Here is a 72089-nt window from a genome sequence, read left to right as displayed (position 1 = left end):
TACAAGATGGCAGCCTAGTTTTGGTGCTCCCCGACCGACACAGAAAACAGCCCTAAAAAAGTTGAAAATACCCTGAACAACGAGTTGAAGCAAATATGACGGACAATAGGGAGACCAGAAGCACCGCAGCGGTAGGAGATGAGGACGAATGGCCTCTGCTAACTCAGCCTAGCCGAAGTAGCTCCCCAACGCTACACAAGGAAAATGAAGCAGAAGACACAACCCTGCACTCCATCCTAAGCGAGATAAAGGACTTCAGAAGGGACAACAAACAACAACTCGCGGAGATTAAGCAGGAATTGCACAGCACCAACAACAGACTGGATGAGGCTGAGGGTAGGATCGAAGAAACTGAGACAGCAATGCAGGCCATGGCTACGCTAATGAAAAAGCTAATGAAATGCCAGGCTAGCATGGAGGCTAAGCTAACGGACCAGGAGGGGCGAGCCCGCCGGGATAATCTCCGGATACACGGCATACCTGAGAAGGAGGAGGGAGACAACATGTGCGCCTTTCTGGAGAAACTACTGAGTGATACACTGGATATCCGCGGACTCAGGATCGAACGAGCACACCGGAGCCAAGCACCTGCACCGGAGGAACCACAGGCGAGACCCCGGTCCATAATCGCAAAGTTCACGAGTTACAGAGTCAAGGAAGAAGTTATCCGTAGAGCTTGGCAGAAAAAGGCAGTGTATTACAAGAACACCCGCTTCTTCGTGGATCACGACTACCCGACCGCGGTGCTTAAGAAACGTTATGAGTACACTGAAGCGAAAAAGATCTTGAGGGAGAGAAAAATTTAATTTCAAACCCCCTATCGGGCCAAGCTACGGGTCCACTACGACGACGGCACAGAGACATATCAGAACGCAGGGGACGCCACAGCAGACATGGCGAAATGAGGACTCCCTGTCACCGTCATCACGGCCCCAATCGACACAGATCACCGGGAGCTGCAACTCCTTTCATCATGGCAGATGGCCGGAGACCCGAGGGGAACATCAGACGCGAACGCAGGAGCACAACGACAACCCTCCCACAGATCTTACAAAGAAAAGCTACAGCAGTTTAAACACACACACACTCAACAAAGTGAACCCCAACGATGACTTGTACTCATATGATCCCAGATAAGTAACTTATGTTTATTTAGTTTCATATAGCAGATTATTTTATTTTGGTCTCAGAAAGAGTTTACCAGGAATTAAGATATGTAAAACATAACTTAAGCTAAGAGGGGGAGAGATGGAGGGAGGAGAGAGAGAAAGGGGAAGAAAGAGACGGCAAGCGACCAGTCAGTTTTAAGTGAAGGGGGACACATTTAATTTACTTTGATTTGGAATTGAGTTTTGTTTTTGTTTGTTTTTACCCCCCATACCGCCCCCCCTTTATTTTTATTTTATTTATTTATTTTATTCCTTACTTTCCCTCTCCCTCTGTAATTTTGACTTGATCTTGAACTCCAAAGGACTTAACCTGGATCTGAGACATTTAAAAGAAAAAAGACTAATACATAACATGGGACTAAATGGGACCAGTCTCTTCTAAGTTTAGTTAATTATTTTGATTTTGAACTCTGAAGGATCAACCCATGATGTAAGACTCAGATACTACATAAACTGAGAAATGGGGTCACGAGTGAAGCCTCTTAGTCTTGAATTAAGGGATTTATCAGGAAAAAACAAAACAAAAAAACAAACACTTACGGTAACTAATCAAGGTCTCCTATAGCTATCTATACAACACTGTCGGGACACGGAAACGCAAAAGGCATGTCAAAGACATGAGCCCATCTTCCAGGGCCCCTCTCTCTGTGAGGAGAGGACTTTCCCTCAAGGAGTGCTTAAACACCAGAAGCACCCGAAAGGCTCGATCCGATCGAGCCTCATCGATGGAGGCAACAAACACCAAAGTAAATAAAGAAGACTCATTTAGATGTAAGTTATTTTTACATTTGTACAAAGTTTTGTTCACTAAGTTCATGAATGTTTTTGGGATGTTTAATGTCTTAAAAAACACAGCACAACACAGGGAGAAAGACGACACAAATAACCTGCAAAATAAATGACAGACAACCAAAATATTAAGATTATTTCATATAATATAAACGGAATCCTGAATCCAGTGAAAAGAAGTAAGATTCTGAGTAAACTGAAAAAAGAAAAAGCACACATTGCATTGTTACAGGAAACGCACCTGAGCTCAACTGAACATGAGAAACTGGGGAGGCTGGGTTTTTCAAAAGTGTTCCACTCATCATACAAATCTGGTCATAGAAGAGGTGTAGCCACCCTAATATCTCAAAGACTCCCCTTTGAGAAGACCCTGGAGATTAAAGATAAAGAAGGGAGATACTCACTGGTCTCAGGGAAAATAGAGGGCACTGAAGTTTCGATACTGAACGTTTATATCCCCCCCGGCAGTAATATAGCAATCTATAGGAAAATATTTGACTTAATGTCAGAAGCAACAGGCATTCTTATTTGTGGAGGGGATTGGAACATTCGAATTAACCCAAGGCTAGACTCTTCCAAAATGTTTACACAAACCTCAACCCATAAAAAAATTAAGATTCTCATGTCAGAACTTGGGGTGATTGACCTATGGCGAGATGTTCACCCATCAGAACGAGACTACACTCATTATTCTAACCCACACGATGTGTACTCGAGAATTGATTACTTTTTTATTTATAAGAGGGACCGCCATAGAGTACAGCAGTGTGAACATGGAAATATTGACTTATCAGATCATGCCCCTATCCTGTTAACAATTCAAATAAACAACAGCCCAAGAAATACATTATGGAAACTAAACTCCAGTATCCTTAATGATCAGCAATTCAAAACACAAATAAAAAGAGAAATAGAACAGTTTTTACAAGAAAACAACAATAATGAAGTTACCTCAGAAATAGTATGGGATACACTTAAAGCTGTCTTCAGGGGGAAAATAATCTCATATTGTGCAAAAAAAAAAGAAAGAAAGACAAGAAAGTCTAGCAAAATTAACTAGAGAACTGGAAGAGCAACTTGAAACAAAACACAAAAAGGACTTAAATCAGAATATTGAGTTACAACTAAAAGAAACCAGGAAGGCGATAAACACCTGGTACACCCAAGAAACGCAAAAAAAAATGTTCTTCACAAAACAAAAATACTATGAGACGGGCTCAAAGTTCGCTAAGCTGTTAGCAAGAAAACTACAAAAACAGAAAGCAGATAGCAGGGATCCAATTACAAAGGATCTGGTATATAAAAGAGAAGAAATACAATCAGCCTTTCAAAAATATTACAAAGAACTATACTCCCAATCACGATTAGAGGAAGAACAAAATACTAGAACATTTTTAAACTCTCTTAACCTACCTATCTTAAACGAAGAGCAAAATAACGAATTAACAGCAGAAATAACAGAACAAGAATTAGACAAAGCCATTTCAAGGCTAAAAACCAACAAGTCACCTGGACCAGACAGATTCTCATCCGAATGGTACAAAGCCTTCAGGACCGAACTAAAACCATATCTCCTTCACATATTCAATAAAGCTTTAAAAGAAGGAAAAATCCCACCAACATGGAAGGAGGCCACTATAACAGTCATACCCAAAGAGGGAAAAGATAGATTAGAATGCGGCTCGTTCAGACCAATCTCAATTCTCAATATCGATTACAAACTATACACATCGATTCTCGCAAGACGAGTTGAAAAAGTTCTACCCCAGCTCATCCATACAGATCAGACCGGATTTGTTCCACAGAGACAAACACACGACAATATAAGACGATCAATACATGTATTAAGCCATATTCAAGAACAAAAATTACAGGCTTTACTCGTCAGTTTGGACGCAGAGAAGGCCTTCGACTCAGTGAGCTGGGGGTTCTTATACCTGCTCCTTGAGAAATTCGGCTTTCACAAGAGTTTTGTTAATGCAATTAATTCATTATATAACAACCCTACTGCCAGAGTTAAAATAAATGGGCATCTATCAAAGACCATTAAATTAGAACGAGGTACAAGACAAGGTTGTGGGATGTCACCTCTTCTTTTTGCTCTCTTCATAGAGCCGCTAGCCCAATGGATCAGGCAGACAGACAACATCAAAGGAATTAACATAAGTAATGACAAACACAAGGTGGCGCTGTACGCAGACAACATCTTGGTGTACCTAACTGAACCATCTAAATCTCTCCCCGAATTATTTAAATTACTAGAACAGTATGGTAAAGATGCAGGATACAAGCTAAATATCCAAAAGACACATATTTTAAAACTTAATTACAACCCACCAATAGAGCTCCAAAAGAGATTCCATATGAAATGGGACCAAGAAGCAATAAAATATCTTGGAATATTATTGCCAAAAGATATAACCACAACTAAAAAAATAAACTATGACCCACTTATAAACAAATTAAAAGTAGATATTGCAAGATGGAACTCAAATCCATTTATGAGTTTAACACAAAGAATAGAATCAATTAAAATGAACATCCTTCCTAGGATTTTATATCTGTTTCAAGCTCTCCCCGTCGAAATTAAATCCCAACAATTTAATGAGTGGGACAAAATTCTCTCAAGATTCATCTGGCAAGGGAAAAAACCAAGAGTAAGATTTAAAACGTTGCAACTCCCCAAAAAAGAAGGTGGAATGGCAGTCCCACATCTAAGAAATTACTTTTACTCAACTCAGATCAAGCCATTATTAAATTTATGTAATCAGGAATATAACACAAGATGGAAGGATATAGAAAAGACCTTAATTAAGGATTCCCCAATTCAAGCAGTGTTAGGTAATAAGGAAATAAAACAAACAATAAGCAAACTAAAAAACCCATGGCTGAAGTTCCAACTTAAAATCTGGAACACAATCAAAACAGATTATAAATTACTGGATAAATTATGGTTCATCAGATGGATTGCATATGATCCTGACTTCAAACCAAACCAATTAGACCTCAGATTTAAAACCTGGACAAGCAAAGGGATCTCAACATTCTACTCACTCACAAATAAAGGAATACTAAAAGACTTCCAAACGCTAAGAAGAGAATTCTCCTTAGAACAGCAGGACTTTTACAGATTCTTGCAACTTCGTAATTATTTTGATAAATGCAACAAAACACTTCCCGTAGACCTGGAAGATGCAATATTAAAAGAATTCTTGAGGTCATACTCAAATGAATCAATTAAAGGCGCCATCTCAAGGTTGTACAAAAGCACACCACAGAATATATGAAAAATAAATGGGAAAAAGAACGACAACTTGACATAACCAAAGAAGAATGGCTTAACTACTGCGAAATTCTGTGGAGATGCACAAGTGCACACACATGGAGGGAATTTGCGTGGAAGTGTTTGATAAGATTTTTCACTACTCCAAAGATGAAAAATTCATTACACAGGGGAAGACCCTATATGCTGGAGAGGATGTGGAGGTCGAGATGCAAATCATTGGCATATATTTTGGAAATGCCCAGGGTTGCAGAATTTTTGGTCAGATGTTCACAAAACAATGGAGGAGATATTTCATATAAAGATACCCAACCAATTTGAAACCTTTATCTTAGGCAAATCAGATTTTATTACTGGAAACACTAATAGATATCTTTTTATAATTATGGTAACTGTAGCTAAGAAAAATATCACTAGACACTGGCTTCACCCCGAACCTCCTACAGTGAGTGAATGGATGGACACGATTGACGACATATATCGAATGGAAAAAATCACACACTCACTTAATCTACAGATGGACAGATTTAATAAAATATGGTCAAAGTGGATCTCCTTTGTTGAAAAAAGACGACCTAACTGAAGGGACACGACAGAATGATCCTTATTAAACAACAAAACATTGGGGTCTTTCCTTATCTGAACACACAAAAAGAATATAGGCCTACTACTGCTAGTTCAACCTCCCATATGTGTTGATATTCTCTAATCAACCTGTGTTTTTCTAATATACATCCCAGTTCTTATGTTTCTTCTGTTCTATTGAAGTTAACTTAAAAAAAAAAAATTATTATATCGGTATTTTTCCATTGCTGGTATTGTGCCGTATCTTAACTAAATATCTTATTGTTTAGGGGGTAAAAAAAAAAAAAAAAAAAGCACTACAGAGTTAATAATACAGTATTAGACATGTAGCTACAAAATGTCAACTACTTGGGTTTTGTTTTTGTCTTTTTGATTTAAAAAAAGAAAAAGAAAAAAAAACTCATATTTGTAAGATTATGGTTGTCTTTTATTTTCATTTATTTATTTTTAATTTTCTCATTGTTGGTATTATCTATACCAACAATATATCTTATCAATATAGCTATATCTTAGCTAAATATCGTTTTTTGTGGTTAGAAAGTGACTACCAAATGTCTACTGGATTTTTGTTTTTACCTTTTTGGTTTAAGAAAAAGGGGGGGGGGGGGGGATAATATGGAAATGTGTTGATAGATTGTGTTTGATTTGGAAATAATGAAGCAGATGTTGTTTCCTGTTGTGTGGCGGTAAAACTGGCCTCTGATTAAACAGTAGGCTACCCAGTCACTGTTCAACTGAATACAGTAAAAACAAGATTCTGTAAATGATTAAATAATTTTATAACTCTGGCAAATTGAGACTAAAAGACAGCCCTGGACTTTGACTTGGCCTGGCCCAGTGAGATTCTGTCACGGGGGAGGGGCGATGGTGGGATTGTAGCAAAAGCTGTAGTATTACTAGTAGTGGTACCATCTAGATTTCCATTGAGGCTTTATGTTTCTTTCGTGTGAAGGAGGGTGTAATGCCACATTTTAGTGTAATGCCACATTTAAAAGCAATAGATGCTTTTAAATGTGCTAAAAAGACTAAAAAGCACCTGTGTGTTGGGCCACATCTGGTTTTAATCAATACGGGGATAAACGTTGCACACAAGCTCAACCCTAGACCTCCGCAACAGAACTAAACTAAAAAAATTTCCTCTGGGAAATTTTGAGAGGGCCACGGGAGCTACGGTTATCTCTGTCAACGGGGGGGCGACCGAAGGACCGCCATTCCGACGGTCTGCCAGTCCGAAAATTCCTTCAGAGGGGCCGCTGTTCCGAATGTGTTTTATTTTGAAAATTGACCGGATTCTCTCGTGGTTTGACTTCCTGCCCGGCTTGACACGATCGCGCCGCGGGGACAGCCCCCCCCTCCAAAGTTTCACCCAGGTGCGAGTCTGATGCAGCAGCAGCGCCCCTGCTGAAAAATAAATGTCCTTGCTCTGTGCTTTGGTTGGGTTTAGGCAATGTAGAAAGGAGTTGGTTAAGTTTAGTAAAAAGATCAGGTAGAGGCCAAGAAAGTCTCAGCTAACATGCAGCTCCTCCGGGAGTCGAACCCTGATCTCCCGCATGGGAGGTGGAAGCTCTAACCACTGTGCTACCAAAGCATCCACTGCAGAATGTGTACTTTTTTCAGGTTTGGAATGGCACCCCTTTTTCCATAAATAATTAAGGGCCGGCATTCCGACAAATTATAGTAAACGTTCGGAAAGGCACCCTGGAACCTCTGTCAACATGGGAATCAAACCCACGATCTTAAGGTCAAGACAGAGCTGATCAGACACATGATCATCTTTCTATAAGCACTGTGTGCTTGTGTGTGTGTGTGTGTGTGTGTGTGTGTGTGTGTGTGTGTGTGTGTGTGTGTGTGTGTGTGTGTGTGTGTGTAAAAACATAAAGTAATAAAAAAAACTTTATAGGCTAACTATGGTCAGGTCAGAGGCTGTTGAAAAGAGTTGATGCTGTGAACGTGAAAAAACAAATTGATATATAAAAATTTTTATTACACATTTATGGTAAAAAATGTAACTTCATTTTTAATGTGCCTCACTCATTATCTACTCACCCTCGTGTTGACTAAGAGCGGTGAGAATTTTCAGAGTCCTCCGTTCCTTCTCTGAGTTACGGGGGGTCCGCGCAGCAGTATTTGTCCATATAATGGTTGTCAATGGATACCAACTTTCTTCGTCCAAAAAGACACACCAAAAAACAACCAAATACCTCCATATTGCTCGTCTGTAATGTCCCTCTGGTATTGAAGCCCTGACATGAGAAATTGTTCCGCCGGTCAGTGCAAAGACACAGGAAGAGCAGTGAACTGAGACACTGGGAGCTTCCGCTACAAACAAGCTTGAAATATAGACTTATTTAGTTTTTTTCAGAACCATTTCTCATGTCGGGGCTTCAATACAAGAGGGACATTACAGACGAGCAGTATGGAGGTATTTGGATGTTTTTTGGTGTGTCTTTTTGTTACGAAGAAAGTTGGTATCCATTGACAACCATTATATGGACAAATGCTGCTGCGTGGACCCACCCCCCACCCCAACTCAGAGAAGGAACGGAGGATTCTCACAGCTCTTAGTTGACATGAGGGTGAGTAGATGAGTGAAATTTGAATTTTGGGTGAACTATCCCTTTAAGACGCTGTGTATCCTACAGACACACCCTGAGAGTCATGTGATTTTCAGGAGGAGGAGCTCTACTGCTCTGCACAGACGGAGAACTGAAGCTGAAGTTTTTACTCAGGTGAGTTCTGTCTTAATGATTCCCAGCAAACATTTTTTGGTTGAAAAGACGTTTAAAAAACGTTTATGCCGACCGTTGAAAAGACGTTCAGAATTGGTTCAAAAGTGAACGTTTTTTCAACGGCTATTTGTGGACGTCTATTCAACGTTCACGTATAAACCATATTTCACCAGGAAATGCTATATTTAAATGTTTCTCCTTATTTAGTGTGCACACACAGTATATTGTTATGGTGGATCATAACTGGTAAATTTTGTCAAAATTTCTCATTTGAAAGCCCCTATTGCAAGACGTTTAAATATGGTCTAAATATGAACGTTCATTAAACGTCTACATATAGCCGGTAAAAAAACTTTCACTTTTCAACCAATTTTGAACGAGTTTTGAAGTTTTAAACGTAAAAATGCTCACTGTAATATATAGTTGCTGACTATAGGATACCAATTCAACCACCAGCCTATCTACTTTGTCAACAGTTTACAGTAAGGACAAAGGCTACAATGAACTTGAATTTATTCAAATATTGAAAGTCAACAGTGTTAAATACAGACACATTTATGAAATATGACAATACAGTACAACACTAACAATCAGACATGGGGGATTTTTCTAGAAAAAAGTAGCAATATTTGAGGGAAAAAAGAGTCACAAAATATACAGAAAAAGTCTTCTTGAGCAAATAACACATTAAAGTCACGCAGTAACAGTGTCAGGAAACACAAATTTAAATTGTTACACAATACAGTTACTCATTTTCTATTTAAAATTCTGTATTTTAAATATTTAACTATTCCATTACTCCCCAACCCTGCAAACAATAAAAAAAAAATCTTCTCTAAATAAAATTGTTTAGAACAAAGGTTGTGGAATGCAGGGCTGAATCCAAACCACCACCACTAGTCCTCCCTGGAGCCTGTTTCAGGTGGTCTGCCATGGCGCTGTTGACATTTGCCTGTGGGGCTGGGATTCAACCTCATGACAGCATCTAAAATATTAGGGAAAGAGTATAGAAATTATGAGATGCAAGGATTTCACTGTGCAACCACTCAGTAATATAGACAAACTTTATTATTAGCAAAAATTACCTTTAGAGTACACCAGTTTCCCTGAAGGCCCTTTTTTGTTGTTGTTTTTGTTTTTCCACTTTACTTTTACTTGCATACAGTAGCCCATTTCAGTAGGGTGTGCCCTTTTCCCACTGGTCATACTTTCTCTATATGTTGTTGTAGTAGGACAAACAACAAAGTTTTGGGCCATTTCATCATCGTCATTATCATCACAATCCCTCATTCAGTCCCTCCCTAGCTTGCAGCCCCCTCGCTTTCAGCTGTGTATTTTAGATGTAAAATGGCCTGAATATTAAATTTAGAAGACTACGTCGACAGTCCAATTGTGGAATTACATGCAATAGCGAACCAACATTATAAACACACGCCTTAAACCAACACTAAGGAACTTTTCAACCTTCATATAATATTTTCATAACTTTTGTGATGGTACATCGACTTACAACAGGTTGAATGACACCTCTGTCATGGCCTGAGGGGGTCTGTATCGCCTTCACTGGCACTAAGCAGCTTTGAGGAGCATGGTAGGAACCCGGCTCTCACTTAAAGCAGAAGTAAGTGATATATTTGTGTTAATATAAGTCTTAAATAGTTCTATCTTCCGACAGCAATCACTTACATAGAGTGTTTGGACCGAAACACGGGTCTGTCAGTCACTCTGCTCTGCGCCGAGGAGAAAACATTTATCGTATCCTACAGTTTTTATCCAATGAAGAGAGAGAAGAATGAGGGCTGTGTGTGCAGCCAAGGGACGCCGTGAATGTGGCGACGTAGGGACGAGGACTGTTATGATGCGTTCATGGAAACTCGTAACTCGTGTTTTTCCGACCTGTGAAGTTGTATCAGTTTGATCTGGTACGAGTTCACAGGTCGGAAGTTAGGAGTGGCCGTTATAGTGACTTTCACCGGTAAAACAGGTCGGAAAAACATGAGTGGGTTGCCTGGAACGCTACAAAGTCGTAAGTTGTGACTTGAAGCTGTAATTTACGATTTCAAAAGCCTGCCTGGAACGCAGCATTAGCGAAAACGACCGGATCGCTTACTTCTGCTTTAAGTTTCACTTTCACTTTGATGAGGAGGGAGCAGGCAATGCGGCACCTTTCCGTCGGATTGTGCATGTGTGTTTACTGTGAAATGATCCGCTGGTAACAGAAACTTAGTTTGGATGTCTTCTGTTAATTTCCATGCACCAGGGCCCAGTTGTTCAAAAGGTGTAATCTGGATAAAAATTATCCGGATTTTGAAATCCCCTTTTTTGCTATCCAGGATCACGTAATCTGTTTTACTTTTATCCCAGTTGTTCAAAGCAAAGTTGGATTGGATCAGTCTGATCCAAATCCAAATTTTCAAGATTACCAAATCCGGATAATGAGTGCTCTAGATGTGACTGTGCACTCCTGCTCACTCAGTGCAGCAGCCGGTTATGGTCAAGGTAGTCCTCAGTCCTCAGCCTAATGGTGCAGACACACCAACTCCGGCGGCGACGGATCCCGACGCAGCTAATCGCCGACCGCACCGGGGAGTGGGCGGGTCTGTGTGACGTGGTGCGGAGCATGAGTTTCGTTCTGCCGTTTCCAACATGGCGGCCGGGTCACAAACAATCTCATTTTACAGTTAAACAACACACTAAAGTATGTTTCTGAAAACATTTGAGGCGGGAAATGTGTAGTGCAGTAACAGAATCTTGATTCATATTTGATCAACACGGCCTAGTTTGATAGTTTGAACGGAGTTTCTGGAGCCGGCTGCATCCGTCAGACGGAACCCAATTTGCATAAAGTAGAAGTGGAGTCGTGATTATGGAAATTCACATACGGCGACTGGACCGTCAACTGGACGTGTCGGATCCATGACGCACCGCGCGGCCGGAGCTGCAGCTCTGCATAGACAATGAATGGGATCCGTTGACTTGACGTCCGTTGCCGGAGTTGGTGTGTCTGCACCATAAGTGTTTGCGCATCCGCGTTACAGCAGTACACGGCATCCTCTAATTTTACGTAAATTCATTAAAATATCACCATTGCGATGTACTGGAAGCTTTCTATTAACAGCGCAAAGCTCATATATGTCCATATTTATGATAATTTATGAAACATTAAATGCGTTGAAATTACGTTTTGTTTAGACGTAATTTCGCCTCCCTCATTTAGAGAAAAAACGTCAATCTAATCAATACAATCTCTTTTGAGAGCTACAACGGAAATGATTATCAACCAAAATTAAACAAATATGTGTTTTGCGCCACGTTGATGTTGTAACCGCTTTTTAGACGGTTGAAAAGAGGTTGAAAAACGTTCAAACCTTATATCAACCTGGTTTCAACCGGAAATCAACGTTGAAATTACAGTTTGTGTTTGAAGAAATGCGAGTGTCAGAAGAGCGACAGGCACAAACTGAGCACCTTTCATAAAAGACGCTCTATCTCCTTTTCTAGAAAAAAGCCATTTGAAGCAGAAAGTTTCACCTTTCAAATGAGCCACAGTATGTGTTGGTGGCAATAATATAGAATACACTGTGGCTCTACAAAAATCGTCAAAAATGGTCTAAATTGCCGGTACACTTGACTAAAACTTTGGAAAGGAGCGCGGCACTCAATGAGTTAATTGACATGAGGGTGAGTAGATAATGAGTGAAATTAGAATTTTGGGTGAACTATCCCTTTAACAACTACATTACCACCGAGAAAAATGACCATTTCCTAACATGGCTCGTCCGCACCGGCCGCCTATTGACAAAAGATCGTAAAATTTAAAAAGATGTTATGCATCAATGAGGTAAATAATCCATAAAATGGGCCTAAACTAAATGGTCTAGCGCTTTACTGCAACGATACCCAAAGTGCTTTAACTACATCGCATTCACACACACATTCACACACTGATGGCGGAAGCTGCCATGCAAAGCGCTAACCACGACCCATCAGGAGCAAGGTGGGTAAGGTGTCTTGCCCAAGGACACTACGGCAGCAACCGGGACAGAGCGGGATTCAAACCCTCTGATCGTTGACTCTACCACCTGAGCCACTGCCGCCCCAACTAAGATAATGCAATGGTTTTTGTAATATTATATCTCTATAACAAAGAAAATACTGCATTCTGGGTAGCCCTTGCTCCCAAGGGTGGTGTTGGAGAATCTCAATACTGAGGAATACAGCCCTTAAACTTGCCCCTCAACTTAATATTTCTGAGAATCGGGACTAGCACTAGCTGGAGCACACATTTTTTAGAATTGAGGGTTAAAATTGAGGGTTGAGAGAGGAACTGGAATTCAGCCTATATCATACATGCTGCCGTTTATGTTTGGTGCTTTGATCTGAAGTCCACCTGGTCTCACTATGAAGCATAAAGAGCTCCTCTAAATGTTCATCAGGGACAGAGTGGACAGACACGAAGAAAGTCATTTGGAAAAAGACATTCGATCCACATGTAAATGTTTCCTCATTGTTGGAAAATAGAAACTAGGGTTGAGCAATATTCAAAACTAGAATCTCCGCCTCCTCCACTCAAACTAGTTCTTAGGTCACGTCCTGATTGTCCACAGTCACTGAAAACATGAACCACTTGTGTCACATTTTGTCTTGTTGTGTAAAGTCATTAGTTATTACCTTTGACCTTTATTTACCAATATTTTATCAATTCATCCTAATTTTTTCTTATTTTTTAAAGTATATTTTGGGGGCTTTTATGCCTTTAATGGATAGGACAGTTCAGAGAGTGACAGGAAATGGGAGGCAGAGAGGGGGGGAATGACACGCAGGATAGGGCCGCTCGACACGGGATTTGAACCGGGGCTGCCTGCAGTGAGGACTGTAGCCTCAACACATGGGGCGGGTGCTCTACCAACTGAGCTAAACACCGCCCCACAATTCATCCTAATTTAATCTGAAAAATCTCTGAAACAAGGGGAACGTGTTCAAATTTGTCACAACTGTTCACCTGGACTCAAGAACTAAGTGATTAGACTTTTGTCACTAAAGATCAAAGTCAAAACAAAGTAAACACGAGAAGATGTCAGAGAAACTATGAATATTCTCTAAGACTCTGGATTAACAGGGATCAGATCACCTGGTCTAGTCTGAGAGGAGGAGGAAACGGCCTGGAGGAGGTGACTCTAGTTTAAACAGAAATGTGTCCATGTCTTCACAGAAAGAGGAAGAGGAGTGGTGTCTCTGTGGACCAGCAGCTGTCCTGCTGTGGTCTTGGACCAGCAGCTGTCCTGCTGTGGTCTCTGTCAGGACGTCCTGAAGGATCCAGTCTCCACCGGCTGTGGACACTGGTTCTGCAGACAGTGCTTGACCTCAGACTGGGACCAGTCTGGTTCTTCAGGACCCCTCTCCTGTCCCCAGTGTGGACAAAGACCCAGAAGACGAGGTGAGCTGCAGACAGCCAATCAGAGCAGCTCTGTGATGGATTGGACAGGTATGTGTTTGTAATTATTGTGTCTTACTCGTCCAAAAAACACAAACTTACCCAAACCTGGAAATGTAGGTATTTAATTAAACAAATGAAACCAACAGGTGTAAATATATATATATAAAAATATATTGATGAACAATCACAGCAGTAATGACAGGGAACTGTATTGCAATGGCCTCTAGTTGGAGAACACGATGTGGTCCAGATTTCTCCACACTCATGTAAACAACAAACTTCCTCTGTCATTTTGCTTTATACCGGGTGTGTCATGTTCAGGTGTCCTTTTAGTTTTATGACTACAAGGATGGACATTTAAAATGACGCCACTAGATTTTGGTAATGAGGAACAGTAATTTACAAGATTTTCAAGCTAATGGTAAAACATAAAAAGTGATTTTGTTATGGGTTACATGTTTTCTATGATTAGAAAAATTCATGATGTGATTATTATAGTAATAATAACTAGAAAATTTCCTCTGGGGAAATTTTGAATGGGCCACGGGGCTACTGCCGGTTTTGCCATCTCTGTCAACATGGGAATCAAACCCACGATCTTAAGGTCAAGACAGAGCTGATCAGACAGACACATGATCATCTTTCTATAAGCACTGATATGGAGGAGCTGTAACCACATTAGGTTAACTGTGTGTGTGTGTGTGTGTGTGTGTGTGTGTGTGTGTGTGTGTGTGTAGGTAGGTGTGCGTGTGTGTGTGTGTGTGTGTGTGTGTGAGAGATGCATAATTTTTGTTTGTAATGTTGTTGTTTTTTCTATAGACATCAATAATGACTGGCCAGACCTGTGTAGTGCTAAACAAACAGAAGACTTCAAATCCAAGAACCCCTGGCTGGGATCCAAAAACAAAAAAATTGGGTAAGTTTAGGTAGATTGCTAGTTTGGGTAGCAAACTTCTTTGTGTAGGTGTGTGAAAGGACCATGCACACGTACAGTTACATTGTTTGTTTATACTTCACAGGATGTCTGGTCTGTAGCCGTGTGAACTCCATTGGGATAAAAAAGGAGCAAGGTGTATCACTCTCACGAGAATGGATGAACTTTGAAATTCAAGTGTCTGGCCAGGGAAGTAGAACAACAAGTCTGTCAGTCTTGAGAAATAAGGTGAGGAAACATGCGTTGTCCAAGGCCCACACTCAGGCTGTGAAGGTGGCAGAGCAACGGAAAGAAGCTGCCATTGAGAATGCAATGGAGACTATGACTGAGTCCTACATGAAGGAAACTGAAGCTGTGTTTCGAACAGCCTACCATCTGGCCAAAAAGAACCGGCCCTTTTCTGACCATGAGAGCCTCATTGAGCTACAAGAACTGAATGGTGTAAAAATGGGCTCAATACTTCATTCACGTTACAGTGCAACACAAATAATACAACATGTTGCGAGTGAGATGCAGAGCAAAATCGTCAGTAGCATTATAGCATCATCCAGTAAGTTAGCTGTCCTAATTGACGAGGCATCTTCTTTAAGTCACAAAGCTGTCATGTCAGTTTCTATTAAAGCATCAATTCAAGAAGAAAGCCCTGAGTTCATATTCCTGGAACTTGTTGAACTGGAAAATCAGAGAGCAGATGGCATAGAACAGGCGTTACTCACCTGCTTAACTAATGCTGGCTTTACAGAAGAGTGGCTTCATGAAAACTGGGTAACATTTGTATCTGATGGAGCCAGTGTCATGCTAGGAAAGAAGTCAGGAGTAGCAACCAGGCTGACTCAGAGATTCCCAAAGCTTTTTGTATGGCACTGTATGAACCATAGACTTGAACTTGCCGTGTCAGATGCAGTTGATGAGGTAAACTCTGTCAATCACTTTAAAACTTTTATCCAGAAGTTATACTCTCTGTATAGTGCGTCAAACAAAAATGAACGTGAACTTGTAAATGCAGCAGCTGAAGTAGGCTCACAACCTCTTCGCATTTGCAGAATCTTGGATGTATGCTGGGTGGCCAGTAGCTTTCAGACTGTTCGTGCTGTTTGGACATCCCTGAGAGCTCTTGTGCAGCACTTTAAAAATGCTGGCAGTGATGAGATGAGGTCCACCAAAGAGAGGCAGATGTACAGAGGTTTATTAGACCGTGTTCAAAGTCCAGAATTAATTTGTGACCTCAGGCTTATGTACGACACTCTCCATGAACTAAGTCTCCTGTCACAGGAGCTTCAGTCTCTATAACTATTCTATTCTAAGTATTCTGTAACTCTCCTCAGAGCAGAGCATCTGCTGAAACGCTCAATCAGAGTGATCCGGTCATTCAAAGAGAGTCCAGGTGAGAAATATAGTGAGGCTTTAGAAGCAAAACAGACTGGGGAGTATCTGTCTATAACCCTGAAAACAAATGCAAAGCTGAAATCTATCAATCCAGGCCAGTTCTTACAGAACCCTAACCCCCTAACAGTTATAACCTCGTGGATCGCGAAAACCCCCTAACCTAACCTAACCCTACTTCTAATTGGTGTCTACCCCCACTATATCGACTACCAGGAACAATTTAAGACCACTCCCAAGTCTCTACGACCTTCCTATCAAGAGTTATTCAGTTATCGGGATTTCCCGATTACCCCCTTTTACCCTTATACCTCAGCCCTGGAGTATAAAGACCTGTCGTCTATGAGGAGGCAGCTAACAATGTTGAAAAGCTTCTTGCAGTCTTGGAAATCAAAATGTTTGTTTTCAGGCCAGAACCACAGCAGCAAGACAGTTTTTTCCGTCTGTTGTTTAACTTGTTTCACCGCAGTGTTTTTGGGCCGCCATAATTAGCCGGAAGAGGATAACATTTGGGAAATGGAGCTGATGTGTAGTACATTAAAATCAGGATTATGACTCCAGCCAGCATGAGAGTCACCGTCAGGGGGACGCGTAAGACAGAAGAAATGGGAGAAGGAGCCATATCAACACGGCAAGAGAGGAGAACCTCTTCTGATGGTTATTGGCAACACAAACTGAAAGAGATAAAACAATATAAACTAAGTATTAAATCACAAACAGCATCAGTAAGAGTTCAGAATCCTAGATTTGTAAAAGAAATAATACTGAATAGATAAATAAAGAGAGAAAAAGCCCCGGGACAGCTGGAAATGCTGTTGCTGCTTGAAGGTGTGAGTGTGTAAATGTGCAGGGTTAGGATTAAAGGAGACAGTCCGAGATATTTTGGACATTACCACTGCACTGCTCGACCGTTTATTTTAGTAAAGAAATCATCACAACAAGGAAAAAGTGTTTGTTTCTGTGGCGGGGAGAGCAGGCGCTCTGTGATCGGATAGTAATGTGTAACACCTGGTAAAAGGAAGAACCAGTTATTAATGTAAAGTAAATAAAATGAAAACTTAGATGTGGGCCAGTACTCAGAAGATTAGATTCGCTCTGGAGAAATGGGTGTGAGTAGAAAAGAAAACAACAAGAGGTCACTGTCATATGTTTAAAAAAAGTAAATAATCAAATTTATTCCAATGTGAATCGATTCTCTTCTTCTTTTCTTTCTTTTTCTTTCTCTTATCTCTTTCTTTCAGAATCACATATAACAACAACAATAACACATACGACAAAATCGAAATACACAAACTATTCCCTCTTTTCCCTTACAAATCCACCTGTCAGGTAAGTATAATTTGATGTCTAATTCTTAGTTTGGTGCTAATTTAGTTATTATTTTAATTGTCTAATTTATTTCTAATTCTGTATTTTGAATCTATTTTATTGCGGATCTTACTGACAGGTGGTTTCCTTAACTTATCCCTCTCTCAATCAAAACAATAAACAAAGATAAATAAAAATAGTTACAACGGTAACAGTAGGCTAATGAATAGCACAAAAAATAATAATAATATCACAAATAAAATTTAAAAAATCAACTTCTCTGACAGTCCAGGTTCAGTGGGGTTTGGCTCGCCACTTCAGTTCAGACTGTATTGTCCGACCATCTGAACTGAAGAATCAGGAAGTGGAAGTTGTCGATAAAGAAGGGGGTGATGAGGAGGATGAGGGTAACGATGAGGGGGTTTATGATGAGGGGGATGACGATGAGGGGGAATGATGATGAGGAGGATGATGATGAGGAGGATGGGATGATGATGAGGGGGGGTGATGATCGGGCTCACACACACACACAAGCTCCTGGCCTTGAAAATACACAGCCAGGACATATAATTATTAAAACGCTAACTCTAAATTATGTTACCTTGTGATTATAATATTATTTATATTATTAATATTTCAAACAAACAGAAAAAATATATATATACAGTAGGCTATTACATTAATGAAACACCACAACACACCATACAAAAAGGCCAGTAACTGCCACCCATCCTAACTGTTGCTTTGGAATGTTCAACCTCTGTTGCTATGGCGGCAGGTACTGCCAAGAGTACCCGTATGCAGGGACATGGGCGCCGCCATTAGCCCAGATCCATACCGGAAGTCACGACCGGAAGTTGCTCTTCTTCATGTGTATCATTTCTATGTAGATAAAAAAAATAACTCAGTAACTCAATGGTCCATAATAAAATATTGTTTTCCAGCGGATATCTTAGTTACAACATGATTGAGCTATACAATATTTTTTTGCATGGATCGTTTATTAAGTTATTGAGTTATTTAAAAAACGCTGCTAACGGCTAACGGCTAGCGGCTAACGGCTAGCGCCGCTCCTGCTGACAGCAGACCAGGAGAGAGAGAGAGAAAAAATAAATGAAATGTCGTTGGTGGGTGCTTTGGTTAGGGTTAGGCAATGAAGAAAAGAGTTGGTTAAGTTTAGTAAAAAGAGCAGGTAGAGGCTAGACAGGCCAGAGAGAGACGAAGAAGAGCAACTTCCGGTCGTGACTTCCGGTATGGATCAGCTGGGCTAATGGCGGCGCCCATGTCCCTGCACACAGGTCCCTCTCGGTACTGCTGCTACTGGGTTTTTTCAGTTAGCTAAAAAGTTTTAACAGTTGGTCTACTTTCTGACAAATTAACATTTCCACTCACCAAGTACTTCTTTGAATTTTAGCAGCAGGATGGATACTGCTCCAGGATTGGTGTTGTTCTTCTCTTTTTTTTTTCTTTCTCTCTATCGATTATTATTTCGTTGATCTCGTCTCTGTCTCTGTGTCTCTAGTTGTCCCTCAAGTGCAGCTAGAGTGAGAATTCCGGGCTCACACAGGCTTTTTATACAGGGACAGTTGTTATGGTTACTGTGCCTAAATTAATTATTATTAGGCTATTAATTATTTATTAATTTAATTAATGTAGCTTAAATATCAATCCAGTAGTAGCCTAAATAAAATTATTATTTATTGAATATGTCTAGTAATTTTTATCTATTTATTTAATCGGTCTAGTAACCGGGGGTTACAAATGTCTTTCCAGGATGTTTCAGAGTTCGGCTATCTGAGGTGAGTGATTACATTCAAAAACACAAAGTTTATACTGTTTATACTGTACACTATATGAGTTCAGTGGTGTCTCTAAGGATTCCAGTCATGTAGGCCTACCATAGATATTTGATTGTTTTCTGAGTGTTTGTGGTGGTTGAAAGAATTGCCCCCATAGATTAGCGTTGTCGCTATCCCTAGCGCCATCTAGCCATAGTGTAACTCTGGTTTGCCTGCATCAATTTTAGTCATGTTTTTTGCTCCTCCAACACTGGGTGACCATCAGGAAAATGATTTAGGGGTCAAACATGACTGGAATTCTCCTTTAAGACTGAGGGGCTGGACCAGGACAACACAGATCAGGGGAAACTTGTTGGCTTTTTTCTACTACTTATGTGACATCTGACTGATGTCCCACCTCCTCACCAGCCCAACCTCTGTCAGACTGTACTCGGCATCGGTGACTTGGAGATTCAACTTTAATGAGGTGTAGCTGGTGTATCATGTATGTATCAACTTTAAAAGGGCAAACAATAGAGAAATTACTGGTATGACCTTTTTGAGATTGAAGTAACTATTATTTTCAATACATGAGGTCATAAACAAAATGGTTACAAATACAAAGTGAAACACAAAAAACAAAACTAATCTTTTGCATAAAAGGTACAACCATTATTATCTGCATTCTTGGAGGTTCTAGTGTTACAACCACAGAATAACCAAAATTAACCTTTATTTTCAGCAGAGGTGAATACATTAATTCTGTAATACAGTAATAGTCTATAAAATATCACAAAACTGAGCAAAAAACAGTGAAACAAAAGCCTAAACTGTCAGTTATCTATCAATGCTGATCTCACTTTTGCTCCTCATGACCAGTACCACCCATAGAGGTCGTGAACTACACTGTAATCCCTGTCTTTGGACATGTAATCGCAGGCGAGGCAGACGGGCTGAAGGAATTGATTTTCGAGTGACAGGAGATGAGGAGTGGCTGTGTAGTACTTCCTCCACTCAAAGTAACGCATGTACGCTTCATCATCTGTATCCAGGTGGTTCAGGAACTCTGCCAGAGATTTAGGATCAGGGAAGTCATTGATGTGAATGAAGGAATCGGAGGGAATGAATTGCTCGTAATTTTCCCGTGGTGGGCCTAAAACTACAGGGACCGTCCCTGCCGCGAAAGGCCCGTTTACCTTCTCAGTGATGTAGTCTCTGTGGATTGAATTCTCAAATGACAGGTAGAATTTACAGCTAGCAATGGTGGAGTAGTAGTCCTCATCACGTAAGCGCTTCCCTGAAAAAGCACCAAAGAGGTGGACGTGGATGTGTTTCGACAGTTGGCGGTAATAGGACTCTCTCACTGCTGTTCCATACACCGGGTTGTTGTTACTGACGATCCAACACACCAGTTTGTCTTTCTTGGGCAGAACAAAGTCGTCTTTCATGTCCGTTTTCCTGATAACCAGCTCATCCCTCGCCGTGATGTCAGCATCTCGCCTGTAGCTCAGTGTTAAGTTAAACAGGTTCTCCAGACCAGCAATCTTTGCTGTGTTGGTAGGAGACTCCACATGGTACCAGATCCACTTCTGAAAAGCTGGACGTGGCTCCGGAGGCAGGTTTTTCAAATTAAAGTCTATATTTTTGTGGAAGATAATCACTCCCTTTGCTTTACTGTACAAGGATCTATCATTTGTCAGGAGGCAGCTGTCAATGTTGAAGTGGGGTAAACAGCCACTGAGATCAAACCTCACACCAAAAGGCCACAACCACATCAGGACTATGGGCTTTTCTATGGGCTTTTCAGAAGTGTCTTCACTGGCCGATGTGGACGTATATTGACAAACTGGGGCTGTTGCTTCAAAATACAGAACAAAGCCGATGATGGTGAGAGCAGCAACTAGTGCTAAGCACAATGTTTTCCATGTGGCTGCGGTCGACATCTGTGGAGGCAGAGAAACAAAGTCATGTGATCAATTCTGTAACTGTGTTATGAATGATAATAACTCTAGTGACCAATAGCTAAACATAGAAAGTAACTATTGAATCATAGTTCATGGTTCATGTCTCCATTCATTGAAACAGTGTGAACAGGACTCAGGTATCCAACACACACATGCATCTACTGACCAGTGTTGGGCACATTAATTTAAAAAAGTAGTTAGTTATAGCTACTTGTAACTTTCCCCAAAAAGTAAATGAGTTTATAATGGAGTTACTGCATGATAAAAGTAATTAATTACCAGGAAAACTAACTATTGCGTATTCACACCGCCCTTAGTTCACTTGAAACAGACTTTTTCCCTGGTGCCGTCCTTTTCGGGAGGTGTGAATAGAAACTACTGGCAAGGCAAGGCAAGGCAATTTTATTTGTATAGCCCGTTTTTACAAACAGTTTGTCTCAAAGGCATCGTAACTAGTGTTGCACCGATTCCGATACTAGTATCGGTAGGGGGCCCGATACCGCACTAAAATGCTGGCATCGATGCCATTTACTGATAACTAATATGAAGGCAGCGCCTTGTGTCTTCTCTCGCCCGACACTCACTGCTGTGTGATCACACGTGTTCAGTGCATGCCAAGCCAAGTAAGGATGTAAACATTTAAATTAATTGCAGTTAATCAGTCCTTTTCAAGGAGTTTTTTGTGAAATGTAAACAAGCAAAGCCGACATAAAGTAGCGGGATCTCTATTTAAATGTGTGCGCAGCGCACTGAGCACACAGAGGAGAGAGGAGGTGAAAAGAGACAACACTGTTACCTGTTGTATACTGGCCTCAGGCTGTACCATCGCTAAAACACAGAGACCAGTGTGTAACGAGTCAAAAAGCCGCCAACACTGAGCTGCCGTGTACGGCAGGATACTGTAAACCAGCGCGGGTCCGGTGTGTTTATCAAAGCTTGGTGGCCGTGCTGAGGCACCGGGTCGGTTTGAGCTGCGTTCAGGCTGCAGTAAAACTCCTCAGGAAGCTCAGTGACGGCGGCGTTTTGACTCGTTACACACTGGTCTGTGTTTTAGCGATGGTACAGGCTGAGGCCAGTATACAACAGGTAACAGTGTTGTCTCTTTTCACCTCCTCTCTCCCTTGTGTGCTCAGTGCGCTGCTCAGTGCGCTGCGCACACATTTAAATAGAGATCTTGCTACGTTATGTCGGCTCCGGTCGCTACCGGAGCTTAACCCTTGTGTGGTGTTCATATTTTGGTTACTCAGACAGTGTTCATGGGTCTGGTGGACCCGCTGCATTTTTGGGTCTCCAAATCAACACAATCAAACAATTTTATGTTAAAATACTCAACAGATGTTTACTTCATCCTAATTACAAGCCATATGAACAGCATATATGGTTAATATTTGCCCTTTACCTTTGTTAGATCACATTTATGAATTAATATGCTACTCGTTTTTTGTTAGTTTTTTAAATAAAATGTAATAAAAAAAAGAAAATCAGTTATAATCAAGATATTTAAATCAACAAATTTACAAATGAAGCAAGATTTTTCATAACTATTGATTTTGAACTTCATTAGAAATGTTACCTATTCAGGCCAGTTGACATAACTCAAACTGAACACATACAGTAACCATCAGCCCCATTGAACACATTGCCATTTCACACCAGCCTATACAACACATGAGGGCTGCCCCTCATGTGTTGTATAGAGAGTTTTGTGTGGTTTTTGACACTATAAGACTCTGAATCTTCAGAATTGTGGTCCTCACATTCTGAAACCTCTTCTTTATCATCAGAAGCTTGTCTCTTCCAAAATCAATTGCAAGGCCCTCTCAGCATATAATCTTTTGGCTGTCTTGATCAGTAGTGATCAATTGGGGCGGGAGTGGCTCAGGCCATAGAGCGGGTCATCCAGAGGGTTGCTCTGTCCTAGTCGCTGTTGTAGTGTCCTTGGGCAAGACACCTTACCCACCTTGCCCCGTGTGTTTGAACGTGTATGAATGATCATGGTGGTGGTCGAAGGGGCCGTTTGGCGCGAAATGGCAGCCACACTTCCGTCAGTCTGCCCCAGGGCAGCTGTGGCTACAGACGTAGCTCACCACCATGTGAATGTGTATAAAATAAATAATGGTTTGGGTGCCATGAAAGCGATATAGAAATCCAAGCAATTATTAGTATTATTTGATAAGGAACCACCCTGGCAAAGGTGTGTCCCGCCCCCAATTTGTAGGTGGGACAGAGTATGAGTGCTTGAATTTTGCAACGGAGACACGCACACACACACACACACACACACACACACACACACACACACACACACACACACACACACACACACACACACACACACACACACACACACACACACACACACACACACACTCACCCATACACACTCACACACACACACACACACACACACACACACTCACCCATACACACTCACACACACACACACACACACACACACACACACACACACACACACACACACACACACACACACACACACACACACACACACACACACTATCAGCAGCCCCAGACAGGAGGAAGACATAGTGAAGGGACACAGGACCTACACTTTCCATGCTAATATTAGCCCCGGGTCCAGTGGACCCGAACACCCTGTATGTAATATAAACGTGTAGGGGGCGTCTACAGTATGCGGTCATTGAAAATGTGTTCTGATATATGTTCTTCACAGAAAATGAGCCAAGGCCAGTGAATCTGAGTTTAAAAAAATAATGTATCAATTCATTTTTCTTTTGATAAAAAATGAAAACGGGTCCCACAGACCCGAACACCACACAAGGGACAACAAGGAGTTTCTAATCGGTTATAAAAAAGTCTCACGTTAATGTGTATGAATCTCCGCTACCCACACTTGTTAATGGGCCCATTTTCGATAAATATATCATTCTGTCTCTATCGTTATTTTGTTACTATTAGTGGTGGCGGAGATGCTGGTCGAGCCGACCAGCGTTTCTTTACTTTCAGTTTTGCAACGAGTCATGAGAATAACGTAGCTGAATCGCCGTTTATGGTGGGAACTACGACGGTATGTGAACCTCTTTGAACCTCTGACTTTAATTATTGATGAATGAAAACATGAGTCCGTCTTGCGCCGGTCAAAAGAATTTTACGGTGCGCGCGGAGGCTCATAAATGTAGTGTGAAAACGCTTCGCTTTTCCAAAACTCCTCGTTGTCCCTTTAATTAAAAAAAAAAAAAAAAAAAAAAGCGCTCGTCGCGGTGCAGCTGAGTTTCCTCTGCTGCAGCTGATCAGCTGACATGTGGTCAAGACGAAGCTACAGAGTAGACCTGTCACTGTCACAGGTGTCTCTCATCTCATCTCATTATTATAGGACTTCAACCTCAGAGCTCTGTCTTCAGACCTGTCCCTGAACATCACACATGGACAACATGTGTGATTGGTTACTGAGTTTATTAATGTTTACATCAGGCTGCGTTCAACCAATCAGTTTATGCTACTGTGATTTATGTATATACAGTAATCATCATAGTGTAGTGGCAGGAAAAACCATTTCATGTATCAAATCTATTGTGTTGGTCAAGTCAGAGGAAAAATATTTGGGGTGTTTTTACTGTTCCTAAATGTAAAAATGGGTTACATTGGACCCTCAACATTATTTAAAGGTTAAATAACGTGTTACTTAAAGCAGAAGTAAGCGATCCGGTCGTTTTGGCTAATGCTGCGTTCCAGGCAGGCTTTTGAAACCATAAATTACAGCTTCAAGTCACGACTTAAGACTTTGTAGCGTTCCGGGCAACCCACTTGTTTTTCCGACCTCTTTGCATGCACCAGTTTCTCAGCATCACTCTAGGAGAGGATATTCCTAATCTTAGTGATACTGCGCAGATGGAAGAAGGCGGTCCTAGTCACATGTTTTAGGTGGGAGCTAAAGGAAAGGTCCTGGTCAAAAATGACTCCAAGGTTCCTCGCGGTTGTACTCGGGGTCAGGGTGATGCCATCTAGAGTAGCGATCTGATTAGAGAAAGTGTCCCTGAGGTGTTTAGGTCCAAACACGATGACCTCAGTTTTATCTGAATTCAGTAGCAAGAAGTTAGAGGACATCCAGGATCTAATGTCTTTCAGACAGTCTTGCAGATTGATGAGGCGGCTTCTGTCTTCTGGCTCCATGGACAAGTAGAGTTGCGTATCATCCGCATAACAGTGAAAATTGATTGAGTGCTTATGCTTATGTCACCCAATGGGAGCATGTAAAGAATGAAGAGAATTGGCCCTAAGACTGAACCCTGTGGTACACCATACTTAACTCTGCTGTACTCTGAATGCTCATTATTTCCATTAACAAATTGAAACCTTTCAGATAAGTATGACTCAAACCATTTTAGGGCAGTTCCTTTAATCCCTATTTCATGGTCCAGTCTCTGCAGCAGGATGCTGTGGTCGATGGTGTCGAATGCAGCACTGAGGTCCAAAAGTACAAGTACAGAGACGAGACCTCTGTCTGAAGCTACAAGAAGATCATTAGGGTTCAGACTGCCAGCCAAAATCCGATTTTTAGCCCATCCACTGTCTGTGACGTCACTCTACGCGACGCTGTCGCTGTGTTACAGCTTGGACGCACTAGACGCGGAACCGAAGCGCAGCGCCCTGGAGCGGAGGGAGTTTCAGATCGGCGCACATGTTAACAGGTCTGCCTGGCCGCACATCTCGCGCTGTGGAGCGCAGTGCGCGCACCTGGAGCGCTTCGGTTCGGTTCATTTCTATTTTTCACGCGAGCCGCGTGCCGAGAGCGCCGTCTGTCAAGCTGGGTAGACGTGGTCGTACCAGACAGGAAGTCGGGCACAGAAAAGGCGAGAGAATCCAGTCAATTTTCAAAATAAAATAATTAAATGATGATTAATTAAGTTGTTGCTTGTCCATCTATACATATTTGACCGTTGTGTCTGCACATGAAACACACAGACACATGTTTAAAATGACGTGTGTGTGGAAAACCGAGTGAATACGAGTATGAACGACTGCAGTCGATGTCTGACCGGCACGGAGAGAGGAGGAGAAGTATGCTCCCAGTGCGACCACCCAAGTGCCCAAGAAGCCACGCGCAGTGCGCGCGCCCAGCTTCCGCGTGCAGTGCGTCCAAGAGGTTACAGGTCCCGTATGGTCCTGTGAACTCCAGTTAAATATCAATTTTCTTCTTGTTACTTTTCTTTTATGCAAACTACCGTGTTGTCAGCGACAGGAGTGACGGCAACGTCGCGCTCCAGCTCTGGGGTGCTGGAGTGTCCTGTCTCTGTGGCTACACACACCCATGCACACCAGTCTCTGGTACACGTAGGCTACACGTACACACACACACACATACACACACACCAGTCTCTGGTACATGTACACTTAGCCTACACACACACACACACACACCAGGCGGGCTGAGGTTGAAACTAGTGGGGTAGTGCGGCTGCAGCACCGGGCAGATCACTGTTTTGCAGCGAGAATAGCCGTTGCGTCTGCGAGGCATCGCCTGTCACATACAGCGTAGCCTCCGCTCTGACGTCGTTGCTACAGCAACCTGTCAGATGGGTCAATAATGTGGCCCAGTCTCAACAGAGCCAAATGCGATTTGGACACTTGCTAAAAACAGTGTGGACAGTCAGCCCTAAAAATCAGATATGAGAAGGAATCAGATGTGAATCAGATTTGCCTGCAGTCTGAACGCAGCCTTAGAGTATTTGACCAGTGCTGTTTCAGTACTATGGTGTTCTCTGAATCCAGATTGGAAAGCTTCAAAGAGCTCGTTGCTGTGCAGATGTTCATGTAGCTGCTCCAGGACAACCTTCTCAAGGATCTTGGAGATGTAGGGGAGGTTGGATATAGGCCTATAGTTGGCTAGGACATCTGGGTCTTGGGGAAGACATCCTTAAGTAGTCTTGTCGGGACTGGATCCAGCAGACATGTGGCTGACTTGGAAGAAGTAAGGCCGCGTTCAGACTGCAGGCAAATCTGATTCAAATCTGATTCCTTCTCATATCCGATTTTTAGGGCTGACTGTCCACACTGTTTTAGCAAGTGTCCAAATCGCATTTGGCTCTGTTCAGACTGGGCCACATTATTGACCCATCTGACAGGTTGCTGTAGCAACGACATTGGAGCGCCGTATGTGACAGGTGATGCAGCACGGTGATCTGCCCGGTGCTGCAGCCGCACGACTCCACTAGTTTCAACCTCAGCCCGCCTGGTGTGTCTGTGTGTGTGTACGTGTACCAGAGACTGGTGTGTGTGTGTGTGTGTAGCCACAGAGATGGGAAACTCCAGCACCCCCGAGCTGGGAACGTGCCGTCGCCGTCACTCCTGTCGCCAACAACACGGTAGTTTGCATAAAAGAAAAGTAACAAGGAGGAAATTGATATTTAACTGGAGTTCATGGGATCTATAACACAGTGACAGCGCCGCGGAGAGTGACATCACGGACAGTCAAAACCGATCTGAGTGTTTGGAGCTGTTCAGACTGAGACGCATCTGTCCAAATGCGATCTGAAACTACCTCCCAGAGGTGGTTTCGATCCGTTTTGCAAAAATCGGATTTCATGTGATTTGGGACTGTTCAGACTTAAAAAGAGTCATCTGGTTCCAATCTGGATGGGATAAAAATCGGATTTTGGCTGTCTGTCTGAACGCAGCCTAATTGCAGACCAAAAAAGTGAACCAAGACCACCTCTTCAGCTGGGACTCAGTTTCAGTTCACTTGTTTTCAGAGAGCACCCTGGTGCAATACGTGTATGGTGTTAATGCTGAACCTTTTCCAAAACAAATGCAAAATCCAAGCGCCTTTTTGGAATCAACAGGCTTCCGTTGATGTCAGAAAATGTGGAAATTATCAACAATGAGCCATGGGTCATCACGGAGCACAGATAGAAACGCTGCCTCCTTGATATTTGGTCAGAGGAAAACATTTATCAGATGCTGGAGAGGACACACTCGTAGCTGTTAAGGATGCACATTCTTAATATTTTTATCTGATTAATAACCGTTACCTGATAGGAATTAAATGCTCTGAGTGTCTGTGACTTAATTGGCTTATGCCGATCAGCAGCGCGATCATCCATCCTGAGAGGATAATTAACTATGTTTTTTTTTTTGTTTGTTTTTTTGCTGTTATAATACACACATGCTGCTAAAGCTGTGCAGCCACTGTGCTCTAGGTCAGCTGATCTTTGCTCAGATGGAAGTTAGATCTTCACATGTTGAAGTCTTTGTCTACAAAGTGCAGCCAAACACCAGCTGTAAGAGAGAGGAACAGCAGAGCTACACTGACAATTTGGCTCAGCTCAGGTGAGTTAGCCTACAGGTGAGCCGAGCACAGCACCGACCTCTTTTTTTTTGTTTGTTTTAGGGGGCTTTCACACCTACCTCCTTTGGTCCGGACTTTCGGACTTTCCAGATAGTTCGGATCAAATTGACAGGTGTGAAAGCTCCCCCGGACCACGGTCCGGACTAAAGACCGAGTCTTTGGTCCAGCCTCAGGAGGTGGTCTCGGTCCGGACTATCCTGGACCAAGGTCCGCTGCTGCGTAGTGTGAAAGCTTTTTTTTTGGAAGGTTCGAACTATCAGACCAAATACAGGAAATAATGTCAGATGCGCTCGTGCCGAAATAAGTAAATAAACAGAAAAAAAGGAAAGAGGAGCCGCGGCAACCGGCGGCAACACTTGGGGAGAGGAGGAGATCATATTATATCCAGATTAGGGATGGGTGTGTCAGTGTAGGCTACACTTGTAAACGTTTACACGGAATTAAACAGTAGAGTGTTTAATATAAATCCCCAAACGATACATGCAAGCCTATTTTTTTATATAATGACCCGAATAAATATTTTTTCCGCCGAAAAAAGTCTGAAAAAGACGGATCAGCGGGTGACACCAAACAACGTCTGCCCCAGCAAGTCAGAGCTTTTATTTCTCTCACACTCACACACACACAAGTGACCTGGAGCGATGCAGCCGCATCTGACAGGAGGATCACGCGTGTGTGCGCATAGCGTGTGTGTGTTCCCCTCCACTACACAAAACAGCTGATCACTGATCGCTGCCACTCTGATCAATGAGAACATTTCGCCGCGGCACAATCCTCTTTTTCTCTCTCCTTTCATCAGCTCTAAACTCACTCTTCTGCACCGCGATTAAAAACCACAGCGTGCTTTCCAGCAGTAGGCTATTTTTTTTTTTTTTTTTTTTTTTACACATATTTTTATTTTATTTTTTTCAGAGCACTTTCTATGCGCTAACGTCAGACGCACGCTCATCCGTCATGACGTCGGTAGATCCTTTAGTCCGCTGTCATAATAGCAGTGTGAAAGCGAACTTTACTGGACTATATGGAAACAATGTAACAAAAAAAAAAAATTAAGTCCGGACCTTGGTCCGGACTATTAGGTGTGAAAGCGCCCTTAGCGCACCATCGTTCTGATGCACATGCATACAACCGTGTGTTTGCTGTCTGACCTTCCATCTCCGTCCTTAGGCTAAGTAGCCAAATCCTATGTAATTTTTTGCTGCAAAATATTACTTAAGGCACGCACCCATAGGATTAATCGGTCAAAGTTCTTGTTATCAGTTAATGGTGTGCATCCCTAGTAGCCGTCTTGCACATCTTTGTCCTTGACGATGTACAATCAGGAGATTGTCCAAGTGACGAATAAGCGCAGGACAGGTGCTACTGAAAATACCAAATTAAATGGGCAGCAAGAAACGCCATTTTTTTTTATGCAATGACTGAGTGACTGATGGGACACACGTGCTTATGTTTACAAAGTTGGTCCACTATGGTCCACGCCAAAGCAAGTGAACTATCAGACTTTCCTGGTGTGAATACGCCCTTACTGTGCGTTCACACCAAAAGCTTCCAAAGCGTCGAGGGTGGGCTTCAGACCAGACAGCTAGCTTCCAAAACGGCAAATATTTTCAGCCACTTTGGCCGCTCGTCACGTGACTGACGTCAAAGTTCGATCGCGCTGGTCATTGGGGAGCCAAAATACAAAAAAAAGGCAGCCGACGGACATTTCTCTTCTGACAGGTTGCCGCCAAACCGCGGCATAGCTAATTACCCGAAAGTTAACCAGGGCTCAACTTCTCGTCTGGTGATGGTTTGGACATTTTGGACGGTTTGGAGGCTTTGGACGCTTTGGAAGCACGGTGACGCCAGGTGACGCCAGGTGACGACGCTTTGGATGCTCAGTGTCGCCGGGCTCTCATTGAAAATGAATTGACTTCCAGCGTTTTGGCGCTTTGGAAGCTTTTGGTGTGAATGCACAGTTAGACTTCTCTCCCTCACCCCCATTTATCTGGAATTGACCCTTCGCCAACTCCTCCCACAAACGGCTATTGTCCAATCCTACGTTAGCAACCGTAACTATAGGCCTGGCAAGCTTTCTGCAGTTGAGTCATTACGTTTGCTTTTGTGGACACATTTTGAGACTAGGACGAAAAACATTTGTTTGTAGAGAAGGATGTTGTTGTTGCTGCTGCTACCATGGCGGTGGCGGCGGCGGCAGCAGCAATATAGAGATGTTCAGATACAAGCGGACTTTTTTTTCGACTTGAGCAAGTGTAAAATATGGGGATAACCATATGTTCACATCCAAAATGACAGCTGTATTTTTAGGGCTTCTACCTGGGCTTTTAGGCGAGGGATCCTCCAGGCAGGGACTGCTTTCACTGACTGATACAGCGGTGGGAGAAAAAAAACAGCAGCCAAAGCTGTATGTGGTTCACAATCGCCCAAAAACTTGCAGTTTGACAACATTTCATGACCAGTGAGATGACCTAAGTCTTCGTGGGTTGATAGACGGTAAAATGAACAGCCCTTACTGCTGCTCTGTACATTGTCCAGTCGTGTCGTTGACATAGGCGGCCTTACCTATGTTTCAACCGTTTCAATTGAAACGGGCCCCAGCCACCAGGGGGGCCCCCAGCTGCCAGCCACCAAGTAAAAGACAAAACAATAATTCATAGGTTTCACCTTAACATACACACACACACACAGGCCTACATCCACCACACACACAAACAGCTCTGTCCACCGTGCGGTCACACACTCGACCCCTGATCCGCTCTACAACCTGATGCGCGCATCATGCCACACCGCGACGGCACTAATCACTCCTGATTAGTAATACGACAGGAAATATCAATAACAACGTAGGCTTACCTTTGAAAACGGCCCGCAAACTATCAATAGACCCTAGTTTTCCTTCTCCCAGTATTATTCCTTTTCTAATGTCCTTTTGTTTTTCCTGCTTTCCTCCTGACGTGCGCACAGTTGATTGACGTCTGTCAATCACTTTCCTCCTCTTTCCTTTTTTCCTCGGGTTAAAATGCCTCCCAACAGGCGGTCTATGAGTACGTCCTAACTTACAGTAACAGAGAAATAAAACACAGCGAGAGTACAGCTAAAATGTGATATTATTCGCAGCTTATTTACAGATTTTACTAATGGAGGAGACAGCTGTCTGTCTGCTGCTCCAGCACCGCAACACCGACAGGATCAGCGCCTGCAGACGTCTGTCTGTCCGCATGTCTCGTCCTTTCCTTGTCCGTGGTCGTGGTGCTGAAATAACGCGGAGCACTTTGCTCTCATTACTTTTGTTGCAAATTTAAATTCAGAATATTGTTAAAGCCTGTAGTTTTTGACTGTGTTAAGATTCCTGTTCATGTCTTTTTTTCTTCTGGTTTCTTGCCCTGGTAGTGATTTTAACACAATGTTGTGCGTACCTGGGATGCATGGATAGTGCGTTTACTGCGTCCTTTCAGGGTTTAAAGCATCAGCAACACATGGGCACATGGCTGGCAAATAATTTTATGTTTAACAGGGCAGGGCCTCATATGAAATATTGAAACGGGCCCCCAGATGTCTAAGGCCGCCACTGGTCGTTGAACAGATGTTTTATCCTCCTGCGCGAGTCACGTCACTTAAAACTCTGAATGATCTTTGTGACTTCTTCTCTCTATTATCTTTGCTGATATTTCCTTTGAAATCGATACCAAATATTGCCAGGAGCATGGCTGGGAGTGAAAGCTTGCCCGGCTTAGCAACAGTAACCAAGGGGACGGGCTTACGCGAAGGGTCAATTAACAACTTGCTTAGTATTCCTCCAAACAGGCAGGCTCTGCGGCACGCTGTATCACTCCACCATCAGCTGTTTGGATCAGCGGCGTGTGGAAGAGGTGGAGTGTTAACGACTTGCTCCCATTAGGTGGCATCATCCGGAAGCACTCAATCAATTTTCACTGTTATGCGGATGATACGCAACTCTACTTGTCCATGGAGCCAGATGACAGAAGCCGCCTCATCAATCTGCAAGACTGTCTGAAAGACATTAGATCCTGGATGTCCTCTAACTTCTTGCTACTGAATTCAGATAAAACTGAGGTCATCGTGTTTGGACCTAAACATCTCAGGGACACGTTCTCCAATCAGATCGCTACTCTAGATGGCATCACCCTGACCCCGAGTACTACCGCGAGGAACCTTGGAGTCATTTTTGACACATAAAACACGTGACTATGACCGCCCTCTTCCATCTGCGCAGTATCACTAAGATTAGGAATATCCTCTCCCAGAGTGATGCTGAGAAACTAGTACATGCATTTATCACTTCTAGGCTAGACTACTGCAACTCTCTCCTGTCAGGATGTCCGAAAAACTCTCTAAAGAGTCTCCAGCTGGTCCAGAATGCCGCAGCGAGGGTTTTGACAGCAGTTAGGAAGAGAGAGCACATCTCTCCCACCTTAGCTTCTCTCCACTGGCTTCCTGTAGGATTTAGAATAGACTTCAAAATCCTTCTGCTGACTTATAAGGCTCTTAATGATAAAGCTCCAACCTATCTGAAAGAACTAATCATTCCTTACTGTCCTACCAGAGCACTCCGCTCCCAGAACGCAGGTCTGTTAGTGACTCCCAGTATCTCTAAAAACAGACTGGGAGGTAGAGCCTTCAGTTACCGGGCTCCTTTACTGTGGAACCAGCTCTCTCCATGGGTCAAAGAGGCAGACACTCTAACTACATTTAAGTCTAGACTTAAGACCTTCCTTTATGACAGGGCTTTTAGTTAGGGCTGGTTCAGGTAGCTCTGAACCATTTTATAGCTACGCTGCTATAGGCTTAGACTGCTGGGGACACATCTGGTTACACAGAGCCCTCTCCTCTCCTCTCCACCACTGCAAATGCTCGATCGCTTATAGTTTTAGCCTGCATTTAGGCACATTCAGGTTCAGTTCATTTGCAGACCTCAGAGCTCTGATTGGTCTGTGAACATGTAAAAATTCAGCCAAGTACACAGGGGGCCATACTGTGGATCTTAAAATCAATTCTGAACCAGAGAAGGAAGCCAGTGCAGAGAGGCCAGAGCTGGGGTTATATGCTGTTTCTTTGTGCCTTTCAGAAGATGAGCAGCTGCATTCTGCACAAGCTGCAGGTGTTGCAAAGAGCTCTGCTGTAAACCAACATACAATGAATTACAACAATCCAGCCTCAAGGAAGTAAAGGCATGGATAACTGTCTCCAGGTCACTAGGTGATATGTATGGTTTTACCTTGGCTGGAAAAGGCACTGTAGAGTACAGAGCCTGTCAAATTTAAACTCACTGTCCAACATGACACCAGTGCTGTTAAAGGTGTACAGAAATGGCCGTTTGTCCTGTTTGTCGCGCCGAGTTGTCACGAGTTGCCGCACGAATTTACCCGACTACTCTGGAGTATTCATCAGCATGAGTGTGAGTCAATAATGACTGAATTTCATTTTTTGGTTAACTATTCCTTTAACTCTTTACCTAATGAGGCTGAAAATGGCCATTTGGACTTTTTTTTTTTTTTATCATGGCTCTAAATCACTAAAAGCTTATGCACACCTCCAAAGGCAGACAGGTGCGCCGGAGAATACCAGTACGGTCATTTAACTTTATCAACGTTTCGTTCCATTTGTCCTTTGTCAGGTTATGTTATTTTTATTATGGCTATAAGATAATAAGGAAATGTCTGTGTCTGTGTGCTTTGACCCCTTCTTCCATGTGTACTTAAAGGTGTACAGAAACAGCCGTTTGTCCTGTTTGTCACGCCGAGTTGTAACGAGCTGCCGCACGAGTTTACCCAAATAAGGAAAACGAATTTGATTGGCCGTTATCGAGCGGGCAGGACATTCAAAGCTTGGGGCGAGACCGAGCTCCGTGTGTGTGTGTCTCAGACGTTTGATTGACGGATGACGGATCCATTATCAGTGGCTGATGAATCGTGCGCAGGCTGACATATAACCCGCCTGCATTATCCAATGCGAAAAAAAAAAAAAACACACTTTCATCCCGGATTTACTCAAAAATAGAATTTTGCACAAAGTTTGGCCTCCATCGTCTGATAGATGAGTTATTACACTAATTTTATGACCCAGAGTGGGCTCAAATTCAATTTTCTTTTTTGTACAGCTTTAATGACGGAGCAGTTTTTTTCAACCCAGAGAGGGGGGCAGAGCATCAACACAATCATTGTACCATTCATGACGCCCAAACACTGTCCTAAATTATTATATCTTGGGATGTGACGTTATTCTAGTCATCTTATGAATGTTGTTCACTGTATGTATATTGAATTTGTTATCTTCTTTGCATGTGCTTTGTATATGGCCTATTCTCACCCAGGTGTGTTGGATGACCAGCCTACAAAATCTAGGCTCTCAGTCTCAATCTGTTTGACGCCCTGAAGAAGGTTTATTACCAAAACGTTGGCCCTAAAACATTAAAATAATTGCAAGTGAGAAGAAAGTGTGCGGGAGTTTCTTCACCAGTTAGGGGCCGGGCAGCATATATAGATTTCCTCACCATAAGCGTTTAAATTTAAAGACTTTGAAAATTCCTAACAAAGCAACGCTACAGTTTTGAAACTTCACCAAAATGTTGCCCCAATACTACTGGAACTATTGTCCGCCATAACAGGGCCGAGGTCTCGGTCTCGCTGCCCTCTGCGGTCCCGTGGTGCCCCACAGTTCAGAGAGAGTCTCCCCCGTCCGCCGAGACCGACAGATGTCACGCTCCCTGGAGATCGGCCCGAGCTGCAAACAAGTGGGGCGGCTGGTTTATTGTTCCAGTCCACTCACGCCACGCTCTTTTTTTTTTTTTTGAGGGAAATGAAGTAACCAAAAAAATGTAAAATGCAACAACATTAAATAATGCAACTTAACTAGCTTTTCTAAGGAGTAATTTGCCCCAAACTGCTTGACCCTTGTTTTTCACCATGCATAATCAATATGTTTGAGAAGAAATCTTTGTTCTTGTATCTGTAATTCTTTGAGAGTAGTAGGCTACATTTAGTGATTTGCATAATCTCCCTGGGACTGTAGACCTCAGTTGAAACGCAGCAGTGGGCCTCAGGATCCTAAAAGAAAAAAAAAATCCAGGAACGTTTGGTGGAATAGCACAAAATATTAACAACTCAACTCCAACTCAAAAAGTGAAAAAAACTATGGCTTTACTAATACTACTATCATACGTCTTTTCTGACTTATTCTCTTTTTTCCAGCTGTGTAGATTTGTTTTTAGTAGCTAATACTGGGTTTTAAAAATGCAGCTAATTTTTCATTACCTCCTCCTTATTGACTGCTGAAAATGTCTGGCCCAGCTTAAAGCAGAAGTAAGCGGAATATTTGTGTTAACTTCTTGTCAGCAGATGGAGTTAGCAGCCCCCGCCCTCGTCATGGATCTATTGGTCCTCGTCCCTACGTCACCACATTCAGGCGCATCCCTTGGCTGCACACACAGAGAGGACTGCCCCTTTATGCCGTTCTCTCTCCTCATTGGATAAAGGTTGTAGGATACAAGGAAAGTTTTCTCCTGGGCTCAGAGCAGAGCAGAGTGACTGACAGACCCGTGTTTCAGACCAAACACTCTATAGAAGTGATTGCTGTCGGAAGATACAACTATTTAAGACTTAAAAAACCACGGTGGGCTTATCTGAAGCCTCCACCTTATAATAATATTAATGTTAGAATTTAATGTACAAAAGTACAGGAAAACATGAAAAAAAATTAATAAAAAAAATAATATCAAAATCCAAATGCCAGATGTTGTCAACTAGTAACACAAGACAGCACGCATCTAAATTTTAAAACTTTGGAAATAAATTTGTAACAGATCAACCATATGTGCTACGGCTTTGCAACTTTGACTTTAAAATTGCCTATTGTTTTCTATAAAAAGTTGCCCGGCCCCGACCATTGCTGAGCAGCAGCTATAATTCACATTGCTCTCCTCCTCCAATGCACCTTTCTGTCCACCGGTGTGCAAAACCATTTCCACTGCAATTTCTGACAGTTGAACATTGCACAGCTATTAACCTTTACCCATTTAAACAGAATAAACGAGAGCAAGAGCAACTGTCTTTTTTTATATATATATATATTTTATATGCTTTTGTTTACATTTACTGATGTGATAGGCAGAACACTGAAATTAATTTCTTAATTTGATCAATTACACACAGCAGTGTTGTTAGATTGACAGGTTATTATCATTGCATGCTACTTTTATTTTGACATTGTTACACTTCACTTCTGGTCTGTCTGCTGTCATATATTCCTAAATGAGAAGAAGGAATTTACAGAAATTGTTTTCTCATTTGTTATTCCTAAACAGAAAAAAAATGTTTGTTTTTCAGTTTTTTCGTTTTTGTTTCAAAACAGAAAAACAGACCAATTTTTCTGATTTCGTTTTGACACGGAAAAACCATACACGGATTCAGACGATCACACATGTATGTGTGTGTGACTGTATGTGGCTTGTGTGACTGGTGACTGAGTTTCATATCAATATTGATCAGGCTGATTAGTCCATGCTTTGCTATGTTGTCATGATAATTAATAAGTAACAAGCCTGTAATAATAAAAAAAATGTTAACAGAAGATAAGGAACTTAAAAACCATTGCATATTTAGATAAGTAAAATATTGTATATTAAATGGCATATTAAATCACAATCATCATATTAGTCAGAAATACAGTCAACTATAACTCATAAAGTTAAAACAAGGTAAACTATCAAGTGGACAACCCGCTTTACCTCCTCCATGTGGCCCTAACAGTTTTCTTACCTGTTTGGTTGAATGAGATCAAGTGGAGCAGAGAGCGGTCTGTTGATACTTCTGTTCTCTCCTCAGTCCTTTTATAGATCAGGGATCTGGACTTTGGCTCTTCATACGTAATGGGAGGGCTGAAATCACCCCATGAATGGAGTGTTCAAATTGAGTACTTCATTTGATACTTTTTTCCAACTTCATTCAAACGATTAACTTGACGATAAATGTTTTAACACACAAAGAATGAGTACTGTTAATCTAGTAACGAGGGATGAGCGAGTGCAGCATTACGTGTATCTGTTAACTATATGAATTATCTGTATCTGTATCTGTACTCGGAGTGGGCGGGGCCTAACCCGGAAGTGGGCGGGGTTTAACCCAGAAATGGGTTGTCCTGAAATGGGCGGGGCTTTAACCCATTTGTTATTTTAAGCATGCAATTGATATGGGTTGATAAGAATTTTTCAGGACAGCATCAGCATTGAGCTTCAGATCAACGGTTTTGATCACGATAGAAAACAAACTCTTTACAGAACAAGTTTTGCAACAATGAATACAACACATGTGGTTGCAATTATGAAGTAAAATGTAATGATGAATGTCAGCAGATGGAGTTAGCAGCCCCCGCTCCTCATTGGATAAAGGTTGTAGGATACAAGTAGAGCAGTGTAAAAGAGAGTAAGGACAGCATTGGTCCAATGGAAGCGCCTCCTGGTGGAGGAATATGGGTTTTGCAAAAGCGCCCAAGAACTGACATCTCTGCATTGTTGGTGAATGAGCAGTGTGGTGTTTTCAATAATTTAAGGACATTGACACCCAGTATCTCAAATCAGTAATGTTGTCAGGACCAGTTTTTTCCAGCTGCGTCTTTTAGCTAAAGTTAAAATGTTTTTAAGGCGCCACGACCTCGAGAAAGCCATCCATGCTTTAATTAGTTCACGGCTAGATTATTGTAATGCACTTTATGTTGGCGTCTCTCAGTCCTCCCTCAGTCGCCTTCAACTCGTGTGTCTTTTAACCAACACTCACAGATGTGTGCACATTACCCCTGTTCTTAACTCCCTTCACTGGCTTCCTGTCCTTTTTAGAATTGATTTTAAACTTATAATGTTTGTTTTTAAAGCTCTTAACGGCCTTGTCCCATTATATTTATCCAAGCTTTGAGGTCGACGAATCAACTTGTACTGGAAGTGCCCAGATCAAAATATAAACACTGGGGTGACCGAGCCTTTTCCGTCGCTGCTCCCAGGCTCTGGAACAAGCTCCCCACTGAGATGCGTCTCATCTCAGACCCAGGCCTTTTTAAATCCAGGCTAAAAACCTATTTATTTAGGATGGCTTTTAATACCCAGTAGCACGATGGCACTTTTATCTTATTTTATTTTATTTTAACTTATTTGACTTTGCTGTATTTTATTGCTCTCACTGTTTTTATTGTTTTTTTTAAAATTGTTTTTATTTCTGCTTCTTTCTTTCTATTATTACACTATGTAAAGCACTTTGGTACTCCGAAAGGATTGTTGTAAAGGGCTGTATAAATAAAGTACATTTACATTTACATTTACATAATACAGTCCGAGCATAGTTCCTAATAAGCAATCACATAATATTGACTAATATTTTATATAGACACTAATTATCATACCGGGGAATACTAATGAACCACAACCTAAATCTAAGGTTGGAATACATAGCTTCCATGTTTGGGCTGGGATACATAACAGCAAGTCAGCAACAGACAGCAAAATTCAACAACAATAGAATAATGCTGTAGCGCCAAGACAGATATTATTACAAATGAGAGCCATTTATGTCAAATGGCAGTGCCTGGTGGTGTTCATATGTCTGCAACGTGTTGCATGTTGTTGTTCAACTGTAGAAATGATTCTGTACCTTCTGCCAAATGAAGCTTAGCGAAAGTTCAGACAGGAAGACTATCTCTCTAAGCACGCTCACTGAGTCATTTCCTCTCTCCCACTTCCCTCTGAAACACACCCCTCAACACTCGTCCTCATCCAATCACAATCCGCCACCTTCTCTCCTCCTCCAATCAGCTTTCAGCTGTCATGTTTAAAAGTGCTCTCTCTCTACTCTCAGTCAGCTGTCAACCAGCCCGCAGAAAATTCTCGACCACCTCCCCTTCATCTCCTCAATCAGGACCCAGGCATCTCCATCTCAGTCCGGAGGCTTCCATATCAGCAGGCATCATCCCTGCATCCCTACCACCACTAGTGTCTGGGCCCGGGGGGAAGTCCTCTTCAGATAGAAGCCTCACATTCATCAATCTGTCTTCTAAGCTGATCTACTCCCTGGGGCCTAAGCGCCAAAAATATTATTTGTTCACAATATGTCTTTCGTTTCACATCCCGTCTATTCCATTCTTAATAGTCTGTCCTGATTGAACTGGTATTTTGATTTTGAAGAGGACATCACACAGCGAGGACATTACACAGAAACTGAAGTTATGGAGTACTTGAATATACCTGGATCCGACTGGGAGGTTCTCTCCAGGTTCCCCAGGATTAAGGAAAACGCAAAGCAGTACAACACTCCAATACCGTCATGTGCACCGGTTGAAAGGCTTTTCAGCCTGGGCAGTATTGTTCTGACCCCAAGAAGGAACAGGCTGTCAGATTTGAAAGACTTTTACCTGAGCGATACAATCGTTATTTCAAAGAATAGAGAAAAAAAAATTGAATTTAATTGCTTAATTGTGACAATTGAACACACAATATTTCATTAAGTTCAAGGGTTTGTGACTTGGTACGTTACCACCTCTGGCAGCCACATCTCCTGGAGGTAGAAGAGAGCAAGCTAAAGGGAAAATAACGCTTTTGGGATGACATGAATTTTCTGTTTATTAATTATTGCATTTTCTGTTTCCTTTTAATGGGCCTAAGTGCATTTGTGTTTTAATTGCATGGGATAAAGTGACCTTTATTTTTATATTTTTCATTGACCATGAATGTAATAACAAGCTGGTTTTGTTCTCATGTTTTCCAAAGCCTTTGTTTTGAAACTTGTGTGTTGCTACTGATTGACCTCACCATAGCCTCCTTTGTCCTGTTGTTTGTGGATTTTACAGTGAGGCATATTTCTTTGTGCAGACAGGGATATTGTTCTTTGATATGGTCTTATAAGTCATGTTGCATACATTTATACAATAAACACTAAGTGATGATAGCTGTTTGTCCTGTATCTACTCAGTAAATTAAGAAATGGGAAAGTAAAGAAATAAGTAGTGAAGTTACTTTTCTTTTCAAATAGAGTAACTAGTAAAGTAATCCCATTACAATTCACAGAGGTAACTAGTAATAAGTAAATAATAATTACTTTTTTTTTGGAGTAACTTCCCCAACACTGGCAAGTTCATCTATTTATTTATTTTTACTTTAAGCTATTTAAAATGTAGCGAAGTAAATTTATTCCAGCAATATGTACTCAGGTAAAAGTAAAATTACTGATTTAGTACACAAAAAAACTACTCAATTACAGTAACAAGAGTAAATGTAACTCGTTACTTTCCACCCCTGGACATAATGAACATCTGTTGGTTGGTGTTGCTCGTTTCTACCTTATTTATATAGTTCAATTTTGCACTGTTCTTGTGTAAACCCAGAGCCCTAGACACAAAAAAAATACTAAAATTGATTCCCAACATGTATAGGTTCCCATTTCAAATGTCAAATCAGAACTTCATGTGCAATAACAATATTTTCCTCACTAAACCCATTAAAAAAAAAACACAGTTCGTTTTTGTGTTTTACTTATTTAAACTGCTCTTGCGTCCATACCATGTTCAAATTTAAGTACACCTGGGAAAAGGGTCAAAGCACACAGACACAGACATTTCCTTATTATCTTATGGCCATAATAAAAATAACATAACCTGACAAAGGACAAATGGAACGAAATGTTGATAAAGTTCAATGACCGTACTGGTATTCTCCGGCGCACCTGTCTGCCTTTGGTGTGCATAAGCTTTTAGTGGTTTATATCCATGATAAAAAATATGTCCAAATGGCCATTTTCAGCATCATTAGGTAAAGAGTTAAAGAAATAGTTCACCAAAAAATGAAATTCGGTCAGTATTGACTCTCCCTCATGCTGATGAATACTCCAGAGTAGTTTATTAAGTGCATCTGGAGACCCGGGAGGAGGGTTCGTAGTCCAACGAAATCCTTATTTGAGAGTCAATAGCACCCGACACAAAAAGGTCCATAAAACTACAAAAAACCTTGTAATATTCCTCCTTACTGCTCTTCTGCTACAATCCAAGTGCCCTGAAGGGATATAGTTCAGGGTTATGCTAAATCAGAGTTATATCTAAATCTTTAAAAACGGAAAGGTGAAATCCGGCGATCTGATTGGTTGTTAACCGTGGTATATTGAGCATATACCACGGCTACTATTCTAAAGCCTTATCACAGCGTAAGCTATCACTCCGCGTCAGGCACGTATGACTGGTATGAATGGAAGTTGTTGTCATGTATCCATGACAACGAACTGTTGCAGTCCGTAGCCCAAGACAGCTGATGTTTTTACGATGTTAAAAAACGGACTAAAGTAGTTGAATCCACATGTTTAAGGTGAACTTTCACCTCCGGGGAGGGTTAACAATGGTAGAGGGGATTGAGCAGTGACTTTCATCTGAAAAAAAGCGGAGGAAAAGACGAGATGCAGAGCTAACTAGGAGCTAACGTCTGGAGAGGTGGGACTATTTTTTTCACAGTGAGGCTATTTTATTGGATAATATGTATTTCTGGTTGAATAAAACTACATGAAATTGATTGCGTATCCCTCTTTCATATTGCCTTTATTGGTAACCGTTTTATAAAAGCAATATATCACTCCAGTCCGTGGTCTATGCTCATTATACCACGGCTAAGGGGCGTTGTTCGGCCCGACGCGAAGCAGTCCACGGCCTGTCGTGATATATTGCTTAAATGAAGCAGCTTCAGAGTAGTAGTGTTGGTTAAATTGTAACTTGTTCCAGGAAGAATGGGAGAATGGGAGAATGGAGGCTGTAAGATAAGAGCCTCCAACCCGGTGTCCCAGCTACACCACCACACAAACGTCCCCTGTAACCTGTAATCTCTTGTTTATGACAGATAAGACTAGACAAATATACACATGGCCAAGGTTGGGAGTAACGCGTTACAAAAGTTACGTAATTACAGTAGTATTACCATTTACTGTAACACAGTAAAATAACGCATTACAAATAAACTTTTGGGCCTGATCTACTTAGGGTTTTCTTGTAGGCTATAAAATCATGTGCAAACTTATCAGTTGTGGGGACTGTGCCTGCTTCTGGATTTAATACGTTTGTAAAGGAGGCGCTAATCAGCCCAGCAGCTCCGGTCTAATGAATGACAGCTGGTATCACCACATTCACTTTCTCCCAGATATTCTCCCACGTTTCTTCTTTACTGTAGATCAACTATATGTTTATTGGCTCCTTTCTGTTAATTCATCAGATCAAAATTGAATAGTGATATTGAATAGACGTAAACAGCTTTTAGTATTTCCACAATATCAAACATCCTGACAGAAACACAACAAATCCAAAAGTCATAAAAAAAAAACAATGCACTTAGCCTACATAAACAACACTTGGGAGGCAAGAATACATACATTAGAGTAGTAGGTCTACCTTATGCAATGACCTATTTGTGAGACTTTGTGAGACAGCTGTGTTTGCCTACGTCATCTTTCTTGAAGTGAACAAACCCCTCGGTGTATGTTTGAAGTCATCTGATGTTGTCTGTTCAAAATAGTGGTTTTGTGGGATGTAAACAGCCTAAACCATAGATATATATAAGAACTAGATGACTCACCCGCAGCTGTTTCCCAATGACAAAGCGTAGCCAGTACGGCGGCCATCTTGGGACGGGCAACTCTCTCCCTCAGAGCATTAAGCCTCTGCTGCATGTTCTGCTATAATGACCATAACTTGCTCAGTTTTTGTCCGATTTCAAAACGGTTTGATTTTTATGAACGTTTATGCAGTTATGATGCAGCATACTTAGAATCACGGATCATTTTAATAATGTATTTTTTGACATTATACAAATAGTTAAAGTAATAGCTACATACTGATTTATTTTTCACAGAGTTATGAATCGTTTTTTTAGTGAAGATGACTGAATCTCCATCTACTGCACTGTCAATTTCAATTTCAATTTATTTTTTAAAATGGGACAATGCGAGTTCATGAACGAAACAATCGTAAGCACGCCGGATTGTAGCCACAGGCTAATTTACATCCGCTGTCCCATACATAAATGTTCCCTGGTACACACAAATTACAATAAATAAAAACAAAGGCATGTTATAAAAATAGCAGCAGTACAATAGATAAATAATACAGATTCAGACAGTACAAAAGTGCAACCGTGTCATGATAAAGTGCTTACAGTCATCAAAAGTGCATAGAAGGTCCTAGGAATATCTAGTTGAGCTGTGTTATAAGGTAGGTCTAAGGATATAGTTCAATCACTTTCACTGCTATGAATAACTAAAGGTTTATATAATAATGTAAGTAATAATACTATTAAATATATATGCATACACGCTCACATATATACACACACACGCATATATATATATATATACACATGCATACACATATACATACATATATATGTACACATACATCCATACACACATATACATATCGACCTATAACTAGTGATGGCATTATTCATATTGCTATTTTGTCTATGTTAGTTATTATAATAATAGTAATGATAATAATAATAGTACTGGTAGTAGTAGTAATGGTAACAACACAGCAAAATTACAGTAATGGCAACATCAACACAGTCATATAACAGTAATACAACAGTCAGAAATAGGTATACACTTCTAATAGTGGGTGCAGGTCTGGGTTGATAGCAACCAGTTTTTTAAATGCTTTTTGAAAGTAATATGTGTGGTGCATTCTCTGACTGTGAGCGGCAGGCTATTCCATGTCCTGCAACCCATGACGGATAGAGCAGCCTGACCGAAGGTGGTACGTCTGTAGGGGATAGTGCAGTCCCCTCTAGCTACTGATCTTGTGACCTTTGCAGATGGTTGGCTATCAGTGCGTTTTATAAAATCTTTCAAGGGTGGGGGGCCAGGTTGTGCAGGGTTTTGTGTACCAGGCAGGCTCGTTTAAAATCAACTAAGTTGTTGAAACTCAGTAATTCATGTCTGTTAAGGACGTTGCAAATGTGGTGTCTTGTTTGTTTTTTATCGAATACCTTTAGAGCTTTATTGTAAAGTGACTCAGCTGACTTGAGGATGGTTACACCTGTAAGGGACCAGCTTGTAAGACAGTATTCGATACGCGAAAGAATTACAGAAAATAAAAACATTCGGGCTGCTGTATCCGTCAGGTTGTGTCTGATCTGCTTGAAGTTCTGCAGGTGAAATTTGGTGGTTTTAGATAGTATACTGACATGTTTTTTGAATGTTAGGGTCGAATCTAGGGTAACACCCAGGTATTTAAAATGCTCGACCATGTCAAGTTCCACACCATTTACAAACACGTTAGAGTTGGTTATTTTCGTTTGTCGTTTGCTGAACATCATACAAGCAGATTTCTTGGTGTTAAGCAAGAGACAAGATGCAGTAAGCCATTTCTCGATACATGATAAAGCTGATGTGAGAGAGGATGAGGCCTCTGTGATGGATTTTGCTTCCTTGAAGATCACTACATCGTCTGCATACATTATAGTGTGGACATTCTGATCAAGGCTAGGCAGGTTGTTAATAAATAGTGAGAACAAAATTGGTCCAAGGACCGATCCCTGAGGGACCCCGATACTGCACTCGAGACTGGCTGAGTTAACCCCATTTACCACCACATGTTGTTTTCTCCCCGAGAGGTAGGAGGCAAACCATTTTAAGGACTGTTCTGAGAGGTTAAAATGGGTCAGTCTGGACAGCAGTACGTGATGGTTCACAGAGTCAAAGGCTTTTTTTAAGTCAAGGAAGGTCGCCCCCACAATTGCATTTCTGTCCAGCAGGCCTTTGACCTTTTCTAAAAACACACACATGGCAGTCTCAGTGGAATGGTGGGTGCGAAAGCCAAATTGCATGGGGTGTAGTGGCGTGTGACCAAGGTTAAGGTGCTCCATTAATTGTCTGTTGATCCATTTCTCAGCTATTTTTGATATTACTGGTAAAATACTTATTGGTCGGTAATTGGATGGTTCAGTCTTTTTACCAGATTTGAAGATGGGTGTTATAGCTGCCACTTTCCAGACTGGTGGTACATGTGCGTGTTTAATAGAAAGGTTAATAAGATGGGTGATAGGGCGAACCAGAGCATCTTTCTGTTGTTTCAGAAAGGTGCTGCTGAGGCCAAAAGCGTCCTTTGCACTGCTGCTTTTAAGACCCGAGATTAGGCTGGCTACATCATAGTCAGTTATCTCAATGATTGAGAAGATGGGTTTGTTATTGTCCAGAGTGCTGGCTGTGCATTTGGGAGAGGGGAATAGTTTGGCAATCTGAGCTACAGACTCTGAGAAAAAGTTGTTAAGACAATTTGCTAGGTTGATAGGTTCTATGACTAGGTTGTTATTTATAATAAGTTCTAAGTTATTATTATTGTTTTCTGGCTTGTAATGTTGGCCTGTCAATTTGTTAATACTTTGCCAGATTAGTTTACCGTTGCCATGTGCATTTGCAATAATTTTCATGAAGAAATCTGCTTTTAACTTCCTCAGGGTTTGGGTTACCTTGTTTCGCATGGAAGTAAATCTCAGGCGGTCCGTAGCTAGACCAGTTTTTAATGATTGCTTCCACAGTTCATCCCTCGTGCACATCAGTCTTCTGCAGTCCTCGTTTAACCATGGTAAGAAATGCTTTCTTTTTTTTTTGCCCCTCCCTCTAGAGGTGAAAAGGCCCGTGACCTCCTTGACTGACCTGTTAAAGAGATCACATGCATGAGTGACATCTTCACAGGATATAACATCAGACCAGTTGTTGTTGTGGAGGGCTACAGTTAAATTTTGCTGTTGACTCCTGGGTATAAAGTCATAGAGGGAGGTGGAGTTTACAGTTTTAACATGGAAACAGTGCCGTTTCTTTGTGAGTTTTCTGGTAAAGAGGATGGCATTATGGTCAGAGAGCCCGGTAAGGAGGTTGTAGGTTTTTACAACTCTGTCAGGGCATGTAGTAAATAGCAAGTCAATTCTTGTTCTAGAGTGCTGTGTTAGTCTGGTGGGCTGTTCAATCAACTGGGAGAAATTATGGTGATCCATAATTTGTTTCAGAGTCTTTCTTTCATGTTTTACATCCCAGTTGATGTTCAGATCCCCTACCAGGATAACTTCATTATTTGAGCTGAAATGGTCTAATAAAAGTTTGAGCTGGTCGTAGAAATCTGTCTTGGCAGATGGTGGTCGGTACACACATATCATTACAAAGGACATTTCAGGAGATAGTGATACTTTAACACTGACATATTCAATTTTCATCTCACTGGGTGCAGTTAGCCGAATGCACTTAAGTGAGTTTTTAATGTATAATAGGACCCCTCCGCCTCTGCCATTTCTGTCTTGCCTAAATACTGAATAACCTGGCTGAAATACAGCAGCTTCTGGCGAGGAGCTGGAGAGCCATGTTTCAGACATGCCTAGTATGTCAATGTTTGAGTCACACAGTAAATGTTCGATTTGTTCTCGTTTGGGAGTTAGGCTCCTGATGTTTATGTGACCACAGAGTAGCCCTTTGGGTTTGAGATGGTGATCCCAGACTAACCTGGCATGATTGAGTGTCCTGAAGATTTTGATGGACCGGTGCTTCTTGAGGATGGGGTTCCTGGTCCTCTTTGCTGCTGGGTTAGCGGTGGCCGCTGGTGGTGGGGGAAGCCTCGGTTTAGCTGGGCTAGCCTTAGCCGATGGTCTGGCCCCGGTGATAGCCGCCGATGGAGAAGGCGGCCTCACAGCTGCTAGGCTAGCACTAGCCGTCGGCGCGACCCCGCTGTAGGCCGCTGGTGGTGGAGGTAGCCTCGGTTCTGCTGGGCTAGCCTTAGCCGATGGTCTGGCCCCGGTGATAGCCGCCGATGGAGAAGGCGGCCTCACAGCTGCTAGGCTATTGCTAGCCGTCGGCGCGACCCCGCTGTAGGCCGCTGGTGTCCGGGATAGTCCGGCGTCTGCGAGGCTAACGTCGGCCGCCGCCCTCTGTCCACTGTTGGTCGTGGGTGGTGGGGGAGTTTTCCCGGCTGCTTGGCTGGTGGTGACCGCTACCGCGGCACCGCTGGTGGTCGTTTGGGGTGGGTGTAGCCTCCTCTCAGCTAACAGGCTCGTCACCGACGCAGCCCTTCTGCTCGTCTCCACCTCCCTTTGCACAATCCCCGTGCTTGGGCCCGGGCACTGGTGCACGTCTCCAGACAGTAACAGGCAAAGTGCGATGATGAGGAAGTTGTGTCTTTGATGTTTACCTCGGGTTCCACTGCCTCGCTGAAGATTTCTGCCGGCCGAGCAAACAAACGCTTTTATCAGCGCGTGTTTCTCGTGCCCAGAAGGCTCCAGGGAGGCGTAGGGTGTTGTGTTGTTGTTGCACAATGTCCCGTCTAGCTTCGGGGAGGGACCCGGACCTAGAAAGTCCGAGAGAAAGCCAAACGCCAGCACTGCAAGGAGAGCTCCCGTCACACCAACCCGACCAGCCGCCATCTTGGTTGACTGATGGCGTTTGATGAGTTAGGGTGTGGGTCCCTGTCATGTCAACCAGACTGTAACTGCAGCCAGAGTCAGAGCAAGTTGCCCGTCCTCATATGGCCGACTGTGAGCTACGCCTGCGTGTAGTCCGATCCACCCCCTTGGCCTAAACAGTCTAAGATCCGTCCGCTCCAATTATGCGCTGTTGTGGCGATGCAGGGACAGACAGAACTACTGCTGAACAGGAGACATTAAAAAGAAAATCCACAGGTTCATTCTGTTATAGCTAAAATATTAGGAAACTAGAGCCCCAGGTGGAATTTGCCTGGAATTGTCCTGTAAAGTCTTATTGCTCTGACTCACAGTTCATGTCAACTCACGTCATCTGCAGGTTATTGTTTCACTTCACCGCTCTGACGCTACACGCAGTGCTGACTGACTGACAGGCACACACACACACACCAGGGCCGTAGCCAGGGTTTTGAAATTGGTGAGGTCCGGGGGGGGGGGTTCATATTACTTATTAGTGTTCATATTACTGACAAAAAGCCATTCATCACTTTGGACCCCTAGTAGCTAGTAGTTATTTTATAGGCTGTACCAGTGGCATAGCTAACTGGTTCATACAGGTGGGGCGAGACCTTGTAGTGGGCCTATTAGGAATGTGCTATACAAATGTAGTCTAATACATTATTATTATTATTAGGGCCCGAGCGGCGACTGCAAGTCGCCCAGCGAAAGCCCTATTGAAATCGCGCTGTTTATTATTATTATTATTATTATTATTATTCCCACACCCTTAAAACGCCATTTTGACCCCTTTCCCAAAGGCGAAAATGCGTCTACTTTTGCATGGGTGTCCGGCCGGATCCGAAAAACGATATTTTTGAGTGGTCGCACATGGTCGACGCGAAATGGCTAAATAGCGCCCCCTACAATTTTGCCAAAAACCCATAGGGAAAAAAATGACGTTAACGAAAGCGGACCAAAATCGGCACACATATTTATCAATGCGAGATGAACAAAAAATCCTCCTATAGCGAAGCCCGAAACCCAACAGGAAGTCGGCCATTTTGGTTCAAAGTTCGTTTACGCAAAACGAACTCGTCCGAGGGGTTACGCCCGATCGGCTCCAAATTGGGTTCAGAACATCGTCAGACCTAGCTGAGCTTATCTTGTGCTCCGCAGGTCTGTAGCTCAAAGCGCTTGGCCTCTGGCGTGCCCCGAAGTTTGGCGACTGTTTCGGTGCTCGCCATGTAAATACGAACGGCTCTCATGCCCACATACTTGATCGTAGACGCTTCAAACTTGGTGCAAAAATCTATGGCGAGACCCTGAACGATCCGACATATTATTTGCCGACGTCGCTCATAGCGCCCCCCGGTGGTAACAGGAAACGTACAAAAATTCGTTAAAAATACGTAGTTCACTAAATCGACTTTGTTCCACTTCTAGTACATGCTGAACCAGCTGCTGAAGCTACATTATGAACGCTTTGAAGATACGACGAACGGCGTCCGTGTGCCGCCGCGGCGACTGACGATTTTTTGTCGTAAAATTACGTTTGCCTATTACGCGCACATACTTCGTCGTAGCCACTTGAAATTCAAAGGACATGACGTTGGCTCCGCCCTGAACGTTTTGATGTATCGACTTCCTGCCTGGCTCATAGCGCCCCCCGGTGGTAACAGGAAGTACGCAAAAATTCATTAAAAATCTATACTTCACCCGATCAACTTCATTCCACTTCTAATACATGCAGAACCAGTTGCTGAAGCTACATTATGAACGCTGTGAAGATACGACGAACGGCGTCCGTGTGCCGCCGCGGCGACTGGCGATTTTTTATCGTACAATTACGTTTGCCTTTTTCGTGGCTTTAACGAAGTCGTGTCCTCACGAAATTTCATACACGGGTCAAGAATGGCGAGCTCTTTCAGCAGATAGAGTCGTTTCCTATGGGCGTGGCTAAATGCCTCAATAGCGCCCCCTTGAAGTTTTTCCGAAATTCTTCATAGACAAATTTCGCTTACTTTGTCGAACACATACAAAACTCGACACACACGTGTATCATACCCAAACATACAAAAAATTGAATTGGAGCCACGCCCTAAACCCAACAGGAAGTCGGCCATTTTGGTGTAGATTTTTCCCGCCTAAAATTAACTCCTCCCAGAGCGTTCGCCCGATCAAGTTCAAATTAGGTATACCACATCTCCAGACCTCGCTGAGCTTATCTTGTGCTCCGTGAGTCCGTAGGTACAAGGGCGTGGCTGCCAGCGCTCAATTCACTTTGGCGTGCTCGCCATGTCCATACGAGTGGCTCTCACGCCCACATACTTCATCCAATCAACTTCAAACTTGCTGGACATGATGATGGCTCCGCCCTGAACGTCCCGATATATTAACTTCCCACGTAACTCATAGCGCCCCCCGGTGGTAACAGGAAGTGTACTAAAATTTGGAAAATGTACATTCTTTGCCCCATCAACTTCATTCCACTTCTAATACATGCAGAACCAGTTGGTGAAGCTCCATCATGAACGCTGTGAAGCTACGAGTAATGGCGTCCGTGTGGGGGCGCGGCGACAATTCCTCACCATGACAATACGTTTGCCCTTTGGATGGCTTTATTGAACTCCTATCAACATAAAAATTGGTACACAGGTCCAGGGTCACAACCTCAACGTTTCTATGTACTCATATGCGATCTCACTCATTCGCCCCCTAGTGGAAACAGGAAGTGGCATATTTTACATCAACATTGTCCGATTTCCACGAAACTTCACATGTGTGATGAGGGACTGACCCTGAACACACCTGCACGCATCCCATTACAGCCCCCTGGTGGACGAACCTTTAACTGCTCATAATTCCTTCATGCTTTGTCCGATTCACTCCAAACTTCACATGAGTGATGAGGGGCCGCCCCTGAACGCACCCACCCACAACTGCTTAGCGCCACCTGGTGGATGAACGAAGCATTGCAGCCCCGACATGCCTCAGGCCCCGCGGTGGCATGGGCGAGCGAGGGCCCGTCATCGCCGCTTGCGGCTTTAATTATTATTATTATTGTTATTATTACATTGTTGCTGTACAGAGTATGCATACGGATTTACTGTCCAATGTAGTAGTGTCTCTCTCCCTCTTTCACTCACTCACTGAAACACACACCATACATGTGAAGTAAAGAGCTGTAGGGGGGTCTGGGGTACTCCCCAGAAAAAAAAAAGGTGATTCTTAACACATAAATGAGGCATTCTGGTGTACTCTGAGGAGAAAATAGAGGGAAAAGACAACATTGCTTAAGATTTAAAAAAATAAAAAAATAAAAAAAAGCTTTAAGATTTACTGACTGAGCTTCCTAGAACCGCGCAAGCGCTTTGCACAGAAGCGCAGACAGGGACTAGTCTGCCTGTCTAGCCTCTACCTGGTCTTTTTACTAAACTTAACCAACTCCTTGCTTCATTGTCTAAGCCCAACCAGTGCAAAATGTTTTTGGGAAAAAAAATACGCTATTAAAGGAATTGTCTCTCTGATCATTAAATCGTTTTGACAGTTAATTAATATATGATGTTACACTGAAAATGAGTTAGTCCGAACCTGTAAGCTTAAATCACAATGGAAAATAAATCATAATTAACTGTATTTTTGTTAAACATGACAGAGATGACCCCAGAACACCTCAAATAAGATATTCTTTTATATTGAATAGTATATTTAACTTGCTGCACAGTTCACCAGTTGTATTTACAGGATGTTGGTGGAGGTATTATAAACTTAGTCACACGTGTTTTGTTTTTATAAATCACACTGTGATTAAAGAAAGTTAGAGCTCTTTGGCAAATGCATCTTCCTTTTAATAATTGTCTGTACTGGCTGTGTTCATAGTTTCATCATCATCATTAAGCTTCAGGTGGATGAGACTCTTTGTAATTCAACAGTTTAACCTTACAATATTTCCACAACACGCAGAATATCAGTGTCCACTAATACAGCTGTTACAGAACCAGACATTTTAATTAAACACGATGCCTCAGACACAGTTGCAGATGTTGGATTTGGTAGAAGCAGAAAAAAGTCACAAGCATGTTTGTTTTTTTCCGAACAATTTAATAATATGATTATGAGTTTAAGTGATCATTTAGCATACTGACACTGAACAAACACACACTGACGACGGTGAGGAGGATGAGGAGGACGTCCACGGTTCTTCCTCCGGCCCCGGTGGAAGACGGGGAGCAGCTGCACCGTCAGGACACACACACGACACACACCGACCATGGAGGAGATGTCTCGGTTTACATTTTACCAGCCTGGCATTAATTAAACCGTAAAAATAAATGAATGTGGACGTTGTGAACGGAGCAACAGGTGTTGGACATCAGCCGCGATGAGACACTGTTGACACACAGACACACACACACACACACAGACAGCATAAATGACTTATCAAGCTAAAATTACTGAAAAATATGAGTTTTACAGGGAAAGTAATGTAAAACAGTCCGGGTTTCACGTCAGTAAAAGCAGTCATTACGAGGCGATCTCATCAATTAAAACGTTACGTTTAAGAATACGAGTTGACAAGAGACTAATAACAGACATTAACTATCATAAAGTTAAATTAACTCGATGTGACCAAACAAAAACTCACCTTTGAGCCGTGTTTTCCACTTTTCTGAGTGATTTTTTCGCTGGACAGAGTCTCATTAGTTTCAGGCATCCTCGGTCCCGAGCAGTGATGGCAAGTGTACTGTACTGTACTTAAGTAGAATTGTCAGGTACTTTGTACTTTTAGAAGTATTTATTTTTCTGACAACTTTTTACTTTTCCTCAGTAAATTTTTAACGCAAATATCGGTACTTTCTACTCCTTACATTTCCCCAAAAGGCTTGTTACTTTTTTTATATACACATCAGATCAAAATTAGCGGGTTTGATTCTCGTGTTGGACGTTGCGCTTGAGTACTAGTGGAAAAGCCAAAAAAAACAACAACAAAAAACGAATAGAGACGTGTCGAGCCGAGTCGCGCTAGTGGAAGAGGGCCATAAATAATAACCCTCCTAAGTATGTTTTGTACCAGATAGCCTAATAGTGAAGTAGATTAGGATACATCTTGTGTCCGGCAGGTAAACTTAGGCTATGTGAACAATGTTTGTTCAAACGATAACATTGATGAAATGGATTCAAGATAAATTATCGTGTTGTTATTTGCTTTGCAGTGAATCGTGCAATAGAAATACTTTTTACTTTTAGTAATACTTTTGAGTAAATTTCAAAGCCTGTACTTTTTACTTTTACTTGAGTAGAGATTTGGATCAGTACTTTCACTTTTACTTAAGTCGTTTTTTACACAGGTACTTTTACTTCTACTCGAGTAAAGAATCTGGGTACTTTTGCCATCTCTGGTCCCGAGACACAAATGACTGCGCACTGCGAGTGCACGGACACAGCCGTGACGTCACGTTCAGAAATGAGACTTTTCTGTGGCTTTTCTGACCGTTAGAAAACATTTTGACGGATAAAAAGTCCATAACTTAAAAATATAGAATACAGAGATTAGTAATTAACGGAGGTTACAGCTGGAGGTGTCATGTGAACAGTTTTACAGGCTTCTCTTTTACTATTGCGGTCTATGGGAAAAATCCTTTTCTTCCTTTCTTATGGGATTTTTTGTTGCAGTACCACGGGTGGCCACTGGGAAAAATCGGCGTGGCTGCTGAGAGCGTTACAGGGGGGCTGGTGCGGGCGCACCGCACGTAGACACACGTGAGAAAAAAATAAAATAAAAATTTCAATTTTTTTAAATAAGTGCGATTAAAATGCGTTAATTTTTTTAACGCGTTAATTTTTGTGTAATTAATTAATCGTAATTAACGCGTTAGAGTCCCAGCCCTAGTTACAACACGAAAAACCTGCGGCTTATATTCAGGTGCGGCCTATATATGTACAAAATCTATTTTATTTTAAAATTTAGCTAGCGCTAGCCCCGTTAGCCTCGTATGTTCAACTGGTTTAACTGGGTTTAATTAATGGTAACTTACCAAAGCTACACAGCTAACTTTAAAAAAAAAAAAAAAAAGTTAGTTTCTGTTCTCTTAACTACAACTCTCCGAAAAAAGTCTTTGGTTAATATCATGCAGTACAAGAAATCCCCCATTCCCTGTTTATTATACTAAGAGGCAGATTCTTACCTGTCTGTTGTCCAATGTCCAAAACACGGTCTTGACGTCTTGACCTTAGCACTGGCAGCAAAGAGAACAATGGTCGGTAGCAAAGGCAGCAAACCAGGGTTGCTGGGCAAAGAAGACGGTTGCTAGGGACTGAAGAGGCTTCGGCCAATCACGGGGAACCTGACATGCGGCGGCCTCGTGATCTCAAGCTGGGCAGTCACGAAGACGCCGCATGTCATTGCACCTGCAGTACAGCAGCGCGATGCCCAGCTTGAGATCAGGACAAAAAAATAAGAAAAAAAAGCTAGAGGATGCCGCATGTCGCAGAACGTGTGTATTGCTTACTGAAAGATAATGTATTTTGTCACCATATCCATTCACTCCATTATCCATGTGTTGGATAATGTATATTTAAAAACGTTTAAATGTATTGGGGGAAGAATTTGGGTAAAAACAAAATTTATATTAAAAGTATCTAGTGGCTGTTAAAATATAACAGAACAGAATCTATGTCTAACAATTTTTATTTTTAATTTTGAAATGGCACCCAGATGAAGCCCACCTATTACCCATGCTGAGTTTAGCCCATCTACTGCCCATAAGGGTTGCCCATGTGGGTCCCAACAACAAAGCCCACTCTGAGCCCATGCCCAGCTGAAGTCCAACTAGCCCAAGTGAGGCCCATATGGGCCCCAAGTGGACGTGTTTGTGTAACCCTCTTGGTTTGATGTCCTCTCGGGCAGGCAATAAACACTTGAAGCAGACGTGATAGTAACAGCCAATTTATTGATCCTCAGTTGACTCTGGTTGTATGACAGAAAAAGAGGAGCGTTGAGTAACATTTTTCTCCATTGTCATGGGCACATCTCTACGGAAGAAAACAGCATCGTGTTAAGCTAATGCTAGCTCCATGCTACACGTTTCCGTCGACAACAAAACTACAAAAACAGCATTGCAGTTGTGGAGAGCATGGAAATATTAACACTAACACACAGCACTTATGTACACACTATAATATTAATTTTAACATGACTCGAACAACTGTAAACAAAGTTTTTGCCCACGAGACTCGGGACATGTTAGGCTACCTCTCGGTTGAATCTTCATTGCTACTGAGGATTTCCCATAATTCCTCTTCCCATACGCTCTTCAGTCACACACACACACACGCACGCACGCACTTACGCACGCACGCACGCACGCAGGCACACACACACACACACACACACACACACACACACACACACACACACACACACAGACAGACAGCAGAGGGCGCTTATCCCACATTTAGCTGGATTTACTCACTATTTTAACTATGTTACATTTGCAGGGACAAGGAACAAGGTCAAAATGCAGAAGAGGTTCCTGATGGATACACTGCAAAATATCCACAGAAGATTTTTAGCAGAAAACCCAGAACGAAAAATATCATATTCTCTTTTTTGTTATCTTAGCCCTTTTTGGGTTGTTAATCCATCGATCTCTGAACGAGACACATGCATGTGTAAACTGCATGAAAATCTGAGCTTTCAGGCAGTGAAGCTCAGTCAGCTTAAACTTATTGGGACTGCTGGTAGAGATGGTGTGCTGCAACTCATCCAACAAAAGCTGCATGTATGGAGAGTGTGTCCACTGCAAGGACAAGAGTGTCCCCATCTTGAGTGCATATAACAGCACTTTAAATGCCTCTTTTACCCAGTGGGTAACAGAAGAGAAAGAGATGGAGAAAAAGAAAGAAGGAGAAAATTCAACGGTCGTGACGTTTAAGAAATCTGTGGAGGGCACCCAAGAGGACCTCGTGGAGCTCTTCCACAGCTACATAAAGCGATTTAAACAGCATCACTTTAACATTAGGATAGGATACCACCATCAAGATGGCCACATGAGCGTGTTTGGCCGCATGAGCGTCTCTGTTTGTAATTTTTTAGGAATTTATGAAATATTCTTGGAGCTAACGAACTAATTTCACAAAGATCTGTCGAATTGGTGCTTTGCTTTGCTTCCTTTCTCTGGATTATGGCTGATAACTCGAGCAAGGAGATCACAAGATCAGGACGCCGAGAGAACCGGCACCGGCAACGCCGCTTTAATGAATGAACTCAACACGCTCAATGCGAAGATGGACCGCATGCAGTGTGGGCTGGAAAAACAAGTTAACAGCAAAATTGACACACTGCGCGGGGTGCTTGAGAAACTAATCACTGAGAATCAAGCCGCAATGAAAAGAGAACTGGAGAAAACGGTCAAGGAAATGAGTAGACACAAAGGCCCTCCAGCAATATGGTAGCTCCTACATCCTGTGCTGGATTACCTTCAGGCCCAACATCCACAAGTGTCTGTGTTACACTTTTTAAGTGATGGCCCCTGTACTCAGTACAGACAACGAGACAACTTCCTCCTTTTCACCACAGAACTGGACAGAAGAGGATTCAAGGCTGGTTCTTGGAATTTTTTCGAGGCTAGTCATGGGAAAGGAGCACCAGATGGTGTTGGGGGAGCCTTAAAAAGAGCAGCTGATATGATGGTGGCCAAGGGCCGTGACATCCCAGATGCAGCAGAGTTGTACAAGGCTTTGTCTGAGACAAACACAACAGTGAAACTGTTCTTTGTGAAAAGTCAAGATGTTGAGAAAGCGATGGAGAAAATGCCAAAGGTGATACCAGCAGTCCCTGGCACCATGAGAATTCACCAGGTCTTTACTCCCGCTCCAGGAGAACTGATAGTTTGTGATGTAAGCTGCGGAGACGGCTCTTCATTCCGACACACCCCCACTTCGAAACACCGCTGTTCCGACACCCTCCCCCCCACAGCTGTGCTGAACCGCGTGATGTTGTTTCCATTCTGCTTTGTGGCTTGTCTGTGAAACGTGCACTGCTCAGAGACTGGGCTGATCTGTCCCACTTGCTTTCTCCCGACTCCGTTGTTGGAGATCTCCACACAGTAATAGAAATACACTCCCCCCCCCCCCCGGCTCTGCTCGAGCGCGACTGAACCCGGCTTGAGCTCACAGGGGCGCGAGGCTGCTGCAGCCGCCGCTCGTGCTGACAGCTGACTGAGGGAGATGCTTTGGTTAGGCTTAGGCAATGAAGAAAGGAGTTGGTTAAGTTTAGTAAAAAAGACCAGGTAGAGGCTAGACAGGCTAGAAGCATAATGAACATATGTCATTAATATGAAGTATTTGCTTGTTTTGCAGTTAATTATGCACATGATCCGTTTGACCCCAAAAAGGAAAAAAGGATCAATGCGCACTGTGCACTGGGGGTTTCCCCCAATAGCCTTTTCGGAGTAGCGGGGTCTTTAGAAAAAATAGAAAACCCCGCTATTACGATGAATGGAAGTCTATTGTCGGAAAGGCGGGGCTTCGGAAAGGCGGGGTGTAACCGTAAGCTGCATGTGCACCATGCACCATCCACCACGCCCTCACACAGTTTTTCTGCCACGATTTGAGGTATGAAAATATTTTTTTTTACAATAACTAGGCTACAGTGTTTTCTTCATACTGTGTAAACTTTGTTGTCTATTAAAGTTAAAATATAGTTTTATGACTATTCTGATAACTCTGTCTTTTAAAGCTACCCTTCTGAGTAGATTTAAACCATAGCTTAGTATTGAAACTGATTAAAAAGCTGGTTATAACTATTATGTAGCCTATTTATTTATTTTAGAGTGGCAACAAATATTCAATGAATTGATAGACAGAAAATTGATCTGCAATGATTCTGATTATTGAATAATTGGTTCAAAATTGGTTCAAGCTACTTTTAAGCAAAAATGTAATAAATTCACTGGTTTCAGCTTCCTAAATATGAATATTTTCTGGTTTTCATACTTTTCTATGATAATAAAAATTGATTATCTCTGTATTCTGGACTATAAGTGGACAAAGAAGACATTTTGCAAACTAATCATGGCCTCTGGGGTCTTAGAATGGACATCTTACATAATTTTCTGACATTTTACGACCCACGACCCTAATTGATTAATGTAAAACATATTTGGTAGATTAATTGATAATGAAATTATTCAATAGCTGCAGCCCTAATTCATTTTACAGTTGGCCTAATTCAATAATTTAAGTGAATGTTCTAAGTTATACACTCTGTTCACAGCATGCCAAGGTTCAGACCTAGAACGACAGACAGGGGAGTGCCACTGTCAGTACAGGAAGTGGCCTCCAATCAGGGCCAGCCCGTGGCATAAGCAGTATAGGCCAGGGGTCTTCAACGTTTTCCAGGCCAAGGACCCCCAAACTGATGGAGAGATGGAGCGGGGACCCCCTACTTATATATAATGTATAAAATTGTGTTTTATAGCCTATTTAAATGGTCCTATAGTGCCATACAGGGCCGTTGTATACAGTGGGTACTAGTTTCATTTGGACGTTTCCCTCACGCAACGCGTGATTCACGCGTTGCGTGAAATTGTAGGTCACACGGTAGCCACTAGGTGGAAGCATCGTACTGAGATGCAGCTCAAAAGATTTTGGGATAATTCCACGTTTGACCACAACGTAGCTGCAATGGAGAGTGGCGCTGTTCATAGGCCATAGGCTTCATTTGCAGCTGTGGTCGAGAGAGCTAGAGAGTGGATGGAGAGAGGGACCGCTACGCCGGTCAATCAGATCAATGTTGTTGTTTTATTGTATCACAGTGGTTACAGTAGCCTACGTTCAACAGGATCAGTGGTTCTCAGCCTTTTGGGGGTCCCCTGCATATATTTGATCTCTCCTGTAGCCTGGCTGGGTGGCTCCAAGTTTGAGTAGTTTGAGTTCTGCAAGTTCTGGTGAATGTAACAATCCACTCATAGCCCACGATCGCTACGTCCGTGCCAGCAGCCTGGACCCGATGCTGCTGGACCCACGAGCGGAGCAATAATGCACATCTGTCAGCAGCTGCTCTTGAAGGGACAGATTAGATGCTGATTTTGTTAACAGTGACTTTGTTGCATCCAAACATTTAGCATATCTGTCGGGTGCTGTCTCTTCTCCGGTACAAAGTGGGAGATGACAGAACTACTTTAATCGAGGGAAAGCTACATTGTTGCGAGTGACTCCGGCCGGCGTGTGCACATGCACTAAGCCTGTGAATATTCTCGTTTGTCCCGGACTCCTGGTCATAGTTTTCTCAAGGAAATTTAAATCGAATGCAACTGGACTTGGTTATTCGTCTAGGAAGACGTTTCACCTCTCATCCAAGAGGCTGAAGCCTCTTGGATTACAAGTTACAGTTGCATTCGATTTAAATTTCCTTGAGATAAGTGCACACTGTTTCTGCTGTCAATTCGGTCATAGATCATTTGTAACGTGTTTTCTTCATTCTTCATTAGGCTAATGTGAACACTAGAACCACCCAGATGGTCTCACAATTATTGTTTTCATCTACAGTTATATTTATCATAATATGCCCAATTCGGGAGGGAGAGAGGGGGGAGAGAGTGCCGCGGTCACGTTACATACAGTGGGAGCCACATCAAAGTTCCCCTGCCATGCAGCTGCCATGCAGTTCCCATGAGAGTTCCAGCTGAGCTCCAGCAAAGTCCCAGCAGCTGGAGTGACCCCCTCCTTTTCCTGGGTGTGACTAGTTTTTACTGGAACTCCACCCATTCAATGAAATACATGACATGACCAGGAGATGGCGCTTCTCTCACAGAACAGTAGATATCACCAGAGGCGGCATTTAAAGCACTGCCTCTGGCGGTGAGTGGAAAGTCACATAAGTCATAGAACCACGAGTACATGTTTGATTTAAGAAGTGAAATTATAACAGACCTAGCTACTGGAGATGCGCTGGCCACTGTTTAATCGGGAAATAAACTGTTGTAAACTTGTAGCTAATAATACATACTGTCAATTTTTTTATCACAATTTATTTACTGTGAATCTACATTTAAAGAGGAAAAACTAAGGGAGTGATGAAAGCCTTTTTAAGATGTTTGCAGTTGCAAGTATTCAGTGCATGCCTTCGACTAGGGAATTAGCATCATCATTGCCCAGTCCTTTGTTCGCACTAATGGGCCATCTATTGGTCACCTATTGTCACACAAATCATGCAATCCTGCAATGCAGCTGGCTGTTCAACTTTGAACATCATTTGTGTTTGTCGTCAGAGCTTAAATCATATGTTCAGACACAAACTTCCAGAAGTATTCCAATTGTGTAAGGAGGGAGATTACATCTTCTGTGAGAGCTGGACCGGAGAGAATATTATTGGGACCAATATGTATAGGCCTACTATTACTACTAGTGATACCAGTCATGGAGAATGGCGTGTTTTTTGGTTGGGACTCAATGTCCACCCTGTCTGGGCAATAAGTGGCTTTGTCCACATGTATTGTCACCTGGCTCTGCATCACTTGCATCCATTACCCATTGAAATGCGCAAAACCTAAATATCGAAATTAAAAACTGGTAATGGAAACACCTACATTTCGAAAAAAAACTCTCAAATATCGCTACAAAGTTTTTACGCTCTCATGAGGTGGTTTTTGAGACGTATCGATTCAAACGTGTATCACAAAAGTGTAATGGAAACACTTTTTTCGCTTTTCTACACGTCACCGGCACCACCGGAGTTGTGTGTGTCCACGCTGTGTTGGTTTATGTAACTTGAGGGGACAAATGAACCACATGTTTATTGTCATGCATTGCTGACCTGGGCATGTTTCTCATTAAATTAGAAAAACCTTTCCTATCATTCCCCTTTTCCGTGCATGGTTGTAGGAAATTTGGCTCGCATCCACGCTCCCACTCCCTCCTGCGCCGAAATGTCACCTTAAGTCACATAAACCAGTACGGGTGTGTGGACACAACCACCTATATTGTTGTCAGCGCCTCATCACCGCTGGTGTTTAAAAGGCTCCGTTCTTTCTGCAGTCAAGTTAAAGCGCACATCCGCCGTGTTGCTAAACAAATAATCCCTCTATATCAACGGAGGCAACCGTGCTTGATCAGCTTGGGTTGGAGGTGGTGTGAGTGCGGGCCAGCGGGGGACAGGGGAGGGGGCATTAGAGCTTCAGCACGGTACAACTGTCCCGTGTGAGTGTGCCCTTGTGGCCGCTGCAGCGCCACACGGGCTTTGCCTTTCAGCAATCAAGCGCTGTTTTCGTCAAAGTTAAAAACAATAACAGCAACAGCTGTCGGCAGCTGAGATCGCTGTGCCGTCACCATAACGCAAGACGCATTACGGCTCATTCGCAAAATAGCCTACCTTTCATAGTAGGGAGGTTAAGCGACTTTTGACTTCAAGTCATGATGCAAAGGTCCCCTTTGGCATGGAAGTACCTTAGGGTCATACAAATAAATCTATCCTAAGACACAAGTGAGATCACACTTTGTATCCGAAATAAACACGTTTTTAAAATGCCTTTTTTAATTGAGAAAACGCATGTTAAAAGCACATTCCATTTAGAATGTCCATAGAAACTACAATGTTTTCAGCTCCCGGATGTTATCTACAGCTTATTTGTAACATGATTGCAATATTTCAGGATTGTTTCTCAGTTTGAATGATGAACAGGGATCTAATGCCTTTCAATCTGTAGGGCGGACTCAGATAAGAAGCATAAAGTCCAGTCATGACATTCCATTATGGCTAATTTGAAATAAGAAATAAAGATACTGTAACATCATGAGATTGATAAAATGAGCATTAACAAGCATTCACAAAAGTAAAAATCTACCAAAATAATGAAGCTTGTAGTTTATCAACATTACTCTAAGAGAGGATCTTAGCCAGCTATACTGCGCAGGTGAAATAAGTCAGTCCTAATCATATGCTTTATGTGAGAGCTGCAAACCTAAACTTCCCTATATGTATATAAAAGCTGAACATTCCTTATTAAGGGCGTTCTACACTAAAATCTGTTAGTTTACGTTAGGAGGAGCACAATGTAAAATTATTTCAGTATCAGGTTATATAAGCCTTAAATAATGTAGAGGGTCCTATGTGACCCATTTTTACATTTGAGAACAGTAAAAACATTTTTCCTTTGACTTTAAGTTGACTTCTAATATGACCCAGAATGGGTCATACATGTAAATTCAACTTTTTAAAATCAACATACACAAGCAGTAACTAGTTATAGGTAGGCCTATATTTTGACCAACACAATATTTGGCTAATTGGTCTTTCCTGACACTACTGTGATATGAATTACATCTTATTATTACACGGCTCTATTGAATCCTGCTCTCTGATTGGTCCAGCACTGCGTTCTGCGGTCTGTTATTTCTGCACCCCAGGGTGTCACTGTTAACAAAATCAATTTCTAATCTGTCACTTCAAATTAAAGTTAGTGACGTGTCTGTTTGGAGCAGCTGCTGACAGATGTGGAGCTGACACCACCCGAACCTTCCTCCCTCACGTCGTGACGACGGGACAAAGTCTTTTGGACATATATTGTATACTCTCGATCCGCATATAGATTAATATTATAAAAAAATTAATGATCCTTCTGACTGCGTCTCTTTGATATCGCCAAACTTCCGGGTCACGTAAACTCGACAGATTAAATATTACAATCAAATTCAGTCCTGTGGCCTGTTTTGTTCTGAGGCGTGACGCGCTGTGGTCACGAGAAATTATTAGGCTACAGTATTTTAATTCGTTTTTCCACATCTGTATATTTTCTTCACTAGTTTTTATTTTTCATATAAGATTACCAACTTTATTTGCGGATCGGGAGTGGGTGAGCACAGCAGATTTCATGGTTGCCGACTGGCAAAAACTGAAAGAGGGGCTTGTAAATATTTACTAAGATTAATTTATTACACAAAAATCCTCACAATTATTCCTCTTTACTCTTATTTGAATAGGGCAAGTAAGGACGGTAACTTAGGACCACACTTTAATTTTATACACAATCTCATGCGTGTATATTCACAGACACGTTGGCATGTTGTTTATTTATTGGTTAGGGTTTATTTGCGCACCGTATGCTTCAGTGTTAACATTAAAACCACCACAAGGCAAACATTTACTAGAATGCAAAATCTGTAGACAGGTAAACTGCGAATGATATTTTATTTGTGCTCTGTCGGTGTTTATTTATCTTTGAAGCTACTTATAGATCGCCTGTTTGGGAGGCAATTATAGCAATTCATCTGAGGGAAAAAAGAAAGGAGGAGGAAAAGTGATTGACAGATTAACTCGGGTCAAAATCACTGCTCCTCCCCGTGGACAAAGGCGACACTGCAGCTGATTCTCACACGGGCTGCAGAGGGGCGTTAACAGTCGTGGCTGCGTTCGCTACGTCATCGCGGGGGATTACATTATCGCCACGGGCCAAGCGGGAGCCCGTCACGGAGCCGCCACGGACCCATCACGGTCCCACAGTGGTCCCACCAGGGACCAGGGGGAACTTCTAGGTGGCTACATCTGTAATGTAACAGTTTCCAGAAAATAACAAAACAGGATATTTATTCATGTTACCCTCTGTTTAGGTAGATAAAGGTCTCAGTCACATTTGAATAAAGATAATGCAATTAGGCTAAATATCATAGGATCTTTTTTTAAAGATAGGCCTATTTTATTTTTAGCTCCATAATTCAGAGATGATTTTCACTTAACGAAATTAAACGAAACAATGAAGCCTACAGTTTTGTCCTCCGGCTTATGAAAAGTGTGAGGAGAGGTAGCTACTGTAAGAACCGGTTTTTCTGTTCTAAGCTGACTGAACAGCTGTGTGAAGTTCTGTGGGGGGCAGGGCTGTAGCCTACTTGAGTGAAGTATCCACAAGCACATGGTCAGAGATAAATGAAGGTGCTAATGTGTCGCTGATGGTCCTACAGACCGCTGCATATAAACCCCACTGCATTTTCACCTAGCCTCGCTTTCAATAAAACACACACTAGCATTCTATAGCCTAATTGCAATCAGTGAAATATATGAAATCAATATAAAACACAATTTAAATATGAGAGTTGCTGTTGCTCTAGTTTAATAGCGCTGCAGCTGCATTTACCGTGCGCCCCTGTCTGTATGTGAACCTGTGTCTGTCTATGTGCAGGCAGAGATCAGAGATCATGGTGTTAGCGTTTCACCAGCTCTCATCTCCGCCAGTCAGCCTCTCAACCTGCCGCCTCTCTCGCGTGGGGCGCATGACGTCTGTCCGACTACCCATTTCTCCGACCATACATTTATTTATTTTTGCGTCCATCAGTCCGACCTCCCACTTCTCCGACTTAAGTAGCCCTAACCCTTAACCTTACCCTAAACCTAACCTTAACACTGTAGAATGGGTAGTCGGAGAAATGAGCCGTCGGACTTTTGGGCGGTCGGACTGACGTATGCTCCCCTCTCGCGTGCGGGCGCACCGCACGTAAACATACGTGAGACGTGGACACATTTATTTATTTATTTTTTCTGGGGGAAACACTGATCAAGCTGTGCGTACGCACAACTCTCCGCAATATTCCATTGATAAATCACACCGGACCCAAGAATGGTGCGGACATGGGGCGGTGTTTAGCTCAGTTGGTAGAGCACCCGCCCCATGTGTTGAGGCTATAGTCCTCGCTGCAGGCGGCCCCGGTTCGAGTCCCGCGTCGGACGGCCCTGTCCTGCGTGTCGTTCCCCCCATCTCTGCCTCCCATTTCCTGTCACACTCTCAACTGTCCTATCGAATAAAGGCATGAAAAGCCAAAAAAAAAAAAAAACTTTAGAATGGTGCGGACATGAACACACCTCATACTCCACCCCCAGAATGCCTCAGCACAGCACAACCATATATGGTCAGCACGTGCATAATTAAGTAGCCATGTGCTCTGTGGAGCAGCAACAAAGTAACAACAAAGACAACACCCAGAATGATGCTTCGGCGGACCTGCCCTCGCTTTTGAGGTCGGTTGTGAGAAAAATGCTGCTGTCCAGACAACTGTGTTTTTTTTAAAGCACCCCTGCATTACACAAACACACACATACGGTATATATAGCCGCACATATAGGCTATATCAGTGATCATAATAATGATGATAAGAGAAAATGCATTGTTCACTAAAACTGCACGTTGGCATCCCAGACTGAAATAAAATCTTTGCTTATAGTGAGAGCTGCTCTACTAAGTAAACTATAGCTTTCTTGCGTTATAATGTTATTGTGTCTCGAGTGTTTCAGAGTCGGCCGGCTGTAAACCAGCTGACCCCGACTGACTTTTTTTTTTTGCGGTCACATCAGCACGGCTGCATCTTCGGTCGCGGCTGCTGTGGCATTTGCCCATATTGCCCTATGGCCAGTCCGTCCCTGTCACTGGTTGTTTGTGTTGTATGGATGAATGAAACCTATATCCACACATCTTGTAGCCTATTTCTATCGAGGGAAAGTTATTTCAGGATATCCTGTTTTATCGCCCAGCCCGAAAGTGACATAGGCTATTGCCCGTTCATTCATGAGAAATCATCCAGCTACACTCTCAGTCAAACAAGGTGGGGAATGAACACTACTGTACAGTAGTTGGCTCATTTTAAAAACACACCGGCAGCATCGCCCACTGAGTTAATTAACTGCTGTGTAGAAAACCACGCTGTGGTCCATAATCGCGGTGCAGATGGGTGTGTTTGGAGCTGACAAGAGGATCGATAAAAGAGAGTGAGACGTATAGCTGCCGTCGTTACATTTTTCTCATTGAAAAACTATACTGTATTATTATTATATTGCATTCCCCATTCGTGTTCACTGCTCCGTGCTGCTGTCTTATAGAGGCGATCTGCTGCTCACAGATGCCACCTGGCGGTTGTTTGGGCACATTGCAGCTTCTGGTGAAAACACAATTACTCCTCCACAAAAAATCCGCTTGAGCCTCCCGTGACTCACGCGTGAATCTCGCGTGAAACCGTCCAAATGAAACTAGTACCCACTGTAGGTGAGAAAGGTGATGATAATTCTAGGGGCCCACAAAAACCCCGGTAGTCTAATCTTTGTATGACTGAATTATTCTGCATAAGACCCTGACTGATACTCATAGTAATGCTGCATTAGCATCAAAACAAAGTAGGCTAAATAAGAAATGATAATACATACGTAGTCTATGAAAAAAAGTGGAAAAGTCAGGGGGCAGGGGCCCACTTTAGTATACTTTCAGGGGGCCCAGAATTCCTAGCAAAGGCCCTGTTGCCATATGCCAAAAGTAGCCTACCATATTCTGGACTATAAATCACTTTTTTAAGGAGTTTTTCTGGTCATGGGACTCTTTATATTTCAAAGGGACTTAAATAAAAAATATATGCCATGCCATCTATGATCACAACAGGTCACAACTACGCTCGTGGTAACTGAACACTGCTACTGCACCAATGAAAGAATTACTAAACCATAAAAAGACAGAGAAAACAAAGCAGTGTTTCCCCTACTTTGTTTTTTCCTCTGGCTTTCTATGCATTTATTTTGAAAGGGCAGCTGGAGAGAGACGGGGGCGCGGAGAGAAAGTGAGAGGGGGGATTGACACGCAGCGATGGGACTGTCGGAGGGTCGCTGCAGCGGCTGTGCTCTACCAACACATATGACGCTCGCGACTCGTCAGCGCCGCGGTCACCGGAGCTGATTCTGAGAACATTTACACCGGCCCCGCCGTGTCATGTCTCGGTTCCACGGAGCGTTTCAGTGACGCTGCTTCATTATTGCTGCGCTATGAGCAGACGTGGCGGCGCGCGTAAACGTCACCGTCGTATGAGTGTGTGCTGTCTGTGAATTAACATATGGAGAATGAAAACTACAGTCCCATGGTTGTGTTGTGTTGTGTAGCCGATGGTTCAGGGACCGAGTGTCACAGCACCACTGACAACGGTGTGTGTGTGCGCGCGCCCGGGCTGATTTTAGAGGGGGGTGGGGGGGGGTGAGCGAGCAAGAGAGAGAGAGACACGGTGCGCTGTGTTTGTATCAGACACAATACTCGCTGACACCTATATTACAGGAAAACAAAGGACTTGTATGTAAAAATCTGATGTTCAGCTGCAGGGAACACCCCTATATTCACAATGGATATTTTTTTCATAACTTCCATATCTTTTTTCATATTTTTTTCCCTCAACCAAAACTTTCGCGACCCCCCTGCAGTACCTCCGCGGACCCCCTGTTGAAGACCTCTGGTATAGGCAAATGCTAAGGGCGCCGTCCATCCAGGGGGCGCCAGCGCCACAAATGGGAAAGAAAAAAAAGGTGTAATTTTCACAATTTTTATAACTAGTTGGTACTATTATTTCTTAATACAAAACATAATCCCACGTTAATTTGAATGCAATGCAATACCTATTAAAAAGTATTAATATAATATGTTACAACATTACTTACTAAGTCGCCCCCCCCCCTCCCCCACATGCCCGTTGGTACATGCCCTCTGCTCTCCCCGCAGTCACACACACAGCAGAGGTAGGCCTGTCTGCAGTGGGAATGCTTTCAAGCCGTTTTCTTGTTAGAAACGCCACATTTTTAATTAGATGTGTGGATACTTGGTTGCATTAATCCTCAAAGTCGGCGCAAATGCCTGAGCGTTTGCGTGACCGTCTCAATATGTTTTTGTTTATATTTCGGTCATTTTACGCCGCCCTTGACGACCTGTCAATCAAAAGAACAGCTGTGAAGCGCTTTGAACCCGCAGAATCGATAGGAGAGAGAGAGAAGCAGTGAGGAGGGGTTGGGTTGGAGGAGGATGAAGGCGCTTCAGAGGCTGAAAGTTCTGACTCATTAGATGAGGAAGATACTGAAAAAAGAAGAGAGGGTTGAGACTTCAGCCTGCTCAGACAGCAGGGCCACAGCTCCAGCTCTGTATTCAGACCTGCTGAGCTCTCAAACCATTTTTTTTTTTACCTCTCAAACAGCACCACAGTGACAACACATGTAGGGTAGGCTACATTATATAGGTTAAATATTGTAAATTTTGTGTTTTTTGTCTGTTTGGTTGATATTTTGTTTGGAGAAAAAAAGCTAATTTCTCATTTAGGGCTACACACACCTCATAAAGTTTGAAATGTAATGTTAAGTCAATATTTAGCTTCTTTTATTTTACATTTGAGACATTTGGTGAAAATAGAATGACAGATAACATTTATGCTCAAAAAGCAATTTCACAAAATTTCATTTTAACTTGTTTTCCACACGTACAGTATATAGCCATTATTCATACAGTATATTCCACTGCTTTTGTGAAGCTAAGGCTTTCGTATACCCATTTCAAGCAACAGGTTGTTCTCATGACTGTAGAGAGACTAATTTTTTTCATGTCTTCACCCAGGATTTACTTAATGAAATTTTACTGATTGCTGTGCAAGTTGTGTATCTCGGGGTCAGAGGGGACATACAGATACACTGCTACATTATCATTATAATCATTATTGATCATTGTTTAGGGGGGGGGGGGGGGGGGGGCGCCTGGGAGTAATCTCGCCTAGGGCACCAAAATGGCTAGAGCCGGGCCTGCCTCCAATGAAGTCAAAGGTCAAAACTCAGGCCTTGTCCACACGAGCCCGGGTATTTTTGAAACCGTGAACATATGTTCCCGGTTGTATGTCCTGTCCACACGCAACCGTGCTTTTGGAAACCTGAAACCGTGGTTTTTTGAAACCGGAGTCCAGGGTGGGGTTTTCGGCCGGGGTTGGTTTCACCGGGTGCGTGTGGACACTGCAACCGTGATTGTTGTTCTCGTTTACGTCATAGCTGCACACGTGCTGATGTAAACACTGCCAGCTGCAGAGGTTGTTTGCAGCGGTTTGCAGAAGTTGACGTGAGCTCGCAAAAATGGAGGTGACAAAGTGGATTTTTATTATTTCACTTTTTTTTTTCTTTTTTTACATCATCTAAATGCTATTTGTAGTTTTTCGATGAGAAAAATATAAGGAAACGGTCGTCAGGGCGATCCTCTTGTCAGCTCCAAACTCACCCTCAATCACAAACCACAGCTGGTTTTCCACACAGCATCATTTACAGTAACAAGTGACGCTACAGATCAGCTGTTTTAAAATGACAGAACTACTACAGTAGCGCCGCAGTTTCTTATTCCCCACCTTGTTTGATTGAGAGCTTTTTGGGATGATTTTCATGAATGAACAGGCAATAGCCTATGTCACTGTCAGACCGGGGGGGGGGGGGCGTCGCGCTGCTGTCATGCAGTGATAAAAAGAGCCTATGCGGAGATGAGGAACGAGCCAAAAGCCGAACATTTATTCGTGACATCCGCGGTCGATATAAAGTGGATATGTTTTGACACACAACACAACAGCCAGAGTTGCGCTGCACCGACAGACAGTCATGTGGCTCAGCAGCCAGGTGATGCACACAGCACAACAACACAGCACACAACAACACACAGCACAAGAGTCAAGACACAGCTCAGCAACATGTGCAGGCTGCTGCAGCAGTGCACGTCAAAGGGACACCGCCGAAAATAAATAATAAATAGCTAAGGCTGCACGTAGTTTTGAAATTGTCTTTGCGCATGTTTTCATCCATAAAATGACCAAACATAAACACTAAGTGGATTTCTTGATAACGAATTATTTAAACAGCATTTGTATAGAAATGATTCCGTCCCAAGCCTTTTGATCCAAGCGGTTTCCACTGTATTTTGATTGGTTAAAACAGCCTTCCACACGTGCATTGCGTCACTTGGTAGCGGATTCCACGGTTGCGTGTGCACGGAGTGTTTTTATTACACAACTCGTGTGGACGCGGAGCAAAACTCCGGCCATTGCTTAAATAAGAAATTGGTTAAATAAAGGTTGATGATGATGAAGATGAATAAAATTCATATAACACTGACTTAATATAATTAACATAAATGTAGCCTAAACCTCATAAACCAAGAACCATACTTTACATACTACCACCCCCACAGATAACGCAAGTTTGCCTACCAACTGGTCCAGGAATATGACCTGAAGTGCCCAGCAAAATGGAGAGAGAATGGGATGGCAGGGCCAGACTGGTTTACTGCCTTTATGAAGAGGCACTCTCCATCCGCACACCCCAGGCTACAAGCCTTGCCAGAGCCACTAATTTCAACAAGACAAATGTGGGAAAGTTCTTCACCCTCCTTGAAGAGGTGGTGGAAAAGCATGGCTTCAGGGCTAAGGATATTTGGAATGCAGATGAAACTGGCATTACTATAGTCCAGAAAACGCAGCGCCAGACAAGTTGGAGCAGTCACCTCTGGGGAGTGTGGTTCTCTGGTGACCATGATGGTACTAGGACTGTCAATGAATATTTTTCCAAGAAAGAACTTTTATCCTCACTTCATCAGAGATGGACCGCCTGGATGTATTGGGACTGCAAATGGATCAGGATGGATGCAAAGGAAGATTTCCTCACCTTCCTACACCATTTCCAGGCCTACTCAATGTGCTTTTTAAAAATCTGAAACAGTTCACTTATATGTTATGTGTTAAAATCACTTTTTTTTTTCTGGAGGGGAATGACCTCAGACAGTTGAGAGCCCCTGTAATAAACTAAGCCAGTTGTTACTGGCATTTTAAAACATTAGCTAAGTTAGCTATTTAGGGAGCAGCAAAGCAAACATAACCAGGGTTGCCAACTCTCACGCATTGGCCGTGACAGTCACGCATTCAGCCTCAATCTCACGCTCAAGAGAGAAATCGAGTTATGTTTTCGGCCCAAATGCGGCTCGAACTGACCCGTCCGGTCGGGCTGGTTGGGCCGGGCCGGTCCGTTGAGAACTAAACTCAAAGTACAGCCAGGCAGTTCAGTCCAGAGAGCAGAGGAGAGAGATACAGCACAGCAGCAGGTGGATGTGTGTGTGCGTGCGTGCTTGTGCAGTCAGTCCTTCCAACAGGAAGGAACTTGCTTACTAGTTTATTGTCAACTGGCGATCCACATAACTGACAGAGAACGTAACACACATCAGCTGGCAGTTCACTTTTGCATTTTCATTGATTCCGATTCCTCATTTCGATTCTGATTCTTTTTGATTACCGATTCCGATACCAATATTAATTAGAAAGTAAATAAATAGAATATATCAAGCATAAAAATGTTTATTTGAAAATTGGACAAACCAACACTGTTGCCTCTAAACAATAAGTCAATGTCCATACAGTTCTATAGATGTTAACACTTGCTGCTTCATTATTTTACTTGAAATCTGCTGCTGTGTGATATACACACATAAACATCACTCTGACAAGCAAACTGTCCCATCATGCTGTCCAAACAGCATTTCTGGTAATGGCATCTACAAAGTAAGAATCCTATCAGTATCACCTAACATTACAAACAGGCAACTGAGTTCAATGTGTTCAGAAAAATAACAGTCAGGAGGACATCCTTTAGTTTTAACTTAAACAATTACAGCAGTCCATTGCTTGTGGATTGAAATATTCAATAACAAAAACATAAAAACAAAATTTACAAAAAGAGAGGTCTGGTCATAGTGCTACACAATACGAAGTCAGCAGTTTTTGAAGAGGAAAACTAGCATGTCTGCCTTCTCTGGAAGGATACGGGATCTCTCAGTGCTTATTGTATCTCCAGCAGTTAAGAAAACCCTTTCGCTAGGAGTAGAAGAGGCCTGAACACACAAGTATGACAGAGCTAAAGCCTGGTTTATGCTTCTGCGTCGCGGCGACGGCGTAGCTACGCCGTTGACGTGGACCCTACGCCGTAGCCCGACGTGCACCTCCAAAAAATCCTGACTACGTGTCGGTTGGACGCGTTGCGACGCGAACCACAAGGACTGTGATTGGTCCGCTCAGAAGGTCAGTGTGGTAATTCACCCGTTCAGCCTTGACTGGTCAGACAGACCACTACCACGAACGTCTTCTCCGTCACCTGCGCTTCAACATTTGCAATAAAAGCGTTTGTTTTTCAGTT

At 42.5% G+C, this 72089-nt stretch overlaps 1 protein-coding gene across 1 annotated transcript; it reads right to left on the bottom strand.

Annotated features, from left to right (window-relative positions):
* Window positions 1-20264: 20264 nt before the first annotated feature.
* On the bottom strand, window positions 20265-48115 carry LOC146971433 (uncharacterized). The gene is made up of 3 exons (XM_085801768.1): window positions 47202-48115; window positions 46352-46364; window positions 20265-21338 (listed from the first exon to the last, which is right to left on the bottom strand). Exons 1-3 carry the CDS (start codon window positions 48113-48115, stop codon window positions 20265-20267), a joined length of 2001 nt encoding a protein of 666 aa, XP_085657894.1.
* Window positions 48116-72089: the final 23974 nt, after the last annotated feature.

Source organism: Trachurus japonicus, chromosome 16 (genome assembly GCF_045865225.1).
Source record: "Trachurus japonicus isolate A0001 chromosome 16, Traja_1.0".
In the NCBI taxonomy this organism is placed as follows: domain Eukaryota; kingdom Metazoa; phylum Chordata; class Actinopteri; order Carangiformes; family Carangidae; genus Trachurus; species Trachurus japonicus.
The sequence above is the reverse complement of the archived record's forward strand: the minus strand, read 5'-3'. Positions and strand labels throughout refer to the sequence as shown.

Coding starts and splice junctions, on each gene's coding strand:
- LOC146971433 (XM_085801768.1), bottom strand. CDS start 48,115: ATGGCGGCTGGTCGGGTTGGTGTGACGGGAGCTCTCCTTGCAGTGCTG.